Source organism: Mobula birostris, chromosome 28, assembly GCF_030028105.1.
Source record: "Mobula birostris isolate sMobBir1 chromosome 28, sMobBir1.hap1, whole genome shotgun sequence".
Classification (NCBI taxonomy): domain Eukaryota; kingdom Metazoa; phylum Chordata; class Chondrichthyes; order Myliobatiformes; family Myliobatidae; genus Mobula; species Mobula birostris.
Genome location: NC_092397.1, coordinates 38,978,211 through 39,042,602, shown reverse-complemented (window position 1 = coordinate 39,042,602; position 64,392 = coordinate 38,978,211). Strand labels below are relative to the sequence as shown.

At 48.7% G+C, this 64,392-nt stretch overlaps 1 protein-coding gene across 1 annotated transcript; it reads right to left on the bottom strand.

Moving 5' to 3' along the window:
- Positions 1 to 4,257: 4,257 nt before the first annotated feature.
- On the bottom strand, positions 4,258 to 33,270 carry LOC140189105 (protein YIF1A-like). The gene is made up of 7 exons (XM_072245806.1): positions 32,884 to 33,270; positions 29,078 to 29,292; positions 26,622 to 26,726; positions 16,961 to 17,045; positions 13,352 to 13,409; positions 8,220 to 8,375; positions 4,258 to 4,603 (listed from the first exon to the last, which is right to left on the bottom strand). The coding sequence occupies exons 1-7, from the start codon at positions 32,909 to 32,911 to the stop codon at positions 4,273 to 4,275; spliced, it is 978 nt and encodes a 325-aa protein (XP_072101907.1). The 5' UTR covers positions 32,912 to 33,270; the 3' UTR covers positions 4,258 to 4,272.
- Positions 33,271 to 64,392: the final 31,122 nt, after the last annotated feature.

Here is a 64,392-nt window from a genome sequence, read left to right as displayed (position 1 = left end):
GCAGTCTATTGAAATGAATAAACAATCGACATTTCAGGCCAAGACCGGGAAGGAAGGAGAAGGTGTGGGGGAGTTGGGGTAAAGGAAGGAGGGAGGTGAAGCCAGGTGGGTGGAAAGGTAAAGGGCTGGACAGGAAGGAATCTGATAGGAGAGGAGACTGGACTGTGGGAGACGGAAGGAGGGGGGGACCCAGAGGGACGTGACAGTCAGGGGAGGAGCAGAGTGAGAAACAGATGAGGGAAGGGGAAGGGAAAAGTAACCAGGTTGGAACTGATCAGGTCCTCCCTGGATTACAAACACCAGGCTTTCAGACAACCTTGCATGTGAAGAAGCTCCACGAATGTTATTGTTATGAATCTTCATTGTCCAACCTCCCCATGACAATCAGACACAACTGCCTGCTAAGGACACAGACTGCCAGTCTCAGTGCTGGAGGCCTCAGAGAGTGTTGGGTTGGAAACTGACAAGTGATCACTCGTATTGGTAGGTGTGTACTGAAACTTCAAAGCCATTAAGCATGGGGCATCCCAATTCTGCATCACTGCAACCAGGCCCACTTTCATTTTCTGCATCGGCTCTTTCCCAATTTCACTAACCACCTCCCCCCCAATACGTCTGATTTCCAGTTCTCCATGGAGATCGCACATTGAGCCAACCCCGGCTCCCAGGTATTTTTCAATATCAGCAGATGGTAAGCCTTCGAAGTTTTCTTTACCAAAATTCCCTGTGAGAGCCTACATCTGGTGGGCATAGTTCCAGGAGAAAGAATAAGAGCAGAATTAGGCCATTCAGCCCATCAAGTCTGTTCTACCATTCCATCATGGCTGATTTATTATCTCTCTCAACCTCAGTCCCCAGCTTTCTCCCAATAATCTTTGACACCCCTACTAATCAAGAACCTATCAACCTCCACTTTAAATATACCCAATGACTTGGCAGCTGTCTGTGGCAATGAATTCCAACGACTCACCACACCCTGGCTGAAGAAATTCCCCCTCATCTGTTCTAGAGCAATGTCCTTGTATTGAGGCTGTGTCCTCTGGTCCAAGACTCCCCCACTATAGGCAACATCCTCTCCACATCCACTCTATCTGTGTCCTCTGGTCCTAGACTCCCCCACTATAGGAAACATCCTCTCCACATCCACTCTATCTGTGTCTTCTGGTCCTAGACTCCCCCACTATAGGAAACATCCTCTCCACATCCACTCTATCTGTGTCCTCTGGTCCTAGACTCCCCCACTATAGGAAACATCCTCTCCACATCCAGTCTATCTGTGCCCTCTGGTCCTAGACTCCCCCACTATAGGAAACATCCTCTCCACATCCACTCTATCTGTGTCCTCTGGTCCTAGACTCCCCCACAATAGGAAACATCCTCTCCACATCCACTCTATCTGTGTCCTCTGGTCCTAGAATCCCCCACTATGATTAGGAATAGTCAACATGGCTTTGTCAAAGGCAGGTTGTGCCTTATGAGCCTGATTGAATATTCTGACGATGTGACTAAACACATTGATGAAGGTAGAGCAGTAGATGTAGTGTATATGGATTTTAGCAAGGCATTTGATAAGGTAGCCCATGCAAGGCTCATTGAGAAAGTAAGGAGGCATGGGATCCAAGGGGACATTGCTTTGTTGATCCAGAACTAGCTTGCCCGCAGAAGGCAAAGAGTGGTTGTAGACGGGTCATATTCTGCATGGAGGTCGGTGAGCAGTGGTGTGCTTCAGGGATCTGTTCTCTTCGTGATTTTTATAAATGACCTGGATGAGGAAGTGGAGGGATGGGTTAGTAAATTTGCTGATGACACAAAGGCTGGGGGTGTTGTGGATAGTGTGGAGGGCTGTCAGAGGTTACAGAGGGACATCGATAGGACGCAAAACTGGGCTGAGAAGAGGCAGATGGAGTTCAACCCAGATAAGTGTGAGGTGGTTCATTTTGGCAGGTCAAATATGATGGCAGAATATAGTATTAATGGTAAGACTCTTGGCAGTGTGGAGGATCAGAGGGATCTTGGGGTCCAAGTCCATGGGACATTCAAAGCTGCTACGCAGGTTGACTGTGGTTAAGGCGGCATACAGTGCATTGGCCTTCATCAATCATGGGACTGAGTTTAAGAGCCGAGAGGTAATGTTACACCTAAATAGGATCCTGGTCAGACCCCACATGGAGTACAGTACTGTGCTCTGTTCTGGTCGCCTCACTATGGGAAGGACGTGGAAACCATAGAAAGGGTGCAGAGGAGATTTACAAGGATGTTGCCTGGATTGGGGAGCATGCCTTATGAGAATAGGTTGAGTGAACTCGGCCTTTTTTCCTTGGAGCAATGGAGGATGAGAGGTGACCTGATGGAGGTGTACAAGATGACGAGTGTGGATAGTCAGAGGCTTTTTCCCAGGGCTGAAATGGCTAGCACGAGAGGGCACAGTTTTAAGGTGCTTGGAAGTAGGTACAAAGGAGATGTCAGGGGTAGGTTTTTTTTTTAAAACGCAGAGAGTGGTGAGTGCGTGGTATGGGCTGCTGGTGGCTGTGCTGGAGGCAGATACAATAGGGTCTTTTAAGAGACTCCCAGGATAGGTACATGGAGCTTAGAAAAATAGAGGGCTACGTGTAATTTCTAAAGTAAGTACGTGTTTGGGACAGCATTGTGGGCCAATGGGCCTGTATTGTGCTGAAGGTTTTCTGTTTCTATAGGAAACATCCTTTCCACATCCACTCTATCTGTGCCCTCTGGTCCTAGACTCCCCCACTGTAGGAAACATCCTCTCCACATCCACTCTATCTGTGTCCTCTGGTCCTAGACTCCCCCACTGTAGGAAACATCCTCTCCACATCCACTCTATCTGTGTCCTCTGGTCCTAGACTCCCCCACTGTAGGAAACATCCTCTCCACATCCACTCTATCTGTGTCCTCTGGTCCGAGACTCCCCCACTATAGGAAACATCCTCTCCACATCCACTCTATCTGTGCCCTCTGGTCCTAGACTCCCCCACCACAGGAAACATCCTCTCCACATCCACTCTATCTGTGTCCTCTGGTCCGAGACTCCCCCACTATAGGAAACATCCTCTCCACATCCAGTCTATCTGTGTCCTCTGGTCCTAGACTCCCCCACTATAGGAAACATCCTCTCCACATCCACTCTATCGAGGCCGTTCAATATTCGATAGGTTTCAGTGAGATACCGCCTCATGCCTCATGAGGAATCACAGGTTGGAATAGTGAGGCCTGGTTCAGTTTTTTGGGGATCTGCCAATCGACTGGGTGGTATTAAAGATCAATACTGGAGGGTCCAAAGCTGCATCTGGGGCAGACCTGGGTGAGGACCAAACAATAAACAAAATGCTGGAGCTACCCAGCAGGTCAGGCAGCAGAGCTGTGGATGGCATGAACATCGATTTCTCCTTCTGGTAAAAAAAAATTTCCCTCCTCCCTCCTCTCCCTCTATTCCCTCACTCTGGCCTCTTACCTCCTCTCCCCTCCTATCAAATTCCTTCCCCTCCAGTCCTTTACTTTTCCCACCCACTTGGCTTCACCCATCACCTTTTGGCTGTCCTCCATCCCCAACCCCACCTCTTTATACTGGCATCTTTCCCCCTTCCTTTCCAGTCCTGATGAAGGTGCCCCGGCCTGGAACGTCGACTGCTTATTCACTTCCACAGCTGCTGCTTGACCTGCTGAGCTCCCTCCGCGGTTCGTGTGCGTTTTATCTGTGGAGGGAAATGTTCCGTTGATAATTCAGCTCAAGCCCCTTCATCTTGAGACCCTGGGTGAGGATTTCCTGCCCTAAGAGACAGTTTTGAACCAGATGGGATGCTACGATATCATTCATGATTGTACACCCTTTACACACACACACACTTCCAGATTCGGAGCTGAATTTCAATTCCGCAGGAACAACTCTGGACTCCTGAGTTGGTGGCCATTGTTATGATTGATTGGTTGTCTGTCCTATCTGAAGATGACAGTGGGAGAGTTTTTTTTAAAGTGGAGAAGTCGTTGAACTGAGGCCCATTGGCCTCGGAAGTCTGACTCCAGCGGTACAAGTGGTCGTCACAAACTGGGCTCTTCCTGGGTTGCAGTGGATGGCCATGACGTCTTCTGCGCCTAGCCATGCTCTTCGCTCTCCACCAGTTTCCTGGCCGTTGGATCTCAAACGCCCAAGTCAATCAGAACTGACCTTGCTTGCTATGACCCATCACATCGAAGCTTGTCAGATGCCCTCACCTGATTTAGCCTGCCTGTCAGTGGTGTACTGGGGTGCGGCTGCTGTCATATGCAAACAGCGACCTGGAGCTCCAGGTGAGAGCTGAGCGCCCAGTGGGGCCCCAAAGGTGAGTGAGCAGTCCTGGGATGGACACAACAAGCCCCTTCGCCAGAGGTGCAGCCCCTCTCTGCACACCCCGAACACACCAGTCTTTTGATTCTAGTGCCTCTTATCCGACAAGACACACTGCATGCAGCGAGACAGCATTCTGGGGAGCAGCGAGGTGCAAAGGGGTTACTTACTAGGAAGAACATGATCGCGCAGGACGTCCAGGCTAACGCAACATAGTACGCATCTCGCCCAAACAACAAGCCACTGAGAATGGTGATTATTATCCTGCAAGAAAGAAACGAGTGTTACATCTCTGCCATGGACAGTAGTCAGAGGAAATTCGAGGCTCCAGATAACAGAAATCCCAGGACAGGTCCAGGAGGAGACTCACCAGACTGAGTCTGAATGAAAAGGTCAGCATTTAACAGAATGCTTGTTGGCCTCTACTTGCTACAGATTAATGGGGGGGGGGGGCAGGGGAGAACTTAACTGAAACCTACTGAATTCTGAAAAGCCATGATAGAATAGACGTGGAGAGGATGTTTCCAGTAGTGGGGGGGGGGGGGGGGGGAGGTCTAGGACCAGAGGACACAGATAGAGTGGATGTGGAGGGGATGTTTCCTGTACTGGGGGAGTCCAGGACCAGAGGACACAGATAGAGTGGATGTGGAGAGGATGCTTCCTATCGTGGGGGAGTCTAGGAGCAGAGGACACAGATAGAGTGGATGTGGAGAGGATGTTTCCTATAGTGGGGGAGTCTAGGACCAGAGGACACAGATAGTGTGGATGTGGAGGGGATGTTTCCTATAGTGGGGGAGTCTAGGACCAGAGGACACAGATAGAGTGGATGTGGAGAGGATGCTTCCTGTACTGGGGGAGTCTAGGACCAGAGGGCACAGATAGAGTGGATGTGGAGAGGGTGTTTCCTATAGTGGGGGAGTCGAGGACCAGAGGGCACAGATAGAGTGGATGTGGAGAGGATGTTTCCTGTACTGGGAGAGTCTAGGACCAGAGGGCACAGATAGAGTGGATGTGGAGGGGATGTTTCCTATAGTGGGGGAGTCGAGGACCACAGATAGAGTGGATGTGGAGAGGATGTTTCCTGTAGTGGGGGAGTCTAGGACCAGAGGACACAGATACAGTGGATGTGGAGAGGATGTTTCCTATTGTGGAGGAGTCTAGGACCAGAGGACACAGATAGAGTGGATGTGGAGAGGACGTTTCCTATAGTGGGGGAGTCTAGGACCAGAGGACACAGATAGAGTGGATGTGGCGAGGATGTTTCCTGTCATGGGGGAGTCTAGGACCAGAGGACACAGATAGAGTGGATGTGGAGAGGATGTTTCCTACAGTGGGGGAGTCTAGGACCAGAGCGCACAGATAGAGTGGATGTGGAGAGGATGTTTCCTGTCATGGGGGAGTCTAGGACCAGAGGACGCAGATAGAGTGGATGTGGAGAGGATGTTTCCTATAGTGGGGGAGTCTAGGACCAGAGGACACAGATAGAGTGGATGTGGAGAGGGTGTGTCCTATAGTGGGGGAGTCGAGGACCAGAGGACACAGATAGAGTGGATGTGGAGAGGATGTTTCCTGTAGTGGGGGAGTCTAGGACCAGAGGACACAGATACAGTGGATGTGGAGAGGATGTTTCCTATTGTGGAGGAGTCTAGGACCAGAGGACACAGATAGAGTGGATGTGGAGAGGACGTTTCCAATAGTGGGGGAGTCTAGGACCAGAGGACACAGATAGAGTGGATGTGGCGAGGATGTTTCCTATAGTGGTGGAGTCTAGGACCAGAGGACACAGATAGAGTGGATGTGGAGAGGATGTTTCCTGTCATGGGGGAGTCTAGGACCAGAGGACACAGATAGAGTGGATGTGGAGAGGATGTTTCCTACAGTGGGGGAGTCTAGGACCAGAAGGCACAGATAGAGTGGATGTGGCGAGGATGTTTCCTGTCGTGGGGGAGTCTAGGACCAGAGGGCACAGCCTCAGGATAGAGGGCTATCCATTCAGATGAGGAATTTCTTTAGCCAGAGGGCAGTGTACCTGCGGAATTAATTGCTGCAGATGGCTGTGGAGCCAAGTGATTGTGTACAGTTAGAGCAGAGCTGAGAAGGTTCTTGATTGGTCAGGGAGTCAAAGTTTATGGGGAGAAGGCAGGAGAAAGGAGTTGAGAGGGAATATAAATCAGCCATGATGGTTTGGCAGAGCAGACTTGATGGGCCGAATGGTCTAATTCTGCTCCCTGGAGCAGAGCTGGGCCCAAGACAGAGTAAAATGTTGAGCGTGTGAATCAGTGGTATTGATACCCTGGAGAGACGGGAGACAGACAGCGGGATCTGGAGCAACAGTCTGCTGGTGGAACTCAGTGAATTGAATAGAATCTGTTGGGGAGAGGAACTATCAATATTTCATGTCGACACTCTGCAGTTTTGCCCCAAAATACTGACAATTCCTTTTTCCCTCAGACGCTGCTCAACTCTTTTAGTAGATTGTTTGTCGCACCTCTGCCAAGTACCCTTACAGTCTCAGGATATAACTCCCTGACCACTTCACAGGCACTCAAGTAACTTTCTGAGAAGCTAGTTCCCATTACAGGACTCAGAGCAAATCCTCAAAAAGAAATAGCCCCATTATTTTGTATGTGATGACACACACAAAATGGTGGAGGAGCTCAGCAGGGTCAGCAGGCATCTATGGAGAGGAATAAACAGTCAACGTTCAGGGCCGAGAGCCTTCTTCAGAACTCCCCACTCTGTACTTGGTGACAATGTTCCCTCAAAGCTGCCTGGGTGCGTGGCCGAGCAGTCACTGCAATGCCCCCGCGCACATACCCTTCCTTGCCGCACAGCTCGAGTTTTCTTTTGTATAATGTTAATATCATTTTGAAATCTACGTTAGTATTACTGTGAAGTATACTGCAATTATATTAACATAGGGCTGAAATGGCTAACACGAGGGTACAGTTTTAATAATTGGAATTAGCTACAGAGGAGACGCCGGGGTAAGTTTTTCTTTTACGCAGAGAGTGGTGAGTGTGTGCAATGGGCTGCCGGCAACAGTGGTGGAGGCAGATGCAAAAGGGTTTTTTAAGAGACTCCTGGATAAGTACATGGAGCTTAAAAAAATAGAGGACTATGTGTAACCTTAGATAATTTCTAAAGTAAGTACATGTTCGTCGCAGCATTGTGGGCCAAAGGACCTGTATTGTGCTATATATTTCTAATTAATTGCATGTTAAGGAATATAATCACTAAATTTTCCAAATAATGAACATATCACAACCTTTACTTTAAAACATTTTAGAGCTTCATCATATTTACACTGTCAGTGTTACAAGTTACAACATTGTTACTAATTGTAACAATAAACACAGAATGGAAATCAGTAGCTCATAGTTAATAAACAGCTGGCCTTAATGCCAATGCCATCCAGTCAAAACATTTAACTTTTGCCATTGTGCCTGTTGGTTGTTTTGACAGCCTGACATCATTATGAGTGTTATGAGTTGTGAATTATATTTATTTGATGGAAAGATTCTATATTCTGACTGATTTGGTAAGAAATCTTTCAAGTTTTTTAAAAAACCCAATTAAAGTGCTGTGAAGTTGTCAGGTAGTATAAAAATGTCCTGCTCAGAGCCATGGTTGGTCCGTGTAGCTATGGAAAGTAAATTAAAGCAAATATCGGTTGGTGATGTTGATCAAGCCTCATACATTACCGCTACTGCTTTTGACCCTTTAGGGTTTCTGATGCCTTACACACGTCACCCTAGTGATATATATACGCCCAAGTCTTTTGGACTGTATGTACCCCACACTATGCCGTTGCCTGGAATGTCTCATTTCGCCAATCCAACACAAAAGCTGGAGTGTCACCCTTGCCCTCAGTACTCACCCAACATACTTGTACCCACTGTATGCAATAAGGTCAAAGGTGGTGAGATCTGTGTGCACTGAAATCAGGTAGAGGGCAAGCAGAAGAGCCAGAACCTCGATAATGATCCACACGAGAGCGGTGCTGGCGCACATACCCAACACCTCAGGGGTGAACCTGAAACAGAATAATCAGACCCTGTTATGGTGCTAAATCCAGAGACAGTGATCAACAGAACCTCAATGGTCAACACCCCCCCACATTGGCCAGATTCTCAAAGGTCCATTCCCACCCCATTGGTCAGAATCTCAATGGTCCAGACCCACCCCATTGGAGAGAATCTTAATGATTCAGACCCTCTCCATTGGTCAGAATCTCAATGATTCAGACCCTCCCCATTGGACAGAATCTCAACGGTTCAGACACTCCCCATTGGACAGAATCTCAATGGTTCAGACCCTCCCCATTGGACAGAATCTCAGTGGTTCAGACACTCCCCATTGGACAGAATCTCAATGGTTCAGACCCTCCCCATTGGACAGAATCTCAGTGGTTCAGACCCTCCCCATTGGGCAGAATCTCATTGGTTCAGACCCTCCGCATTGGACAGAATCTCAGTGGTTCAGACCCTCGTCCATTGGACAGAATCTTAATGGTCCACTCCCCTGTTGGACAGAATCTCAATGGTCCAGAACCTCGCCCGTTGGACAGAATCTCAATGGTTCAGACCCTCCCCCGTTGGACAGAATCTCAATGGTCCACACCCTCCCCATTGGACAGAATCTCAATGGTCCAGACCCTCCCCCACTGGATAGAATCTCAATGGTCCAGACACTCCTCATTGGACAGAATCTCAATGGTTCAGACCCTCCCCCACTGGACAGAAACTCAATGGTTCAGACCCTCCCCCATTGGACAGAATCTCAATTGTCCAGACCCTCCCCCACTGGACAGAATCTCAACGGTTCAGACTCTCCCCCATTGGACAGAATCTCAATGGTCCAGACCCTCCCCCATTGGACAGAATCTCAATGGTTCAGACACTCCCCATTGGACAGAATCTCAATTGTCCAGACCCTCCCCCACTGGACAGAATCTCAATGGTCCAGACCCTCCCCCATTGGACAGAATCTCAATGGTTCAGACACTCCCCATTGGACAGAATCTCAATTGTCCAGACCCTCCCCCACTGGACAGAATCTCAACGGTTCAGACTCTCCCCCATTGGACAGAATCTCAATGGACCAGACCCTCCCCCATTGGACAGAATCTCAATGGTTCAGACACTCCCCATTGGACAGAATCTCAATTGTCCAGACCCTCCCCCACTGGACAGAATCTCAATGGTCCAGACCCTCCCCCATTGGACAGAATCTCAATGGTTCAGACACTCCCCATTGGACAGAATCTCAATGGTTCAGACCCTCCCCCACTGGACAGAATTTCAATGGACCAGACACTCCCCCACTGGACAGAATCTCAATGGTTCAGACCCTCCCCCACTGGACAGAATCTCAATGGTCCAGACCCTCCCCCATTGGACAGAATCTCAATGGTTCAGACACTCCCCATTGGACAGAATCTCAATGGTTCAGACCCTCCCCCACTGGACAGAATTTCAATGGTCCAGACACTCCCCCACTGGACAGAATCTCAATGGTTCAGACCCTCGCCCATTGGACAGAATCTCAATGGTCCACACCCTCCCCATTGGACAGAATCTCAATGGTTCAGACCCTCCCCATTGGACAGAATCTCAATGGTTCAGACACTCCCCATTGGACAGAATCTCAATGGTTCAGACACTCCCCATTGTACAGAATCTCAATGGTCCAGACCCTCCCCATTGGACAGAATCTCAATGGTCCAGACCCTCCCCCATTGGACAGACTCTCAATGGTTCAGACCCTCCCCCATTGGACAGAATCTCAATGGTTCAGACACTCCCCATTGGACAGAATCTCAATGGTTCAGACCTTCCCCCACTGGACAGAATCTCAACGGTTCAGACCCTCCCCCATTGGACAGAATCTCAATGGTTCAGACCCTCCCCAATGGACAGAATCTCAATGGTCCAGACCCTCCCCCATTGGACAGACTCTCAATGGTTCAGACCCTCCCCCATTGGACAGAATCTCAATGGTTCAGACACTCCCCATTGGACAGAATTTCAATGGTTCAGACCCTCCCCCACTGGACAGAATTTCAATGGTCCAGACCCTCCCCCACTGGACAGAATCTCAATGGTTCAGACCCTCGCCCATTGGACAGAATCTCAATGGTCCACACCCTCCCCATTGGACAGAATCTCAATGGTCCAGACACTCCCCATTGGACAGAATCTCAATGGTTCAGACCCTCCCCATTGGACAGAATCTCAATGGTTCAGACCCTCTCCATTGGACAGAATCTCAATGGTTCAGACACTCCCCATTGGACAGAATCTCAATGGTCCAGACCCTCCCCATTGGACAGAATCTCAATGGTCCAGACACTCCCCATTGGACAGAATCTCAATGGTCCAGACACTCCCCATTGGACAGAATCTCAATGGTTCAGACCCTCCCCCATTGGACAGCATCTCAATGGTCCAGAACTTTGCCATTCACTCCCTTTGGGTTATGATGTTATGGATGCTATTGATGAGGTAAATGCAAGCAAGCTTTTCTTTTTTAGGTATGTATTGAGATATCGGGCAGTATAGTCCTTTTAGGCCCGTTGAGTGACCCCACCCAGCATTCTCTGATTTAACCCTTGCCTAATCATGGGTCAATTTATCATGAATTTGGACTGAGAGGGGAAACTGTCAAACCCAGGGAAAACTGAAGCTTTCCAAGGAGAGGACACACACAGACTCGTTACAGAGGATTCCGGGTTTGAACTTTGACACGCCGAGTGTTGTGCTAACTGGTGCCAAGGCACTAATTACAGGAGCTGGGATGTTATGTTGTAGATACACAAGGCGTAGGTGAGGTTTAATATGCAATACCACGTGCAGTTCTGGTTATTTACTGTACTGGCAGGAAAGATATCGCTAAAACCGAAAGAGAACGAGGAAAATTACAAGGATGTTGCCGGGACTTGAGGACCTGAGTTATAGGGAGAGGTTGAATAGGTTTGGTCTTTATTCCCTGGAGCGTAGGGGAATGAGGAGAGAGTTGTTCAAGGTGTACAAAATTATGAAGGGTATAGATAGGGTAAATGTAAGAAGGCTTTTTCCACTGAGGTTGGGTGAGACTAGAGCTAGAGGTCATGGGTTAAGGGTGAAAGGTGAAATAGTTTCTTCACTCAGGTGGTAAAAGTGTGGAACAACCTGCCAGTGAAAATGGTGGATGCAGGTTCAATTGCAACATTTCAGAGAAGCTTGGACAGGAGGTGCATGCAGGGCTCTGGTCCAGGTGCTGGTCAATGGGACGAAGTAGAGTAATAGTCTGGCATGGACTAGGGGGGCCAAACTGCCTGCTTCTTTGCTGTGGTGCTCTATGACTTTAAGGTAGAATAGAAGGATAAACAATGGGAACTTCATCACACTGCCACAGATAGCCAGAAGAAAATTACAGTAAAGGTTGAGATACCCTGAGGCAAATCTATCTGAAAGTTGACATAGGCCTTGGGTAAGGTCGGGGGGGGGGAGAAAGGATCTGGGGAATAACTTTTTAAATCAAAGGTTAGGTGAAAGCAGGAGCACACTGCCCGAGGGGTTGCTGTGGTCAGGCAAACCATGACAACGTTATCTAGACAAGGCATAGAAGGAATGTTAAATTCAGGTGGGGGGGGGGGGCAGAGATGGTCACGGTATTGGGGAGCCTAAAGCTAGAAAGGATAGATTTAAGGTGAGAAGAGAAATATTTAAAAGGATCTGAGTTCAACTTTATCCCCACAGTGCACGTATTTGGAAGGAGGTGCCACAGAATATGTCAGAGGTGGGTAGACATTTGTGTAGGTACATGGATAGGAAAGGTTTAAACCAGGGGTTCCCAACCTGTTTGATGCCGGGGTACTAATGCCAATAAGCAAGGGGTCCACAGACCCCAGGATGGGAATGACGTAGGCCAAATCTCGACGAACGGAACCAACTCAGGTTGCCATCTTGGCATGGAGAGGTGGGCCAAGGGCCCCTTCCTGTCCTCAGAGACTCTAAGACTTCATACCAAATGCCGAGAAATGGGATTAATGCCAATGGGTAATTGGTGGCCTGCATAAGCACTGTGGGCCGAAGGGCCTGTTTGTGTGTAGTTAAAGGAGAAGAAAGGGATCAGCAGATTATCGGGGCTTTCCAGTAAGAACAGATTGTACAAGGAGACTGGTATATTGAGCGGAGTAAGGATTATCAGTGCTCACACTTGGCTACAATTCCCATATTAGGGAAACAACACCTTCAAAAGGCGATGCCTCGAAAAGGCAGCTTCCATCACTAAGGACCCCCATCACCCAGGACATTGTTACCATCAGGGAGGAGGCACAGGAGCCTGAAGACACACACTCAACGATTTAGGAACAAATTCCTAAACAAAGTTTGATGGTTAGAATAACGCTTGATTTTCTTATAAAAATGTAAGACAATGTACTTAAGAGAATTGATGCAGTTTTAAAGGCAAAGGCTGATTTGTTCAGCTTTTTACTGTTTACTGCTCTATGGCATTTTTAAAAATATTTAGCTTTTCATTTTATGATTTTGAAACCATTTTCCCTTTAAAGAATTCTTTTAACATGTGCCTGAGACTTTTGCACAGTACTGTGGTAATTTTATGTATTGCACTGTACTGCTGCCACAAAAAAAAATCTCTTGACATACGTGAGTGATGATAAACCTGATTCTGATCTGGATCTCTGTTGCGGACTGAGAGTGGGAAGGGGGCAGGGAGAGGGGAATCATGGTTGGGAAAAGGGGAAGGGAGAGGGGAGGGAGCAGGAAGCACCAGAGAGACATTCTGTAATGATCAATAAACCAATTGTTTGGAATCAAATGAACTTGCCTGGTGTCTCCGGGCTGGGTGTGTTTCTTATACACATACATCCACACACACCCACACAATTACAATTTATATATTTTTTTAAAATTATGTATCACACCACCACAAAACAAATCTCATGAAGTACACCAGGGTGATTAAACCCAACACGTCCCCACTACCCTTGGCAGTCATACTGACCTCTTTTGCACGCCCAGGGCCACCCCCGTCAGCAGGATGTAGGTAATGAAAGCCATGGCTGAAAGAGAAAACCAAGCAGAGAATCAGCTGCTACAAGCTTGCGGGCACTTCCATCTGCTCAGCTGGAAACCAACACACACAAAAGTTAAACGCAGATGCGGGAAATCTGAAACAAAATATAGTGGATTCCACGCAAACATGAGGAAATCTGCAGATGCTGGAAATTCAAGCAACACACATCAAAGTTGCTGGTGACCCTGCAACTTTGATAGTGGATTTCAGTTAACTGGACCAGTGCCTTTCGGCCCAATTAAGCGACTGTCCCAATTGGCCCGAGTTTCATGAAAACAGCTAAAAACGTATAAAAAAGACAAACGGAGTAACAAATTATGTATTTAAATCATGGGAACGGTAGGGGTCCATGGCAAAAATCAGGTTGGGAACCCCTAACTTAAATAAAATACATAACAAATTAGAACACTACCAACAGTAGTATGGAACTATAAAACTGTATTAGCTAATAGTTATCGACAGTGGAATCCATCTAGTGTACCCAATGAACAAAATCAGTGCAGATAATGGACTGCCTTCGTATAATCCAATCAGCAAATGCGTCCTCCAAATCTTCATTTTCATTGTAACAATTGATACGTTCAAATTCTTCGTAGCTCCCAGACTTGTTGAAGTAGTGGAATTGTTTCATCTTCACTCCCTGCAGTTTCTGGCACCTATAAGCCTGAACGCCTGAAACTGTTGTTCGGAATTGTCTTGCTGCTTATTTCTTGCCAACTATGTGACAAAAATCATGCACAGAAGAGATGCTGCAGATGCTGGAAACCCAGACACTAAATGCTGGAGAATCTAAGGTCAAGCAGCATCTATGGAAATGAATAAACAGTCGACGTTTCGGGCCGAGACTTCAGGGACACAAATCACTGTTTTTTGAAAACAAGCACACACAACTGATGCTATTTAAAAACTGTTCGCTCTTAGCACAGCAAAGCGTCTAATAGCCACACAAGTGCACACAACTGAAACTTGTTAGAACCTGGTTGGCAACAGGCCCCTGCAGTAAGACCACAGAACTGATGGTGGACTTCAAGATGGGGGCAAATCAAGGGAACCCACACCAGACCTCATCGAGGGATCAGAGGTGGAAAGGAAGAGCAATTTCAAATTGCTGGGTGTCAACATCTCTGAAGATCTACCCTAGGCCCAACATATCGATGCAGTTACAAAGACCGCATGGCGGCATTAGGAGTTTGACCAGATTTGGTATGTCGTCAAATGTGCCCATCTATCTCACTTCTGTACATCTCCTCACGACCATCTGGGATCCCGCCAACCACAGTTGCTCTTTAAATTTTTCACACATGTATGGTGGAGGGTGTTCTGACTGGTTGTATCGTTGTTTGGGTTGCAGGCTCCAAAGCACACGATGCAGGGATTGCAGACTAAGCCAGCTCCATCACTGTGACAAGCTCCTGCACTGTCAAGAACATCTTCAAAAGGCGATGCCTCAAAAAGGCAGCATCCATCGAGACCCCCATCACCCAGGACAGGCCCTCTTCTCATTGCTACCATCAAGGAGGAGGTACAGGAGCCTGAAGACACACACTCAACCATTCAGGAACAGCTTCTTTCCTTCTGCCACTTGATTTTTGAACGGACAATGGCCACCACCTAACCTTTTGCACTGCTCATTGTATTTTTGTAAGAAATTTTTTACGTATTGCACTGTACTGATGTTGCAAAGCAATAAATTCCACGGCATTTCCTGATTCTGACATGTCATGAAGGAGTACAGTGGTCTGACCACTGGCACTAGCCATGGTTCAGCTGTGTCACACTTGGATCGCAGCTAGCAGTACTGAGAGCACCACTTGGCCCATCGAGCCCATGTTAGCAGGTGGGACACTAAAACCCAAGCCCTGCCTGTTCTCTCAGACACATCACACGGAGCAGCGGGCGAGCTTTTCTCAGTTTGACATGTCGGTATCTATTCCTCACCTGACCAGACGGCACAGTAGCGTAGCAGTTAGCACAACGCTATTACAGCTCGGGGTGGAGTTCAGAGTTCAATTCCGGCACCACTGTGAACGTACGGGTTTCCCCTGGGTGATCCGGTTTCCTCCCACACTCCAAAGACAAACTGGTCCAATCACAATGCTCCCTATAATACTTATTTTAAAACAGCTGTTCTGAGCAGGAAACAGTGCTCTTAGCAGGATTTTATTCATTTATTTATTTACAGTCTGAAATCTGCGCAGCACCTGAAATTTTTTTTGTAACGTGCATACCATGAATATTTAGAATGAAAATTGAAAAGAAACACAGACTTTTCACTTTATTATGTGACGGGATCCTGAATTATCCCTATGAACTGTGCTTTTAAAAGAGAAAGAGAGAGACAGGTGTCCAACACAGACACCTTGTTATTAAGAGAGAAAGAGGCGAAGTCTGCTTGGAGATGGTGTTATGGTTTCTCTGCAGCATGTTTACACTTCTGCAAGGTCACTGGCAGCTTCTAAGTTCTTACAGACAGAGAAGGGCAGCTGGTGTTCAGTACGGTGAGATAAATATAAGGTCAGATGATAAGACTCACTGACACGTGGTCTTGGACACTGAATGAGCTTTGCTGTGCCCACAGAAAAGGTGGGTTTTGGAGGATCTATCAGTGGCTCTTGCAGTGGGGAAAAGGTGTGACCGGTGGGGAGTTATTCGTGTGTCCAACCCTTGCCTGGGTTGATAATTCCACCACAGAAGAACGGTCCCCTTGGTTGTGGTCACAGTCAACAGTCGGTGACTTCTAAAGGATTTCAGAGGACAACAGGAAGATCGACGGCGTCAGCTCACCTGAAGACTCAAATCTCTCTCTCTCTCCCCGTCACTACTCAACTCAATACCATGAACTGAACTGAACTTTACTCATCATCGTAAGACTGCATCCATTTTACCCCTAGGCTTGAAGAAGCTTGGTTTCTATATTTCCACATTTATATATATATTATCATTGCTAACCTATTTGATATATCTGCATTTATATTACAGTATTGTGTAGTTACTAATAAATACCATTAGTTAATAGCAATACCGGACTCCAAAGTGTTTTCCATTTCCGCTGGTTCTTTAATCCGTCACGGGGTATGTGACAATTAGTTAAAGGATATAATGAGATACAGCAAGACAGAAAATCTTTCACTTCTCGTAAACTTTTCCTAGCTGCATGGCAACGAAGGCTAAGTGCGTAGGAGCATTTCAGTTACCGCCCAGCAACACACCCGCACAGCTGAGAGGGACCAGTGGTCCAGAACATCCCCTTTTGTTTCTATAACCATTGGGGAGGAGGTAGAGGAGTCAGAAGACACATAATCAATATTTTAGGAACAGCTTCTTCCTCTCCACCATCAGATTTCTGAGCAGTCCATGAACCCATGAACACGTCCTCGCCGTCCCTTTTTTTTGTGCTATTTATTTTGTAATGTATAGATTTACATGAATTTTATGTCGTTGCACAGGCCTTCTGCCACAAAAGAATAAATTCCTTGTCATGCGAGACTGATTTCTATTACGCTGCAAACACAGAGTGGTAAAGCTTCACGCACTCACTTGGAATGTAGAGGTCTGGAGCGTTTGCGTGGTAATCCTCTCGTGGGGTCAAGCGAGCTTCTGCGTGATAGCCAAGCTCCCAGTTCTAAAGGCAAGACAGAACGTGTGAGCGTGAAATCCCGAAACTCTAGCTCCATACATACGCTGCAGCCCAGTGGCTGGGACAAGGCCCCCGTCCCACCTCAAGCTCTGATACAGAACAGGAGGAGAACTGCGATGGCAGGAAAGAACACCTCCCGCTCTCTGCAGTGTATTCCCAAGCTGTACATAGTGCACGCAGCCTCTCGTTAGCTACTGCATTAGCAATCTAATACAAGCACAATCTATTAACCCAGCCACATCTTCCCAGACCTATAACTAAATACAGGTGGCTACTTTATTATTTACAGGAGTGGAAGCCAGTGCGGTCTCTGCTGCTGCAGCTCTTCCATTTCAGGGTTCAACATCTTGTGCATTCAGGGATGCTCTTCTGTACACCACTGTCGTAACCTGTGGTTATTCGAGTTACTGTCACCTTCCTGTCAGCTTGAACCATTCTCCTCTGACCTCTCTCATTAATGAGGCGTTTTTCACCCACGGTACTGCAGCAGTTAGCACGATGCTATTGCAGTTCGTGGTGTTGGAGTTCAGAGTCCAGCTCTGGCATCCTCTGTGGGAAGCCCCTTCCCGTGACCGTGCGGGTTTTCTCAGTCCAAAGACATAACAGTTAGGTGGGCAATTGGTCATTGTAAATCGTCCTGTGATTAGGCTAGGGTTAAGCAGGTGGGTTATTGACTAGTGCGGCTCAGTAGGCCATAAAGGCCTGCTCCACACTGTACCTTTAGATAAAATTAAGATCTAAATAAACTGTCCCTCACTGCATTTTTTTTTGTTTTTCCACACCATTTTATGATCACAAGACCCTGCTGGAGATTAAGAGCTTAAGGTACTGCGGCTCTACCCCATCAGCCAGTCGCTCATAGGTGGAGAAACTGAAGGAGCTGGAGTCAGTGTGGACTGTACTGCCGCTGGAGTCGGAGGAGTGGGTGCGCGAAGGTGGTGTGCAGTCTAACAGCGTGTGATTGTCTCAGTCGCTTTTCCTGTGATCGCAGGACCCTGTTGGACATTGTTAACGTGGAATGCTGCAAATCCGATTCATTGATTTATTGGTGGAGGTCGGGGGAGCTGCGTGGTCTCTGTCGCAGCGAGGACCAGGCCCCAAGCTGCTGTGTCACCTGTTTACAGCCACCCAGGAGAGAGCCAGTGTGCTCCACTGGAGGCGCTGTGGAGCAGTGTCCAAGGCAAAGTCAGTGCTGCCCCCCAGTGCTCAATTGGCAGAAGACAAGCTGTATTGTATTCTACTGCAGACTGCTGCAACATTCATGGACACTGGGATTTAGACTAGGTTTTTTTGTTGTGTGACTGTATTTTACTGATATCTCATATGTGCTTGCTGTCTTATGGGTGCCATATGTGTCTTGTTCTGTATGAGACAGTTGGCACTGTGTTTTATATCTTGGTCCTGGAGTACTGGTGTTTCATTTGGCTGTATTCATGGGTACGGTTGAATAACAATTAAACTTGAATTAATTGACATTTCTTTTTCACCCTGGGAACAGGTAATCTACCTTATCTATGCCACTCAAAATATTAAAAAATGAGGTAAATGTTAAAATAGATTTAATTTTTTAATGACCATCGCACTATATCACAAGGAATTTTTTTTGTAATTCGAATTTTTATTATTATTTATTCTTATTTTACAAAGCAGCACAGCTTTTGAAGCTGTTCACCTCCCTCTGCCCTGTCGGTACCACACCCTTCAACCCAAGCCAGGATTTGAGCTCCACTCGTGTGATGTCCCCCGAGCCCACTGTAGAGTACTGACAGAGTGACCCGTGGCCAGTGGTGCTGTTATTCAGGGCAACTGTTCCATCTACGCAGGCGGACAAATGATTGCAATTGTAATGGCCTCTCTGTAATGTTCCACTGCTAAGGTAATGGTTTCTCTGTAGCAGCAATGTTTGGGTTATGACGAGAGATAACGGGGCATGTTAGCCAATGAGCTTTCTTTCTCAGCTCAATGTTGTTCTTTCTTGTGTGTCTGCGAGCCAGGGATTCGTGGTCTTTTGCTGGGGAGCGATGAGGAGAGAAGACGTGAATGGAGAGAGTTCGTAGACAGCTGGATGGAGCGGGATGAGTGGGATGTTGTGTCTGGGAGCCGGGAATTCGTGGTCTTTTGCTGGGGAGCGATGAGGAGAGAAGACGTGAATGGAGAGAGTTCGTAGACAGCTGGATGGAGCGGGATGAGTGGGATGTTGTGTCTGCGAGCCGGGGATTCGTGGTCTTTTGCTGGGGAGCGATGAGGAGAGAAGACGTGAATGGAGAGAGTTCGTAGACAGCTGGATGGAGCGGGATGAGTGGGATGTTGTGTCTGCGAGCCGGGGATTCGTGGTCTTTTGCTGGGGAGCGATGAGGAGAGAAGACGTGAATGGAGAGAGTTCGTAGACAGCCGGATGGAGCGGGATGAGTGGGATGTTGTGTCTGGGAGCCGGGGATTCGTGGTCTTTTGCTGGGGAGCGATGGGGAGAGAAGACGTGAATGGAGAGAGTTCGTAGACAGCTGGATGGAGCGGGATGAGTGGGATGTTGTGTCTGGGAGCCGGGGATTCGTGGTCTTTTGCTGGGGAGCGATGAGGAGAGAAGACGTGAATGGAGAGAGTTCGTAGACAGCTGGATGGAGCGGGATGAGTGGGATGTTGTGTCTGGGAGCCGGGAATTCGTGGTCTTTTGCTGGGGAGCGATGAGGAGAGAAGACGTGAATGGAGAGAGTTCGTAGACAGCTGGATGGAGCGGGATGAGTGGGATGTTGTGTCTGCGAGCCGGGAATTCGTGGTCTTTTGCTGGGGAGCGATGAGGAGAGAAGACGTGAATGGAGAGAGTTCGTAGACAGCTGGATGGAGCGGGATGAGTGGGATGTTGTGTCTGCGAGCCGGGGATTCGTGGTCTTTTGCTGGGGAGCGATGAGGAGAGAAGACGTGAATGGAGAGAGTTCGTAGACAGCCGGATGGAGCGGGATGAGTGGGATGTTGTGTCTGGGAGCCGGGAATTCGTGGTCTTTTGCTGGGGAGCGATGAGGAGAGAAGACGTGAATGGAGAGAGTTCGTAGACAGCTGGATGGAGCGGGATGAGTGGGATGTTGTGTCTGGGAGCCGGGAATTCGTGGTCTTTTGCTGGGGAGCGATGAGGAGAGAAGACGTGAATGGAGAGAGTTCGTAGACAGCTGGATGGAGCGGGATGAGTGGGATGTTGTGTCTGCGAGCCGGGAATTCGTGGTCTTTTGCTGGGGAGCGATGAGGAGAGAAGACGTGAATGGAGAGAGTTCGTAGACAGCTGGATGGAGCGGGATGAGTGGGATGTTGTGTCTGGGAGCCGGGGATTCGTGGTCTTTTGCTGGGGAGCGATGAGGAGAGAAGACGTGAATGGAGAGAGTTCGTAGACAGCTGGATGGAGCGGGATGAGTGGGATGTTGTGTCTGCGAGCCGGGGATTCGTGGTCTTTTGCTGGGGAGCGATGAGGAGAGAAGACGTGAATGGAGAGAGTTCGTAGACAGCTGGATGGAGCGGGATGAGTGGGATGTTGTGTCTGCGAGCCGGGGATTCGTGGTCTTTTGCTGGGGAGCGATGAGGAGAGAAGACGTGAATGGAGAGAGTTCGTAGACAGCTGGATGGAGCGGGATGAGTGGGATGTTGTGTCTGGGAGCCGGGGATTCGTGGTCTTTTGCTGGGGAGCGATGAGGAGAGAAGACGTGAATGGAGAGAGTTCGTAGACAGCTGGATGGAGCGGGATGAGTGGGATGTTGTGTCTGCGAGCCGGGGATTCGTGGTCTTTTGCTGGGGAGCGATGAGGAGAGAAGACGTGAATGGAGAGAGTTCGTAGACAGCTGGATGGAGCGGGATGAGTGGGATGTTGTGTCTGCGAGCCGGGGATTCGTGGTCTTTTGCTGGGGAGCGATGGGGAGAGAAGACGTGAATGGAGAGAGTTCGTAGACAGCTGGATGGAGCGGGATGAGTGGGATGTTGTGTCTGCGAGCCGGGGATTCGTGGTCTTTTGCTGGGGAGCGATGAGGAGAGAAGACGTGAATGGAGAGAGTTCGTAGACAGCTGGATGGAGCGGGATGAGTGGGATGTTGTGTCTGGGAGCCGGGAATTCGTGGTCTTTTGCTGGGGAGCGATGGGGAGAGAAGACGTGAATGGAGAGAGTTCGTAGACAGCTGGATGGAGCGGGATGAGTGGGATGTTGTGTCTGGGAGCCGGGGATTCGTGGTCTTTTGCTGGGGAGCGATGAGGAGAGAAGACGTGAATGGAGAGAGTTCGTAGACAGCCGGATGGAGCGGGATGAGTGGGATGTTGTGTCTGGGAGCCGGGAATTCGTGGTCTTTTGCTGGGGAGCGATGAGGAGAGAAGACGTGAATGGAGAGAGTTCGTAGACAGCCGGATGGAGCGGGATGAGTGGGATGTTGTGTCTGGGAGCCGGGAATTCGTGGTCTTTTGCTGGGGAGCGATGAGGAGAGAAGACGTGAATGGAGAGAGTTCGTAGACAGCTGGATGGAGCGGGATGAGTGGGATGTTGTGTCTGCGAGCCGGGAATTCGTGGTCTTTTGCTGGGGAGCGATGGGGAGAGAAGACGTGAATGGAGAGAGTTCGTAGACAGCCAGATGGAGCGGGATGAGTGGGATGTTGTGTCTGGGAGCCGGGAATTCGTGGTCTTTTGCTGGGGAGCGATGAGGAGAGAAGACGTGAATGGAGAGAGTTCGTAGACAGCCGGATGGAGCGGGATGAGTGGGATGTTGTGTCTGGGAGCCGGGAATTCGTGGTCTTTTGCTGGGGAGCGATGAGGAGAGAAGACGTGAATGGAGAGAGTTCGTAGACAGCCGGATGGAGCGGGATGAGTGGGATGTTGTCTCTGGGAACCGGTAATTCGTGGTCTTTTGCCGGGGAGCGATGAGGAGAGAAGATGCGAATGGAGAGAGTTGCGCATTAGACTGTCCCATGAGATTGGGCCCTTTTTCTTTTTTTTTGTTTCTTTACTAACCATACAGTCAAATTAATAATTATAAAGCTCAATCATTTGATCGCATATTGTGTACTGTTTGTTATTTTGGGGTACTGACTTCTAACATCATGCAGCATCCACCCAAACAAGATTTCTTAAGTTTGGCCGGGCCGGGGGATTATACTCCCCGATATCAAGCCACTAGCTGAACCGAGAGTTACACAACCTTGGCCATTTACCCGATGGGTCTTCAAGTTCAATTAACACACGTCAAAGTTGCTGGTGAACGCAGCAGGCCTGGCAGCATCTGTAGGAAGAGGTGCAGTCGACGTTTCAGGCCGAGACCCTTCGCCAGGACTAACAATTGTCATTCAACCAAACATGAATACAACCAAACAGTGTTACTCAGAGGTCAGGTGGCAAAACACAGTACCGAATGTCATACACAGCACAAAGCACATATAAGATAGCAAGCATATAGAAGATATCAGTAAATACACTCACAAAAAAAATACAGTCCAAGACCCTAAGTCCACGTATGTTGCAGGAGTCTGCAGTCAAACACAATCCAGCTTGCCATCTGACGAGCTAACAGTAAGGGGCAGTACCGACACTAGCTTGGATGCCACGCCACATTGCCTGCGGTGAAGCACACCGACTCCAACACCTCCCTCCTGGACGGCTGTAAACAGGCAACACCATGGCTTGGGGCCTGGTCCCCACTACAACCGAGACTACGCAGCTCCCCCGCCATTCGCCAGTAAATCAGTGAATCGGACTTGCGTCAACAATGGACAACAGGGTTTTGCAATCACAAGACAAGCCACTAAGGCAATCACTCACTCTCAGACTGCACACCGCCTTTGCGCAGCAACCCCGCCAAAGACCCTCTGGCACGGGTAGCAGCAAGTCCAGCTCCTTCATGTTCTCCACCAATGAGCAACTCACCGAAGGGACAGACCTTCATGCACGGTGAGTCACCCCTAACCAGCCAGAGCTTTTCGAGAAGGTTACCGGGAAAGTGAATGAAGGCAAGGCAGTGGATGCTGTCTACGTGGACGTTAGCAAAACATTTGACGAGGTCCCGCATGTAAGGCTGCTCAAGAAGGTTCAGTCGCTCGGCAGTCAAGATGAGGTAGTAAATTGAATTAGACATTGGCTTTGTGGGAGAAGCCAGAGAGTGGGTAGATGGCCGCCCCTCTGACTGCTGTGCTGCAGGGATCAGTGCTGGTCCTGTTGTTGTCATCTATCTGGATGATAATGTGGTCAACTGGATCAGCAAGATCGAGGACGACACCGAGCGTGTCGAGGACAGCAAGGAAGGCCATCGTGGCTCGAAAAGTGGCAGATGGAATTCAATGCGAGGTGTTGCACTTTGGTAGGACCAGCCAGGTTAGGCCTTACACAGTGAACAGTCGGGCACTGAGGAGAGCAGTAGAACAAAGGGATCTGGGCATACAGGAACATAATTCATTGAAAGTGGTGTCACAGAGAGATAGGGTTGTAAAGACAACTTTTGATGCATTGGCCTTCATAAATCAAAGTACTGATTATGGGAGATGTAACGTTATGTTGAAGTTGTATAAGACATTGGTGAGGCCTAATTTGGAGTATTGTGTGTGCAGTTTTGGTCACCTACCTACAGGAAAGATGTAAATAAGGTTGAAAGAGTGCAGAGAAAATCGAGAAGGATATTGCTGGGTCTGGAGGACCTGGGGAATAAGGAGAGATTGAACAGGTTAGGACCTTATTCCTTGGAATGTGGAAGATTGAGAGGAGGTTTGATAGATGTATACAGAATTCTGAGGGGTATGGATAGGGTAAATGGAAGCAGGCTTTTCCCACTGAGGTTGGATGGGACTATAAGGTGAAATGTTTAAGGGGAACGCGAGGAGGAACTTCTTCACTCAGACAATGTGACAGTGTGGACTCACACAGGGACTCTCCACATCCACTCTACCTGTGTCCTCTGGTCCTAGACTCCCCCACAATAGGAAACATCCTCTCCACATCCACTCTATCTGTGTCCTCTGGTCCTAGACTCCCCCACAATAGGAAACATCCTCTCTACATCCACTCTATCTGTGTCCTCTGGTCCTAGACTCTCCCACTATAGGAAACATCCTCTCCACATCCACTCTATCTGTGTCCTCTGGTCCCAGTCTCCACCACTATAGGAAACATCCTCTCCACATCCACTCTACCTGTGTCCTCTGGTCCTAGACTCGCCCACTATAGGAAACATCCTCTCCACATCCACTCTATCTGTGTCCTCTGGTCAAGTTAAGAGCCCGTGGTGTTACAGGAAGATACTAGCATCTATAAAGTAGTGGCTGATTGGCAGAAGGCAGAGTAGGAATAAAGGGGGCCTTTTCTGATTGGCTGCCAGTGACTAGTGGTGCTCCACAGGGGTCAGTGTTGGGACAGCTCCTTTTTACGTTATATGTCAATGATTTGGATGACGGAATTGATGGCTTTGTGGCTAAATTTGCAGATGATACAAAGACAGGTTGAGGGGTAGGTAGTTTTGAGGAATCAGGAGTCTGCAGAAGGACAGACAGGTTAGGAGAATGGGCAAAGAAGTGGCAGATGGAATAGTGTTGGGAAGTATATGGTCAAGCACTTCAGTAGAAGGAATAGAGGCTTAGACTATTTTCCAAACAGGAAGAAAATTCAGAAAGCAGAAATGCAAAGGGATTGGGAGTCCTCGTGCAGTATTCCCTAAAGGTTAATTTGCAGGATGAGTTGGTGGTGAGGAAGGCAAATGCATTATTAGCATTCATTTCGATTGGAGTAGAATATGAAAGCAAGGATGCAATGCTGAGGCTGTACAAGGCACCGGTGAGGCCTCAACTGGAGTATTGTGGGCAGTTTTGGTCCGTTTATTTAAGAAAGGATGTGCTTACACTGGAGAGGGTTCAGAGGAGGTTCACAAGAATGATTATGGGAATGAAAGGGTTATCGTATGAACAGTGATTGAAGACTCTGTATTCACTGGAATTTAAGAATGAGAGGGGATCTCATTGAAAGCTATCAAACATTGAAAGGGTTAGATAGAGTGGACGTGGAGAGGGCGTTCCCTAGAGTTTGGGAGTCTAGGACCAGAGGACACAGACTCAAAATAAGAGGGAAATCACTTTAGAACGGATATGAGGAAGAGTTTCTTTAGCCAGAAAGTGGTGAACCTGTGGAATTTCTTGTCAGAGGCAGCCGTGGAGGCTGTCACTGGGCAGAGATCGGTAGGTTAGCGGAGGGGGGAGCTTAGGACAATGGCACCTAACGGATACTCCTCTGCTTGCATCTTTAGAAACATTTCTATTCCTATCTTTAATATCTCTGTTTTTCCCTTTCAAGGTTCTTTTGAAGACCCTGACCTGGAGTTACACAATGACTTCAGTTCTTTGCGGGAATGGGACCCGCTCTCAGGGCCTCACGATTGGCCGTTTTTCGATATACCAAGGGCGCGGCCTAGAAGACTAGCGCGCTTTCAGGGCGCTAGATTTTCATGGCTCTGAAGGCAGGCGGATTCAAGGTTGGTGCCACTGCAGAAAACTGGTGAGTCATGGGAGTACACAGAAGATCGAAAGCAGTGAGCTGGCTGCTGGCTGTGTGCCCACAGAACTAAGTTCTTTGGGCACAGAGCTCGGAAAAAGCGACACAATAGTCTTTCAACACCATAAATCAGCGAGTTGTTTTCTACTATCTCCCCCTCTTGCTGTGAAATGAGGACACCTCTTTTTCCCCTTATTAGGGAGAGAGCGCGCCTGGGGTTTGTCGAATACCAGGTGAACAAGTAGTCTTTGGGGTACTGCAAGTCTGTGTCCTTACTGGTGCTCGGTTGCGGGGGTGGGGGCGATGCTTTTTCTGTTGGTGGGGGAAGGGGGGGGTCGTTGCTTTGCTGCTGTTTACACGTGGGAGGGGGAACTGGGGGGCAACTTTGGGGTTCGAACATTTAACTGTCATTCATTCTTTGGGGCGCTCCTCTGTTTTTGTGGAAGTTTGTGAAGAAACAGAATTTCAGGATGTATACTGTACACATTTCTCTGGCATTAAATAGAACTGATTAATCAGGGTGTGAAAGGCAGGAGAATGGGGTTGAGAGGGAAATGGATCAGCCATGATGAGAAGGCAGTGCAGACTCGATGGGCCACATAGCCTCGTTCTGCTCCTATGTCTTACAGTTGTGTGTGGACGCCGTATATACTAACGGCTGGCAGGGTAGATGCAAATGAATTTCTTGGCAACTGCCGAGCTGCCATCACCTCCTGCATTTTCATGTCCACCCATTCCCGGGGCTGCCACCATCTCCTGCATCTTACCATTCCCTCCCTCCCACCCCCACTGTTCCCTGAGCTGCTACAGTCGGAGGGTGGGGTGGAGCAGGGACCACACAGCAGGCTAGCTTACTCACAAAGTCAGCGAGGTTACCCCTTCTGCGCCCGCTCGCTCTCCTGTCCCCGCTGTTCCCGGGGTCACCTCCCGCACAGGTTTTCCGTTTTGTTTCTTACAAGCGATCCTCAGGGATGCTACTCCGCCGTAACCTGAGTGACGGGCTGCAGTCCGACGTGTGTTTCTCCCCACCCTGGTCCTCATTGCGCATTAGCTGCCCAAAGCCCCAGTCTGAGTACCTGATGGGTGTAGGGGAACACCAGTAGGATCAGCTTCTGGGCGACGTATCTGGTGTCGACGGTGAAGAAATACTTCAGCTTGTTGACGGACACGAACCTGTGCAGCTGTTGCAAAAACAAACAGTGTTACCCTACACCGGGGAGTCGCATTAGAGTTTAAATCATCCTGCTTTTCAGCTTTCTCTATGTATGCACACTTTGCAACCACTGTATTAGGTACACCTGCTCATTAATACAAATATCTAATCAGCCAATCATGTGGCAGCAACTCAATGCATAAAAGCACGCAGACGTGGTCAAAAGGTTCAGGGCAAACATCAAAATGGGGAAGAAATGTGATCGAAGTGACTTTGACCATGAAATGATTGTTGGTGCCAGATGGGGTGAACTTTCTCCCTTTTTCCATTCCCACCCCACTCTGGTCTCCTCATCTGTACATCACCTCCATCTGGTGCCCCACCTCCTTCCCTTTCTCCCATGGTACACCCTTATCACATTCCTCCTCCCCTAGTCCTTCCTCTCTTCCACCTACAGTGCTGGGCAAAAGTCTGTGCACATTTACATAGCCAGGATGCCTGAGACTTTTGCACAGTACTGGAGTAATTTTATGTATTCCACTGTGCTGCTGCCACAAAAAAAACAAATTTCATGACATGAGTGAGTGATGATAAACCTGATTCTGATCTGGGTCTCTATTGTGGACTGAGAGTGGGAAGGGGGCAGGGAGAGGGGAATCATGGTTGGGAAAAGGGGAAGGGAGAGGGGAGGGAGCAGGAAGCACCAGAGAGACATTCTGTAATGATCAATAAACCAATTGTTTGGGATCAAATGACCTTGCCTGGTGTCTCAGGTCTGGGTGTGTCTGCACCCACCCCTGACACTCCTTCTCTGCCACCTGTCCCACACCCCTCCCACAGCGCTCCACCCTCACCATCCCCAACATCCTTTGCTCCCGTCAGATTTACGAACTGGCTCTCTGCTCCACGTTGACCAACACAGTACTGTGCAGAAGTCTTGGGTGTATGCACAGTATTGTATCAATTCCCAGCTCATCACTTCAGCCGCTCCCCCCACCCTTCCCTCCTCAGATACCACCAGTCCTGATGAAGGGCCTCAGCCCGAAATGTCGGCCGTTTATTCCTCTCTGTAGGTGCTGTCTGACCTGCCACGTTCCCTCTGCTGCAACGCTTCTAATGTACTGTACTGCTGCTGCAAAAAGCTGACTTACACAGCACACTTTTTTTTCCATTTATAAATAACAAGCAGGTATTTATAAGTAAAACAAGCTCTTGATCTGGATGAGGAAGTGGAGGGATGGGTCAGTAAGTTTGCTGATGACACAAAGGTTGGGGGTGTTGTGGATAGTGTGGAGAGCTGTCAGAGGTTACAGTGGGACATCGATAGGATGCAAAACTGGGCTGAGAAGTAGCAGATGGAATTCAACCCAGATAAGTGTGAAGTGATTCATTTTGGTAGGTCAAATATGACGGCAGAATACAGTACTAATGGTAAGAGTCTTGGCAGTGTGGAGGATCAGAGGGATCTTGGGGTCCGAGTCCATCAGACACTCAAAGCTGCTCCACAGGTTGACTCTGTGGTTAAGAAGGCATACGGTGTATATAGGACCCTGGTCAGACCCCACTTGGAGTACTGTGCTCATTTCTGGTTGCCTCACTACAGGAAGGATGCAGAGGAGATTTACAAGGATGTTGCCTGGATTGGGGAGCATGCCTTATGAAAACAAGTTGAGTGAACTCGGCCTTTTCTCCTTGGAGCGATGGAGGATGAGAGGTGACCTGATAGAGGTGTATAAGATGATGAGAGGCATTGATCATGTGGATAGTCAGAGGCTTTTTCCCAGGGCTGAAATGGTTGCCATAAGAGGGCACAGGTTTAAGGTGCTGGGGTGTAGGTACAGAGGAGATGTCAGGGGTAAGTTTTTTACTCAGAGAGTGGTGAGTGCGTGCAATGGGCTGCCGGTGATGGTGGTGGAGGCGGATATGATAGGGCCTTTTAAGAGACTTTTGGATAGGTACATGGAGCTTAGAAAAACAGAGGGCCTAGTAATTTCTAAGCTGGGGACATGTTCGGCACAACTTTGTGGGCCGAAGGCCCTGTATTGTGTTGTAGGTTTTCTATGTTTCTACAACATTTGTATGTTATGTTTCCACCCTTCGAGCCATGTCACCCAGTAACTCCCAAGTCGATGCCAGCCTAATCACAGTGTAAACAGCAATTAACCTTCTAACTGATACACCTTTGGACTATGGGAGGAAACCAGAGAACCAGGGGAAGACCCCTGCACTCCATGGGGAGAACGCAGACTCCTTACAGATGACGTGAGAATTAAATTCTGAACACCGACATCACTAGCTGTGATAACGTCACGCTAGAATGACAATCAGAATGAACATGAAAATGGAGGCTTGATATGGGGGGAGAGGGGGCACACTGACCTCTTTGTGAACCATATCTTTCCCTTGGCTGGCTATCGTTGTGCCATAGGCCATGGCGACGTTGGCCACGGGCTCGCCCAGGAAGTTGTTCATCGGAAGCCCCATTTCAATGCCTTGGACGGTGTAGCCAGCAGGCTGGGAGGCACTGGTGTCGTCGAAGAGCTGGTTGGGGTCCATCGCGTTGGGGTTTGATCCGTGCAGCCTCTGCTTGGGAGCTGGAAAGAAAAGCACACGGCCCTCTTGTCAGGAATATCCATTCACAAACCGGAACTCGACTAGCCGCTCCCGTGGAGGTCAGAAAACGGCCATGCCCCCGTGCTCAGTGTTGGCCCGCTCTACAGCAATGCTAATCCCCAGTAACACACACACACACACACACACACACACACAAAATGCTGGAGGAGCTCAGCAGGTCAGGCAGCATCTGCGGAGAGGATGAAACGGACAGGGGCACAGGCCAAGACCCCATCATCCGGACCGGAGCAGTAAACGGGAAGGGGAGAAGAAAGCAGAATCAGAGCTGGGTGGAAGGCGAGTCCAGCGGAGGGGAAATGTGGGTACGAAGTAAGAAGCTGGGTGGTGAAGGGCTGAGGGAGGAGGAATCTGATAGGACAGTAGATTGAACATGGGGGGGGAAGGAGGAGGGGGAGAGCGGCGGGCGGGCGAGGAGGGAGGGGGGAGCCAGAATGGGGAATGGATACGGAGAAAAGGAGGAGGAGGGGATCAATTTTAAGCCCGGCTGTGAGTGGGTGATGCTCTGAAGTTTGCGGAGGTTGTGACAGTGCTGGTTCCGCAACAACAAATGGTAGCAGACCCACAACTCACTCACCCTGCCGTACTGTCTCCGCAATAACCTGGAGAATCGGGAGGAAACCCAGGCGGTCTCGGGGAGAAGGTACAAATTCCTTACGGACAGCGGCAGGAATTTGATCTTATGGCTGGCATGGTGCCAGGCCAACCTGCTGTGCAACAGCGGCGTGCCCAAGCCGCCGGGCAACAAGTCCAGTCTCTTAAATGTCCCTAATGTATCTGTCTCTACACCACCCCTGGCAGGACGTCCCACACACCCACCACTTACCCCCGATCACCTTAAATGTCCCTAATGTATCTGTCTCTACACCACCCCTGGCAAGACGTTCCACACACCCACCACTTACCTCCCATCACCTTAAATGTCCCTAATGTATCTGTCTCTACACCACCCCTGGCAGGATGTCCCATACACCCACCACTTACCAACGATCACCTTAAATGTCCCTAATGTATCTGTCTCTACACCACCCCTGGCAGGACGTCCCACACACCCACCACTTACCTCCGATCACCTTAAATGTCCCTAATGTATCTGTCTCTACACCACCCCTGGCAGGACGTCCCACACACCCACCACTTACCTCCGATCACCTTAAATGTCCCTAATGTATCTGTCTCTACACCACCCCTGGCAGGACGTCCCACACACCCACCACTTACCTCCGATCACCTTAAATGTCCCTAATGTATCTGTCTCTACACCACCCCTGGCAGGACGTTCCACACACCCACCACTTATCCCCGATCACCTTAAATGTCCCTAATGTACCTGTCTCTACACCACCCCTGGCAGGACGTCCCACACACCCACCACTTACCCCCGATCACCTTAAATGTCCCTAATGTACCTGTCTGTACACCACCCCTGGCAGGACGTCCCACACACACATCACTCTCTGCCTGAAGAACCTACCTCTGACACCTCCCTATATTTTCCTCCAATCCCCTTAAAATTCTGCCACCTTGTGTTAGCATTCATTCTATGCAGTCTCATTTGACCAGGGTGATCAAGACTGCTCTTGGAAAAAAAGTTTTAACGCAAGTGGTTTGCCACTGCGTTCTGGGCAGTGTCTTTACAAGACGGGTGACCCCAGCCCGACTTGTGATCTGTACTGGCTGCTCATACGACCATCCACCACCTGATCTCACGGCTTCACGTCACCCTGATCTGGGGCTAATCAGGTGCTAGACCTTGCCCGAGGGAGACCTGTAGGCTAGTGGAGGGAAGGAACACCTTACACCTCCTTTGGCAGAGCCATATCTCCACCCCAACACCCTCATTAGCCAAATGGCCCTGCAAAAAAAAAGTCTCTGGCCATCCACTCTACCTTCAGCTCTTATCATCTTGTACACCTCTGTCAAGTCACCTCTCAGCATCTTTCACTCCAACATGAAAAAACACTCACTCGCTAAACCTATTTTCACAAAATACACTCCCTATTTCAGACAGCCCCCTGGTGAATCTCCTCTGCAACTCTCTCTAATCCAGGCAGCATCCTGGTGAATCTCCTCTGCACCCTCTCTCATCCAGGCAGCATCCTGGTAAATTTCCTCTGCACCCTCTCTAATCCAGGCAGCATCCTGGTAAATCTCCTCTGCACCCTCTCTAATCCAGGCAGCATCCTGGTAAATCTCCTCTGTACCCTCTCTAATCCAGGCAGCATCCTGGTGAATCTCCTCTGCACCCTCTCTCATCCAGGCAGCATCCTGGTAAATCTCCTCTGCACCCTCTCTAATCCAGACAGCATCCTGGTGAATCTCCTCTGCATCCTCTCTAATCCAGGCAGCACCCTGGTGAATCTCCTCTGCATCCTCTCTAATCCAGGCAGCATCCTGGTAAATCTCCTCTGCGCCCTCTCTAATCCAGGCAGCATCCTGGTAAATCTCCTCTGAACCCTCTCTAATCCAGGCAGCATCCTAGTTAACCGTACATTTACTTTCACCCTACATTAATCCTACATCCCGCTCCCTCCCCTCTCCCTGCCCCCTTCCTACTCTCAGTCCACAATAGAGGCCCACATCAAAATCAGGTTTATCGTCACTCACATTTGTCATGAGATTTGTTTTTTCTCCTGTGTTCCTTTTCCTCCCCCCTCTTATGCTCCACTCCTCTCCCTCCCAGCTCCCCGTCCTCACCCTTTCCCTGTCCCCCCTCCGTGTCCCCTTCCCTCCCACTCCCTGCTCCCCCTCCTGCGTTCCCATCCTCACCCTCTCCCTGTCCCCTTCCTGACCCCTCCTCCATTCCCCCTCCCATGTCCCTTTCCTTCTTCCTCCTCCTGTGTCCCCTTCCCTCCCTCTCCCTCCTCCTGTGTCCCCTTCCCTCCCCCCTGCTGTGCCCCCTCTCTCTCCCTGTTCCCTCTCTTGTGACCCCTCACCCTCCTGTGACAACCTCCCTCCTCCCTCCCTCTCCACTCCCATGATTCTTTCCTTCCCCCACCCCATTCCCCTTCCCACTCACGCCCAGTTCCCCCTTCCCCACCCTGTTCCCCTATGTCCCCTTCCCTCCTCGTCACACTCCCCCCATGACCCTTTCCCTGCCCTCCCTGTTCCCCCGACCCCTTTCCTCCTACACCCTGTTCCCCTCTCCTGTGACCCATTCCTTCCCCCTCCATTCCCCCCACATGACCTCTTCCCCCTTCCCTGCTCCCCTCACCTATGACCCCTTCCCCCTCCGTTCCCCCCACATGACCCCTTCCCCCTCCATTCCCCCCACATGACCTCTTCCCCCTTCCCTGCTCCCCTCACCTATGACCCCTTCCCCCTCCGTTCCCCCCACATGACCTCTTCCACCCTCCCTGATCCCCCCAGCACTGACACCTTCCCTCCTCCCTACACTCCGTCACCAATGACCCCTACCCCCTCCATATAACCCCCATCAATGACCCCTTCCCCCTCCCTGCTCCCCTCACGTATGACCCCTCCCCCCAATAATGACACCTTCCCTCCTGCCTGATCCCCCACCTATGACCGCTTTCCTCCCCGAGAACACTCACGCTGCCGGTGGGCGCCGTGCAGAGCCATACCCGCCGTCAACCTGCGCCCCCAGTCCCGGCTGCGACCGCTCAACCAAACCTCACCCTCCTGCGCTAGCTCCCGCCCCTGCCTCCCGGTCTGTATAAGAGAGCCCACCACGCCGCCTTGCTATTGGTTGCCACTGATGTCCGTCTGCACCGCGGCCCCGCCCCTCCCCGGCGTCAAGTTTGAGTGATCGGGCGGCGCAGGCGCAGTGCGCCCCGGCGGTCGGGTTGCCACGAAGTCAGATCCACGGCGCAGGTGAAGGAGGGGTGGTCCCGGTGCGATGCGGAGCTCGGCGGCAGCGGCCGCCGCCCAGGGTCCGGGCCCCAGGACCCGGGCTCCTTCCTTTACACAACACCGTCTCCATCCTCATAACCCCCGCCAGACACAAACAAACGCGAAAAGAGAGCGGTTTTGTTATGACGCACATAAAGGGATTCGTTCTTAAAGGGGATGTCACTGTTTTAATTTTTTGGCCGTTCAAAAAAAAAACTGGGATTTGGATCTGACGTTGCTGGGGCCAATCACCTGGGAACAGGTTTAGCAGACTGGGTCTGTTCCAGAGTTTAAAAAGGATCAAAAATCTTGTAAAAGTGACATTGGTAGTAGTTTTATTTGGAGATACACCACAGTAACAGGCCATTCTGTTCCACTGCACCCATTTATATGACCAATTAACCTACTAACCCTTCATCATTACGTGCTGTGTCGTTGACTGTGGGCGACTGTGATCTTTGACCATGGTAATCTTTTCTGCAGAAGTAGTTTGTCCTGGGCAGTTTGTCTCTTTACAAGGCATGGCCCCAGCCATTAGCAAAGCAACACACACAAAATGCTGGAGGAACTCAGCAGGCCAGGCAGCATCCATGGAAAAGAGTAAACAGTGGACGTTTCAGGCTGAGAACCTTCAGCAGGACTGGAGAAGTCAGTAAGAAGGTGATGGGGAGGGGGAGGAAGAAGAACAAGGTATTAGGTGAACCGGAAGAGGGGGAAGGGCAGAGTAAAGAGCTGGGAAGTTGATTGGCGAAAGAGTTAAAGGACTGGAGAAGGGGGAATTTCTAGGAGAGGGCAGAAGACCTTGGAAGAAAGGGAAGTGGGAGGAGCATGAGAGGGGAAATGGGAATAGGGAATGGTGAAGGAGAGGGGACAATTACCAGAAGTTTGAGAAATCGATGTTCATGTCACCAGGTTGGAAGCTACCCAAATGGAATATAAGGTGTTGCTCCTCCAACCCGAGTGTGGCCTCATTGCGGCAGTAGAGGACTAACATGTCGGAATGGCAATGAGTTTATTGATACTCTTCAGAGATTGTCTGCCTGGTGTCAGTGGTCACATAACCAGGACTTGTGATCTGCACCGGCTGCTCATACGGCCAAGTGTTCCAAGTGGGGGCTGCTAAACAGGTTCTTCAACTTGCCCAAGGGTGACCAGAGGGAAGGAGCGCCTTACATCTCCTTTGGTAGAGACGTATCTCCACCCCACCACCCAATACTAACCCTAACGTCTTTGAAATGTGGGCGGAAACAGCATTGAGAGGGAGGCCGTGCAGTCGCAGGGAAACTGCACGACGCTGTAAGCTGGGCAACGGAACGGACCCCGAGCGGGAGTCCGAGGCCCAGGGTCTTCGGCGAGGAGAGGAGACGAGGACAGACTCGTGTGGAGCGTTTGGTCGACCACCGAAGGTGGTCCCATTCAAAGGTCGGCGGAGTTCGGAGGACATCGATTGGAGGAAGGGAGGCCTGGTTCTGTAAGAGCGCCGACATGTGTACACTGAGCTGATAGAGTTACTGACTTGGCACCTTTATTGTATTTGTTTCTACTAACCCATCACCAAGAAATATTTATCAAGTGTAGTCATTTAATCACATATGGTGTACTGTCTGTTATTTGGCATGGTGGGGTACGTCACACAGCATCCACACAAACTTGATTACTCAGTTTGGTGGGGCCGAAGGCTGCTCCCCCTAGAAGAAAGCGAGCTGAGTGAGCCTGAGGCTTACCAGGGGCTACAGTGGTATTGTCCCACGGCATAAAAAAGGTTGGGAACCCCTGCTCTAGATGCTGCCTGGCCTGCTGCATTTTGTTTATTGATTGAGATACACCCCTTCGCCTCATGCCGCCCAGCAGCCCCGATTCAACCCTAGCCTAGTTACAAGAAAATTTGCATTCACCAATTAAACTATGACTCTGGACTGTGGGAGGAAACCAGAGCACCCGGAGGAAACCCACGCCAACACAGGGAGAACTCCTTACCGGGTATCTGGTACTAAAAAAGCGCAGTGCTAACGTCTACTCTACCGTGACTCCCCAACCGTGTTACACTGTTCTGCGTGCCATCCAGACAGATTATTCCAATAGTATTACACGGAAGATTCTAGTGTGGATAAAGCATTGGCTGCTTTGGCGGGAGGCAAAGAGTGGGAATAAAAGGAGCCTGTTCAGATTGGCTGTCGGTGACTGGTGGTATTCGACAGGGGGCTGTGTTGGGACTGCTTCTTGACATAACATATCAAGCATTTGGATGTTGTAATTTCAAAAACGCAAAACACGAGGAAATCTGCAGATGCTGGAAATTCAAGCAACACACATCAAAGTTGCTGGTGAACACAGCAGGCCAGGCAGCATCTATAGGAAGAGGTACAGTAGACGTTTTGGGCCGAGACCCTTCGTCAGGACTAACTGAAAGAAGAGACAGTAAGAGATCTGAAAGTGGGAGGGGAAGGGGAGATCTGAAATGATAGGAGAAGACAAGAGGGGGAGGGATGGAGCTAAGAGCTGGAAAGTTGATTGGCAAAAGGGATATGACAGGATCATGGGACGGGAGGCCACCGATCTCCCTCCCAGCACTTATCCTTGTAAGCGGAACAAGTGCTACACATGCCCTTTACACTTCCTCCCTCACCACCATTCAGGGCCCCAGACAGTCCTTCCAGGTGAGGCGACACTTCACCTGTGAGTCGGCTGGGGTGATATACTGCGTCCGGTGCTCCCGATGCGGCCTTCTATATATTGGCGAGACCCAATGCAGACTGGGAGACCTACTGGCTGTCCACCAGAGAAAGCAGGATCTCCCAGTGGCCACACATTTTAATTCCACATCCCATTCCCATTCTGATATGTCTATCCATGGCCTCCTCTACTATCAAGAAGGAGCCACACTCAGGTGGGAGGAACAATACCTTATATTCCGTCTGGGTAGCCTCCAACCTGATGGCATGAACATCGACTTCTCTAACTTCCATTAATGCCCCACCTCCCCTTAGTGCCGCATCCCTTATTTCTTTCTTTCTTTCTTTCTTCTTTCTCTCTCTCTCCTTTTTCTCCCTCTGTCCCTCTGACTGTACCCCTTGCCCATCCTCTGGGCTTTTCCCCCCTCCCCCTTTTCCTTCTCCCTAGGCCTCCTGTCCCATGATCCTCTGGTATCCCTTTTGCCTATCACCTGTCCAGCTCTTGGCTCCATCCCTCCCCCTCCTGTCTTCTCCTATCATTTTGGATCTCCCCCTCCCCCTCCAACTTTCAAATCTCTTACTAGCTCTTCCTTCAGTTAGCCCTGACGAAGGGTCTCGGCCTGAAACGTCGACTGTACCTCTTCCTAGAGATGCTGCCTGACCTGCTGTGTTCATCCTCAATTTTTATGTGTGCTGCTGGATGTTGCAATTGATGGCTTTGTGGCCAAGTTTACAGACAATACAATGGTAGGTGGGGGAGGCAGGTGGTTTTGAGGAAGCAGGGATACTGCAGAAAGACAGATTAGGAGAATGGGCAAAGAAGAGGCAGGTGGAACACAGTTTTGGGAAGTGTACGGTCATGCTCTGTAGAAGGAATAAAAGCGTAGACTATTTTCCAAACAGAGAGAAAACTTAAAAATCCGAGGTGCGAAGGGACTTGGGAGTCCTTGTGCAGGATTCCCTAAAGGTTAGTTGCAGGTCGAGTCGGTGGTGAGGAAGGGAAATGAAATAGTTTCGAGAGGATGAGAATATAAAAACAAGAATGTATTTTCAGTCTTTATACTGCACCAGTGAGGCCTCACTTGGAGTATTGTGAACTGTTTTGGGCCCTTTATCTTAGAAAGGATGTGCTGACGTTGGACAGGGTTCAGTGGACACAGATAGGGTGGATGTGGAGAGGATGTTTCCTATAGTGGGGGAGTCTAGGACCAGAGGACACAGATAAAGTGGATGTGGAGAGGATGTTTCCTATAGTGGGGGAGTCTAGGACCAGAGGACACAGATAGAGTAGATGTGGAGAAGATGTTTCCTATACTGGGGGAGTCTAGGACCAGAGGACACAGATAGAGTGGATGTGGAGAGGATGTTTCCTATAGTGGGGGAGTCTAGGACCAGAGGACACAGATAGAGTGGATGTGGAGAGGATGTTTCCTATAGTGGAGGAGTCTGGGACCAGAGGACACAGATAGAGTGGATGTGGAGAGGATGTTTCCTATAGTGGGGGAGTCTAGGACCAGAGGACACAGATAGAGTGGATGTGGAGAGGATGTTTCCTATAGTGGAGGAGTCTAGGACCAGAGGACACAGATAGAGTGGATATGGAGAGGATGTTTCCTATAGTGGGGGAGTCTAGGGCCAGAGGACAGAGATAGAGTGGATGTGGAGAGGATGTTTCCTATAGTGGAGGAGTCTAGGACCAGAGAACACAATCTCAGTATAGAGGAATATCTGTTTAGAACGGAGATGAGGAGGAAATTCTTTAGCCAGAAAGTGGTGAATAGGTGGAATTAATTGCCACAGGCCAAGTCTTTATATTTAAGATGGAGGTTGATTGACTCTAGATTGGTCAGGGCATGAAGGGATACAGGCAGAAAGCAGGAGATTGGGGCTGAGAGTGAAATGATGCAATGACGGAGAAGACACAATGGGCCGAATGGCCTAATTCTGCTCCTATATCTTACAGTCTTAGAAGACAAGTACATCAGGGTAGTACAAAGAGAAAATGGACAGAATAGTGTTTGTGTGAAAAGGAATATGTTGGGGCTCTACATTCTGAGGAGTCACATCAATATTCATGATCTTCTGCAGATGCTCAGTTTAGAGCATCCCAATATGTTGCATCCCTGTGAGGTTTGGAAATTGCTCTGCAGCAGAAATGTGGACTCTACAATGGGTAGTTAAAACTGCCCAACGCATCGCCAGCTTACCCGCCAAAGACACAGAAAAGTATAGGAAAAGTAGGGTGGCAAGGGGGGGGATTCGTCTCTACCAAAGGAGGTGTGAGGTGCTCCTTCCTCCACCCTTGGCAAGGTGTAGCACCTGCTTAGCCCCCGATCTGGGACACATGAAGCCATGGGATCAGGTGGTAGATAGAGCAGCCGGTGCAGATCACAAGTCCTGGTTATGTGACCACTGATGCCAGGTAGACACTCTCTGAAGGGTATTGATAATGGCTGGGGTCACCCATCTTGTAAAGACACTGCCCAGAAGGTAATGGCAAACGAGTTCTGTAGAAAACTTGCCAAGAGCAATCATGGTGGTGAAAAGACTGTGATCGCCCACGTCATACAACACGGCGGTTGATGATGATAAGAAAAAGCCGGCAATAAAAGATCCCACCCACCCGGCTCACTGACTGTTTGGCCCATTCGCATCAGGAGCAACAGCCACGCCAGGGTCTCCAGACTCAAAAACAGTCCCTTTTCCCCGAGCTGTCAGGCTGATCCACTCCTCTTCGCAGTCCCTCAGCACACCTCAATGTCTCCCCCCACCCATGCACTGACACGTTACCCTTACACTGCACAGCTCATACCCACCCTGACACAGTCACTGTCCCTACAGCTCTATAATAGCTCTAGGGAGTTCATCTTGCCAAGAGTCACTCCGTCTGTTTATCATTTCTTTACGTACAGATACCTCGGCACCCAGAGTCACTCTGTGTACATTCAATCATTGTATGTATGTAAGCTTAACCTTATGGATTTATGGCTAAACTCAATACTTACTTGTACACTGGACATGTCTATGAAGGTTCTCAGTCACCCCGGTCATTGTATACCGAGCAGCAGTAAATCAAGGCAACTGGACTGGCTGTGCTGTCTAGAAGACTTTGCACCACTCATCCGAGAGGATTCATCTGTTCTGGTCCATGTTGGGTAGCTTTCCGCTGGGTTGTTCAAAAGCTGTCGCAATCACATGAGGGTTGTTGGGAGTCATGAAGGTAATGAGAGGGTCATTAGTCTTATCTCTGCATTGTGAGCTGTTGTGGAGATGCCGGGGTCGAGATGTTAGGACTGCATTGTAAGTAGCTGATAAGTATTGTCGTACCCCACCCATATTGTAAATGTCGTACCCTACCCCCTCCGTTCAGGGATGGGTTTTCCAGTTTGACAAAGATGGCTTCTTTAACCCTCTTTCAAACCTCCTGTCCTCCCTGTCCAAATTGTGTTACCATCAAAGGTGTGGATCTACAGCTGAGTCTTGACCCGAGGTGTTAGCCGTCCTATGTTAGGCCATCGGTTTGTGAAGTGGTTGTTTTGCCTCACTGATATACAGATCTGTGCAGTTCCAATTGCATTGGATAGCTTGTACAATATTGCTCTGTTTGTGATTGGGTGTAGGATCCTTGGAGTGGATGAGTTTCAGTGTGTCTGAGTGTGTTTGTGGGCTAGAAAAACACAGGAATTTGGTGTTTGTTGAAAAACCTTCTGAGTTTCTCTCAAGCTCCAGCTACATGTGGGATGACTGTGTTTTTCCATCTGCTTTGCTCCTTCCCTCTGTCTGCTGGGCTGATGTCCCTGCTGGTTTTTGTTGCTGTCGTGATGAAGGCCCGGTCAGGGTAGCCACAAGCTTTCCAGGCTTCGCTCAAATACTTGCACTCCTTGTGTTCAGCTGAATGTTGGGGGCACAGCCTCGGTGTGTTGAAGTGGTGTTCTGATGTTGCCCAGCTTACACTCTAATGGGTGATGAGAGTGAAACTGCAGATACTGATCTGCGTGGGCTGATTTCCTGTAAACTTTAATATCTAGATGTCCATTTTCTTTGACAAGTGCTGCACAGCCTATTGTTCTTGACGTCTTCTCATGTAAATTTGATGTTACTATCCACTGAGTTGATGTGTTCTGTGAAGGCTTGTGCCTCGTAGATGTTGATTTTGACCCAGTGTCACCCATGTACCTGAACCAGTGACTGGGTGATGTTCCTCAGAAGATATTCAAGGCCGTCCTTTCTACTTCCATGTACTAGTTGGCTACAACAGGAGACGCCAGTGAACCCACGGCACGATCGTGTTTCTGCCTGTAGAAGACCCGTTTGTATTTGAAGTAGGTAGTGTTGAGACAAAGGTCGAGCAGAGACCCGAGTTGAGTGTGGTTCTACTCTCCAGGGTACGATCCTGACATCGCTGCTTCCCAACTGTTTTGATAGCTTCTGAAGTGGGCACGATGTGAATAAAGTGCCCTGGATAGGACACAAGGATCCCACACCCAAACATATACAGAGCAATACTATAAATGCTGTCCGGTTGCCTTGATTTACCGCTGCTTTGATAGTACAGTCAGCGGCCACTTCATTAAGTAGACCTGCGCACGTGATTACTAATGCAAATATCTAATCAGCCAATCACGTGGCAGCAACTCATTGCTTAAAAGCATGCAGACACGGCCAAGAGGTTCAGTTGTTGTTCAAGTCAAACATCAGAATGGAGGAGAAATGCGATCTGAGTGGCTTTGACTGTGGAATGATTGTTGGTGCCAGACGGGGTGGTTTGAGTATCTCAGAAACTGCTGATCTCCTGGGATTTTCACGTACAAGAGTTGACAGAGAGTGGTTCCAAAAAAAAAAACAAAAACACAGCCAGTGAGTGGCAGTTCTGTGGGAGAAAACACCTTGTTAATGAGAGAGGTCAGAGGAGAATGGCCAGACTGGTTCAAGCTGACAGGAAGGTGACTGTAACTCAAATAATCATGTGCTATAACAGCGGTGTGCAGAAGAGCATCTCTATATGCACATATCAAATGTTAACGTGGATGGGCCAGAGCAGCAGAAGGCCAGGAATATACAGTCAGTGGCCAGTCCTTTTGGTATAGGAGGTGCTGATGAAGTGGCCACCAAGTACACATATTTTTTATATTTACGCTTGTGTACTAAATAAATAATCTCCAATTTGAACAAGGTAGATTAGGAAATCAGGAGTTTACCTTTATTAACCTCAGAAGTATATTGGAAAGTCTCCTGACAGTAGGATAGAAGCTTGGTGGGATGTGTTCTCAAGTTGTTGAAACGTTGAAATTGACTCCGCATGCGCCACTTGCTCGTCCCACACTCTCACCACCCTCTGAGTGAAGAAGTTGCCCCTCATCTTCCCCTTAAACATTTCACCTTTCACCCTTAACCCATGACCTCCAGTTGTAGCCTCAGCCGACCTCAGTGGAAAAAGCCTGCTTGCATTTACCCTATCTCTACCCCTCACCATTTTGTACACCTTCATCTGATCTGGGTGGTGGGGAGGAGCTACATTCTGGCCAAAGTAGGTATTGGTAATGGCTGGGATCACCTGTCTTCTAAAGACACTCCCCAGAAGACAGCGATGTCAAACCACTTCTGTAGAAAAATCATGCTCATAAGACCATGATCGCCAATGTCATACACCATGGAGGGAGAGAGAAACCGGGGAATTATAGACCGGTTAGCCTAACGTGGGTGGTGGGGAAACTGCTGGAGTCAGTTATCAAAGATGTGATAACAGCACATTTGGAAAGCGGTGAAATCATCGGACAAAGTCAGCATGGATTTGTGAAAGGAAAATCATGTCTGACGAATCTCATAGAATTTTTTGAGGATGTAACTAGTAGAGTGGATAGGGGAGAACCAGTGGACGTGGTATATTTGGATTTTCAAAAGGCTTTTGACAAGGTCCCACACAGGAGATTAGTGTGCAAAGTTAAAGCACACTGTATTGGGGGTAAGGTATTGATGTGGATGGAGAATTGGTTAGCAGACAGGAAGCAAAGAGTGGGAATAAACAGGACCTTTTCAGAATGGCAGGCAGTGACTAGTGGGGTACCGCAAGGCTCAGTGCTGGGACCCCAGTTGTTTACAATATATATTAATGACTTGGATGAGGGAATTAAATGCAGCATCTCCAAGTTTGCGGATGACACGAAGCTGGGTGGCAGTGTTAGCTGTGAGGAGGATGCTAAGAGGATGCAGAGTGACTTGGATAGGTTGGGTGAGTGGGCAAATTCATGGCAGATGCAATTTAATGTGGATAAATGTGAAGTTATCCACTTTGGTAGCAAAAATAGGAAAACAGATTATTATCTGAATGGTGGCCGATTAGGAAAAGGGGAGGTGCAACGAGACCTGGGTGTCATTATACACCAGTCATTGAAAGTGGGCATGCAGGTACAGCAGGCGGTGAAAAAGGCGAATGGTATGCTGGCATTTATAGCGAGAGGATTCGAGTACAGGAGCAGGGAGGTACTACTGCAGTTGTACAAGGCCTTGGTGAGACCACACCTGGAGTATTGTGTGCAGTTTTGGTCCCCTAATCTGAGGAAAGACATCCTTGCCATAGAGGGAGTACAAAGAAGGTTCACCAGATTGATTCCTGGGATGGCAGGACTTTCATATGAAGAAAGACTGGATGAACTGGGCTTGTACTCGTTGGAATTTAGAAGATTGAGGGGGGATCTGATTGAAACGTATAAAATCCTAAAGGGATTGGACAGGCTAGATGCAGGAAGATTGTTTCCGATGTTGGGGAAGTCCAGAACAAGGGGTCACAGTTTGAGGATAAAGGGGAAGCCTTTTAGGACCGAGATGAGGAAAAACTTCTTCACACAGAGAGTGGTGAATCTGTGGAATTCTCTGCCACAGGAAACAGTTGAGGCCAGTTCAGTGGCTATATTTAAGAGGGAGTTAGATATGGCCCTTGTGGCTACAGGGATCAGGGGGTATGGAGGGAAGGCTGGGGTTCTGAGTTGGATGATCAGCCATGATCATAATAGATGGCGATGCAGGCTGGAAGGGCCGAATGGCCTACTCCTGCACCTATTTTCTATGTTTCTATGTTTCTATCATGAATGAACTAGCTAATTTCCCCCCCAGTCTTCCACATTCTAGGCGATAAAGTCTGGATCTGTTCACCTTCCCCTATAACTCACCATCCCTGTAAATTTCCCAAGGCAGTGGAGTCTGTGGAGAGGAGGCTGGAGTGCAATAATGCAGAATTTTACTGGGGCCCACCATTCCCTCCAGGCGTGGCCGTGCAATTGTTGAAATGGTCCAGCACCCGTAGTCTTTGTTGCCGTTCAGTTGCAATTTTCTTTTATGTAATTGTTAAATACCCTGTAATTGATTTTGTGTAAATGAATATAATCCATAAATTTTCTAAATAATAAATGTACCACAACCTCTGAAGCATTTTAGAGCTTCAATGTATTTACATTGTCAGTGTATCAAATTACAACAGGGCACGCTGTCGGAGCAGTGCTGCCAGGATAATCAAGGACACGACCCACCCAGTCAACACACTTTTCGCCCCTCTTCCCTCCGGGAGAAGGCTCAGGAGCTTGAAGACTCATACTGCCAGATTTGGGAACAGCTTCTTTCCAACTGTGATAAGACTGCTGAACGGATCCTGACCCGGATCTGTGCCGAACCCTCCAAATATCCGGACCTGCCTCTCGGTTTTTTTGCACTACCTTACTTTCCCTTTTCTGTTTTCTATTTATGATTTATAATTTAAATTTTTATTATTTACTGTTGATTTGTACTCCAGGGAGCACGAAGCACAGAATTAAATATCGCTGTGATGATTGTCCTGATGAAGGGTCTCGGCCCGAAACTTCGACTGTACCTCTTCCTAGAGATGCTGCCTGGCCTGCTGCGTTCACCAGCAACTTTTGTGTGTGTCGCTGTGATGATTGTACGTTCTAGTATCAACTGTCTGGCAACAATAAAATATAAAGTAACATTGTTACAAATTGTAACACTAAACACAGTATGGAAGTCGGTAGCTTGTTACCTGCTGAACGCCAAAATGGTGTAGTAAGAACATTTTACTTTGCCATTGTGCCCTGTCAGTTTCACTGCCTGAGATCATTTACTTCTGGTCTGTGTTTTGAGTTGTGGTCTGTGTTTGTTTGATGTGACCATTACGAGAAGAACATTTAAAGTGCCACGCAGTTTTTAGGCCGTGTAAAAATTTCCTGCCCAGATCAATGTTGGTCTCCACAGCTGTAAAAACAATTTGAGGGACTATTACACAGGTTAATAGGTTAATTAGTCTCGTGGGTGTAATTGGGCAGTACAAGCTCGTTGGACTGGTTAGACCTGTTACCAGCTGTATCTCTTTAAAAATACAGGGGTCACCGAACGAAGAGAAGAACAATTTTTTTTCACTCAGACAGGAGGGCTGTGAGGGCTGTGTTGTTAAGTTTATTCAAGACATTAAATTCTGGGCATTAGGGAGAGCTGCAGGTACAGAGGAGGTGCAGGAAAATGGCCACCTCATCATAAGCCGTGATGGAACAGACACAAGGGATCAAATAACTTTTATCATTCCTAACTGAGCCCAGCACCGGAGTGCAATTAGATAAATAGATAGTTTTATTGATCCGAAGGGAAATTACAGTGTCACAGCAGCTTTACAAGTGCACAGATATGCATACAAATATTAGAAGAGAACTAAGAAAGAATAAAAGATGATTTTCTTGGTAAAATAATTTCTAAGAAAGCACGGCAGCACCTCTACTTCCTCAGGAGTTTATGAAGATTTGACATGACATCTAAAACTTTGACAAACTTCTATAGATGTGTTGTGATGGAAAATCCTACAAAAAGTAGTGGATATGGCCCAGTTCATCATGGATAAAGCCCTGCCCACCATTGAGCACATCTGCATTGGAGCATTGTCACAGGAAAGCAGCATCCGTCATCAGGGACCCCCACCACCCAGGCCTTGCTCCCTTCTCACTGCTGCCATCAGGAAGAAAGTACAGGAGCCACAGGACTCACAGCACCAGGTTCAGGAACAGTTATTACCCCTCAACCATCAGGCTCCTGAACCAGTGAAGATAACCTCAACTCTGAACTGATTCCATCGGGAAGGAGGTACAGGAGTCTCAGGTCCCACACCACCAGGTTCAGGAACAGTTATTACCCCTCAACCATCAGACTCCTGAACCAGAGAGGATAACCTCAACTCTGAACTGATTCCATCGGGAAGGAGGTACAGGAGTCTCAGGTCCCACACCACCAGGTTCAGGAACAGTTATTACCCCTCAACCATCAGGCTCCTGAACCAGTGAGGATAACCTCAACTCTGAACTGATTCCATCGGGAAGGAGGTACAGGAGCCTCAGGTCCCACAGCACCAGGTTCAGGAACAGTTATTACACCTCAACCATCAGGCTCCTGAACCAGTGAGAATAACCTCAACTCTGAACTGATTCCATCGGGAAGGAGGTACAGGAGTCTCAGGTCCCACACCACCAGGTTCAGGAACAGTTATTACCCCTCAACCATCAGGCTCCTGAACCAGTGAGGATAACCTCAACTCTGAACTGATTCCATCGGGAAGGAGGTACAGGAGCCTCAGGTCCCACAGCACCAGGTTCAGGAACAGTTATTACCCTCAACCATCAGGCTCCTGAACCAGTGAGGATAACCTCAACTCTGAACTGATTCCATCGGGAAGGAGGTACAGGAGCCTCAGGTCCCACACCACCAGGTTCAGGAACAGTTATTACCCCTCAACCATCAGGCTCCTGAACCAGAGGGGATAACCTCAACTCTGAACTGATTCCATCGGGAAGGAGGTACAGGAGTCTCAGGTCCCACACCACCAGGTTCAGGAACAGTTATTACCCCTCAACCATCAGGCTCCTGAACCAGTGAGGATAACCTCAACTCTGAACTGATTCCATCGGGAAGGAGGTACAGGAGCCTCAGGTCCCACAGCACCAGGTTCAGGAACAGTTATTACACCTCAACCATCAGGCTCCTGAACCAGTGAGAATAACCTCAACTCTGAACTGATTCCATCGGGAAGGAGGTACAGGAGCCTCAGGTCCCACAGCACCAGGTTCAGGAACAGTTATTACCCTCAACCATCAGGCTCCTGAACCAGTGAGGATAACCTCAACTCTGAACTGATTCCATCGGGAAGGAGGTACAGGAGCCTCAGGTCCCACACCACCAGGTTCAGGAACAGTTATTACCCCTCAACCATCAGGCTCCTGAACCAGAGGGGTAATAACTTTATTCAACTCCACTTGCCCCATGATTGAAATGTTCCTACAACCTATGGATTCACTTTCAAGGACTTTTCATCTCATGTTAGAACACAGAAAACTTACAGCACAATACAGGCCCTTCGGCCCACAACGCTGTGCCAAACACGGTGACATGTATGTACTTTGATAGTGATCTTACTGTGAACTTTGAGATCTGTGTCCTGTGAATTCTTATAGCAAGCTGTCAGGTCAGCAGAAACGGCCAGTGTCTGCAGTCCACCATCACTGCAGGACTTGTATGTGTCCAGGACAACGACGCAAGAGGGAAATATCGCTGCAGACACCACACACCCAGCAAACTACCTTTTTCAAATCTCCCTTCTGCAAAGTGCTATCGGACTACTAAAACAAAAACTTCACATCACCTTCAAAGTTTCTTCTCCCAAGGCAGTTATAGAATATAGAACATAGAACTGCGGCACATTACAGGCCCTTCGGCCCGCAATGTTGTGCTGACCATGTAACCTACTCTAGAAACTGCCGAGAATTTCCCTACCACATAGCCCTCTATTTTTCTCAGCTCCACGTACGTATCTAAGAGTCTCTTAAAAGACCTTATTGTATCCATTTCCACCACCATTGCTCCTTACTTTTTGAAGGAGCCTGGCATGGGGAACCTTATCAAATGCCTTACTGAAATGCATATACACTACATCCATTGATCTACCTTCATCAATGTGTTTAGTCACATCCTCAATCTGGTTCGTAAGGTACGACCTGCCCTTAACAAAGCTATGCTGACTATCCCTAATCAGATTATGTCTCTCCAAATGCTCATAAATCAGTTAACCTGATCTACCATTCTTGTTAGCCTCCCCGACTCCCTCTATTTCCCTGGTCACTGAAATACTTTAAACCACTTCTTAAAAAGTTGTTTACATTGTAAATACATGCTGGTATTTCTGTATTTGTGCACATTTTATTCCATATTCTCCTATAATTCCTTATTCTTTATAATTATTGAATGTTGTTGTTTCATGTTGGAAGTCACGCAACACACTTCAGCAAGTTTCTAATACATGTAAATGCATATGGCAAATAAGGACGATCACTGACCCTTCTTCTTATCTCTTCATTCACAGATGTGTATGTTGCTGACAATATTGGCCGAGATTATGAATCCATATTTGTCTCTGAAATAGGGAGAAAGTCAAAAGTTAACTGTATTGTCGAGGTGGAGCACTGTTTCCCCTAATGTACTCGGGTAGCTGAAATGCTCCTGCATGCATAGCCTCTTTTGTCCTGAGGCTAGAATTTTGAAAGCTATGTTAATATAATTGTGAAAAACCCTGTTATTAATTATGTGTCAATGAATATAATCCATAGATTTTCAAAATAATAAACATTTTAATGCTTCAATGTATTTACATTGTCGGTGTTTCAAGTTACAACACTGATACAAATTGTAACAATAAACACAGAATGGAAGTTAGTAGCTCATTGTTAATAAACTGCTGGCCTGCTGAATGCCGACACCATCTAGTCAAAACATTTTACTTTTGGCCATTTGCCCATCAGGTGTCTGGTGTCTTCCCCCTTCCTTTGCAGTCCTGAAGAAGCGTCTCAGACCAAAACGTCAACTGTTTATTCTTTGCCATAGGTGTTCCTTGATCTCCAGCATATTTTGAAGGCTGCTTTGACAGCTTGGCATCGTGTACTTGTGTTGGGAGTTGTGGTTTGTGTTTGTTTGATGTGCATATTACAAAATGAAACATCTAAAGTGCCACTCACTTTTCAGGCTGTGTGAAAATTTCCTGCTCAGACCGATGGTTGGTTGGTACAGCTGTTAAAAGAAATTAGAGGGAGCGTTGGTCTGGAGTTGCATACAGACCAGATAAAGATGGTTGATTTCCTTCTCCAAAGGACACCAGTGAACCTGACGGGTTTTCATGGCATCTGGTCTTAACTGATAAGACTACTTAATTCCAGTTTAATTGATTAAATTTAAATTATCTAGCTGGCAGTTTTGCATCCACAGAGAAGTAGCCCAGACCACTGGACACTGTTTCAGAGATTTAGTAGCCTTTCTGATATGAAATACAGCTAATAATACTTGGATGAGTGCCAATGGGACAGAAATCTATTTGACCCACTCCCTTAATCATGTGTCTCTTACTTTATTAGTGTGTCTATTGATTATATTCATCCCTGTACCCAATTAAGTGGCCACAGGGGTGGAATCCAGTGTAGTCTTCTGCTGCTGTAGCCCATCCACTCTGAGGTTCGATGTGTTGTGTGTTTGGAGATGCTCTTCTGCAAATGTGGTTATTTGAGTTACCGTCATTTTCCTGTCAGCTGGAACTAGTCTGGCCATTTTCCTCTGACTCCTCTCATTAACAAGGCAATTTACATAAGACATAGAAGCAGGATGAGGCCATCCAGCCCATTGAGTCTGCTCCACCATTCCATCATGTCTGATTTATTATCTTCCTCAACCCCGTTCTCCTGTCTCATCCCTGTTACCTTTGATGCCCTGAATAATGAAGAACCTAGAATTCTCCGCCTTAAATATACCGAATGACTTGTTTGTGGCAAACAAAACTGCCGCTCACCGGATGAATTTTTTCACACCATGCTCCGTAAGCTCTAGAGACTGTTGTGCATGAAAATCCCAGGAGATCAGCAGTTTCTGAGATGCCCAAACCATGCCATTTGGCACCAACAACTAGTCACTCAGATCACATTTCTTCCCCCATTCTGATGTTTGGCCTGAACAACGACTGAACCTCTTGGCCGTGTCTGCGTGCTCTTGTGCATTGAGTTGCTGCCTCATGATTGGCTGATTGGATATTTGTATTAACGAGCATCTGTACCTAATGAAGCGGCCATAGAGTGTATATTCAAGAGTGACTGTCACAGAACAATCAAAATGTGATGAAATTAAAACAGCACAAATTAGTCAGGGAAAGAGAGGGGTATAGGATCAAAAGTGATCCATTTGTCCCTGTGGGTGTCACTGATGTTCAGAAAAGCTCAATCTGATCACATTCACACTCCCTGCCACATCCCCATATCCCTTGAAGTGTTCAGCATCAGAAAAATCCATCCATGTTCCTTTTGGCTCTAATGGAGTAGGAACGAGGAGAGAGGTGTCCAGTTCACTGAAAGTGACGTCACAGGCAGACAGGGTGGTGAAGCAGAGATATGGCACAGGTGGGCAGGGTGGTGAAACAGGACCATGGCACAGGCAGACAGGGTGGTGAACCAGGGCCATGGCACAGGTGGGCAGGATGGTGAAGCAGGGCCATGGCACAGGCAGACAGAGTGGTGAAGCAGGGCCATGGCACAGGTGGGTAGGGTGGCGAAGCAGGGATATGGCACGCTGGCAATCATCATTCAGGGCATCGAGAACCGAGCTTGGGGTGGACAAGGTGTGGGAGAGACCATGTTTAGAATATTGTGTTCAGTTTTGGTCACCTTGTTTTTGGAAAGGTGTCATTAAGATGGAATGAGTGAAGAACATAGGGTGTTTCTGGGACTCGAGGGACTGAGTTGTACAGAGAGTTTGGACAAGTGGTGAACTTCATTCCTTGCAGAGTAGGAGACATTATCATTTTCTCATTATGTGCCGTGTCGTATGACCTGGGTGATCACGGTCTTTCCATGACCATGATTGTTCTGGGCAAATTTTTTTACAGAAGTGGTTTGCCATTGCCTTCTTCTGGGCAGTGTCTTTACAAGACGGGTGACCCCAGCCATTATCAATACTCTTCAGAGATTGTCTGCCTGGTGTCAGTGGTCACATAACCAGGACTTGTGATCTGCACTGGCTGCTCATATGACCATCCACTACCTGATCCCACGGCTTCACGTCACCCTGACCGGGGGCTAAGCAGGTGCTACACCTTGCCCCAGGGTGACCTGCAGGCCAGCGGAGGGAAGAAGCACCTCACACCTCCTTTGGTAAAGATGTATCTCCACCTCGTCACCCTCATGAGGGTCATAGATAGGATGAATAAGCACAGTACTGTGCAGAAGTCTGAGGCACACATATATATAGCTGGGGTGTCTGAGACTTTTACACAGTCTGTATTACACAGTACTGTGGTAATTTTATGTATTGCACTGTACTGCTGTCACAAAAAAAAACAAATTTCCTGACAGATGTGAGTGATGACAAACCTGATTCTGATATGGGTCTCTATTGTGGACTGAGAGTGGGAAGGGGGCAGGGAGAGGGGAATCATGGTTGGGAAAAGGGGAAGGGAGAGGGGAGGGAGCGGGAAGCACCAGAGAGACATTCTGTAATGACCAATAAACCAATTGTTTGGAATCAAATGACCTTGCCTGGTGTCTCAGGGCTGGGTGTGTATGTGCCCACCCCTGACACTCCTTCTCTGCCACCTGTCCCTCACCCATCCCACGGTGCCCCACCCTCTCCTTTGCTCCCGCCAGATTTACAAACTGGCTCCACATTGACAGAAGTTTTTGGGTACCGAAGACTTTTGCGCAGTACTGTAGTCCTCTGGGAGTGGGGACACAGAAGGCTGGTTGGCGCGCTCGTCGGGCGTTCAGTGTAGAAGTGAGCGTGTGATTGTGATTATGATTGTAACGCTGATGAAACGATATTGTGATTTATCGTGGGCGGTTCTGATATAATGGGTGCCTTTTGACATTATCAACAGCAGTGACTCCAGAGCGACACACACAAAACGCCGGAGGAACTCAGCAGGTCGGGCAGCATCTGTAGAAATGAATAAACAGTTGACGTTTCAGGCCGAGGCCCTTCACCAGGACTGGAAAAGAAGGTGGAGGGAGACAGGAAGGAGGATAGCTGGAAGGTGACGGGTGAAGCCAGGTGAGTAGGAGAGGTAAAGGGCTGGAGAGGAAGGAATCTGATAGGAGGGGAGAGGAGGAGGGGACGCGGGGGAGTGATAGGCAGGTGAGAAGAGGCTAGAGACCAGAGTGGGGAATGGAAGAAGAGGGAAGGGAAGGGGAAAAAATGACCACAATGACAAATCGATCTTCGTGCCCTCAGGAGGCTACCTGGACAGAAATATAAGGCGTTACTCCACCCCGAGAGTGGCAAAAGAGGAGGCCATGGACCGACACGTCAGAATAGGAATGGAGATAGGAATTAAAATGAAAGTTCTGCTTTTGGCGGATGGAGCAGAGGTGCTCAGCAAAGCGGTACCCAGATCTCACCGATGCAGAGGAGGCCGCAGTGGTCCAAAGGCCAAAGAGGAAAGCTTCCCTGAGTCAGGCTCTCGGAGAACCCGTCAGGACTGAACTCGAACCAGATTAATCTCAAGAGCGTGCTACATTGAAAGCTGTGATAGAATCCAGTTTAATATCACCAGCATATGGCGTAAAATGTGATAACTTAGACAGAAATAAGTAAATCAACAATTACAGTAAGTGTATATATATATATATATATATATATATATATATATATATATATATATATATATACATAGTGCAAAAACAGAAATAATGAATGTGGGGTGGTGTTCATGGGTTCAATGTCCGTTTAGGAATTGGATGGCAGAGGGGAAGAAGCTGTTCCTGAATCGCTGAGTGTGTGCCTTCAGGCTTCTGTACCTCCTCCCTGATGGTAGCAATGAGAAGTCCTGGGTGATGGGGTCCTTAATGATTGACGTCTCCTTTCTGAGACACCGCTCCTTGAAGATGTCTTGGATACTATGAAGATGGAGCTGACTAATTTTACAACTTTCTGCAGCTTCTTTCGGTCCTGTGCAGTAGCCCCTCCATACCAGACAGTGATGCAGCCTGTCAGAATGCTCTCCACGGTACAACTATAGAAGTCTTCGTGTGTATTTGTTGACATGCCAAATCTCTTCAAACTCCTAATGAAGTATAGCCGCTGTCTTGCCTTCTTCATAACTACATCGATATGTTGGGATCAGGTTAGATGCTCAGAGATCTTGACACCCAGGAACTTGAAACTGCTCACCCTCTCCACTTCTGATCTCTCTATGAGGTTCGGTATGTGTTCCTTCGTCTTACCCTTCCTGAAGTCCAAAATCAGCTCTTTTGTCTTACTGATGTTGAGTGCCAGGTTGTTGCTGCGGCACCACTCCACTAGGTGGCATATCTCACTCCTGGACGCCCTCTCGTCACTACCTCAGATTCTACCAACAACGGTTGTATAGTCAGCAAATTTGTAGATGGTATTTGAGCTATGCCTAGCCACACAGTCATGAGTGTAGAGAGAGTAGAGCAGTGGGCTAAGCACACACCCCTGAGGTGCGCCAGTGTTGATTGTCACCTCAAGAGGAGATGTTATCACCAATCCGCACAGACTGTGGTCTTCTGGTTAGGAAGTTGAGGATCCAATTGCAGAGGGAGGTACAGAGGCCCAGTTTCTGCAACTTCTCAATCAGGATTGTGGGAATGATGGTATTAAATGCTGCGCCTTAGTCGATGCACAGCATCCTGACGTAGGTGCTTGTATTTTCCAGGTGGTCTAAGGCCATGTGAAGATCTGTTGAGATTGTGTCTGCGTGGACCTATTGTGGTGATGGGCAAATTGCAGTGGGTCTAGATAGCAAATTGCAGATAGTATAATACTGTGTGTATATATATATATATATATATATATATATATATATATATACGTCCATGTCAGACAGAATCAGGTTTATCATCACTCAGATATATCATGTTTTTTTTGTGGCAGCAGTACAGTGCAATGCGTAAAATTACTACAGTACTGTGCACAAGTCTTAGGCGCCCCAGCTACATACATGTGCCTCAGACTTTTACACACAGTACTATAAACTAAAGAAATCAATAAATGAAGCTACATAGCGAATCCTTGAGTTTTTTGAACTACTTGCATTTAAAAAATCATTATAGTTGTCCAGCAAAGTAATTGTTCAGTGAGCTACATTTCATAAGACAACATAGCTCACTATTGACACAAAGGGTGGGGGTGTTGTGGATAGTGTGGAGGGCTGTCAGAAGTTACAACGGGACATTGATAGGATGCAAAACTGGGCTGAGAAGTGGCAGATGGCGTTCAACCCAGGTAAGTGTGAGGTGGTTCAGTTTGGCAGGTCAAGTATGATGGCAGAATATAGTATTAATGGTAAGACTCTTGGCAGTGTGGAGGATCAGAGGGATCTTGGGGTCTGAGTCCATAGGACACTCAAAGCTGCTAGGCAGGTTGACTCTGTGGTTAAGAAGGCGTACGGTGTATTGCCCTTCATCAATCGTGGAATTGAGTTTAAGAGCCAAGAGGTGATGTTACAGTTATATAGGACCCTGGTCAGACCCCACTTGAAGTACTGTGCTCAGGTCACCTCACTACAGGAAGGATGTGGAAACTATAGAAAGGGTGCAGAGGAGATTTACAAGGATGTTGCCTGGATTGGGGAGCATGCCTTATGAGAATAGGTTGAGTGAACTTGGCCTTTTCTCTTTGGAGTGATGGAGGATGAGAGGTGACCTGATAGACGTATTTAAGATGATGAGAGGCATTGATCGTGTGGATAGTCAGAGGCTTTTTCCCAGGGCTGAAATGGCTAGCACGAGAGGGCACAGTTTTAAGGCGCTGGGGCGTAGGTACAGAGGAGATGTCAGGGGTAAGTGTTTTACGCAGTGAGTGTTGAGTGCGTGGAATGGGCTGCCGGCCACAGCGGTGGAAGTGGATACAATAGGGTCTTTTAAGAGGCTCCTGGATACGTATATGGAGCTTAGAAAAATAGAGGGCTATGGGTAACCCTAGATGGTTTTTGTCAGTTTTTCAGTCTTGTGTTTCTGTGATATCATTCTGGAGGAACATTGTATCATTTCTTAATGCATGCATTACTAAATGACAATAAAAGAGGACTGCGTGTCCTCATAATCTAATCTAATAATCTAATATCTAAAGTAAGGACATGTTCGGCACAGCCTTGTGGGCCAAAGGGTCTGTATTGTGCTGTCGGTTTTCTATGTTTTCTGTGTTTTTCAACAGCCATAAGACCATAAGACAAAGGAACAAAATTAGGCCATTTGGACCATCAAGTCGGCTCCACCACTCAGTCATGGCTCATCCTTTTTTTGCTCCTCCTCAACCCCAATCTTCCGTCCGTGGACTCACTTTACACAGCACGCTGTTGGAGCAGTGTGCCAGGATAATCAAGGAGACGACCCACCCAGCCAGCACACTTTTCGTCCCTCTTCCCTCCGGGAGAAGGCTCAGGAGCTTGAAGACTCGTACGGCCAGATTTGGGCACAGCTTCTTTCCAACTGTGATAAGACTGCTGAACGGATCCTGACCCGGATCTGGGCCATAACCTCCAAATATCCAGACCTGCCTCTCGGCTTTTTTGCACTACCTTATGTTCCATTTTTCTATTTTCTATTTATGATTTATACTTTAAATTTTTAATGTTTACTAATTTTAACTATTTTTAATATTTTTAGTATTTAATATTTGTAATCCAGGGGGTGTGAAGCGCAGAATCAAATATCGCTGTGATGATTGTACATTCTAGTACCAATTGTTTGGCGACGATGAAGTATAAAGTATAAACTTAATTTGAATTTATAGCGCCCTCCTGGCTGATCCACGATGTTACTGATTCAGAGCAACAGAGGGCGGCAGAGACTGGAAAACAGATTCAAGATTCAAGATTGCTTAACGTCATTTCTAGTACATGAGTGAAAAGGGGGACAAAATCATTGTTGCACCAGACACAATGCAGCACAAGATAGTGCAATAAGATAAAGAATGCAATATAATAATTTGCAATTAATATGAATATGTATAATCGCTACATATAAGCAATATACATACATTGATTGTATGTCCATAAAGTGACACGAGGCACAGGACTGTCTGTATATAAGGTGACTCTGACAGGAAATGATAACGTAATGGTGTTTGGGGGTTTGGAGGGGTGGGTTAGCAGTGGAGCCTTACTGCTTGAGGAAAGTAACTGTTTTTGAGTCTGGTGGTCCTGGTGTGGATGGTACGCAGCCTCCTCTCTGATGGGACTGGGACAAACAGTCCATGAGCAGGGTGGGTGGGATCCTTCACGGTGGTACTGGCCCTTTCTGCATACAGTATATGAGGGCAGGCTGGTGTCAGTGGGGCGTTGGGCAGCTTTGACGACCCGCTGTGGGGTCTCCTCATCTGCCACAGGGCAGTGTCCGTATGGTGCAGTGATGCAACATGTCGGGGCTCTCTCTGCTGCGCGCCGGTAGACGGATGTCAGTGTGGGTGTGCACAGTCCAGCTCTCTTCAGCCCCGCAGAGAGTTGGTGAGCTTTCCTGATTGTGTGTAACATGTCGGGGGAGATGTGCACTGCCAGCCGTGGGCAGTTTCCACCGCTGTGCTGCCGACTTGAACCAGGATGACCAGGACGTGCGGGTTCTCCCAGAGTCAATAACCATCTCGTTCGTCTTGTTGACACTGAGGGAGATATTATTTGCCTGGCACTAGGCCTCAGGCTCTTCCACTTTCTCTCTGTAGGCCGTCTCATCGTTGTTGGTGATGAGTCCCACCACAGTCGTGTCGTCCGCGGACTTGATTGCTCGGGTGTTTGTCCGTGCAGTCGCGTGTGAACAGATTGTACGGCAGTGGGTCAGCACACGGCCCTGGGGGTCTCCCGTATCTGATCAGAGTGTACAGCAGTGGGTCAGCACACGGCCCTGGGGGTCTCCCGTGTCTGTGAACAGAGTGTACGGCAGTGGGTCAGCACACGGCCCTGAGGGTCTCCCGTGTCTGTGAACAGAGTGTACAGGTGTGGGTCAGCACACGGCCCTGGGGGTCTCCCGTATCTGATCAGAGTGTACAGCAGTGGGTCAGCACACGGCCCTGGGGGTCTCCCGTGTCTGTGAACAGAGTGTACGGCAGTGGGTCAGCACACGGCCCTGAGGGTCTCCCGTGTCTGAACAGAGTGTACGGGTGTGGGTCAGCACACGGCCCTGGGGGTCTCCCGTATCTGATCAGAGTGTACGGGTGTGGGTCAGCACACGGCCCTGGGGGTCTCCCGTATCTGATCAGAGTGTACAGGTGTGGGTCAGCACACGGCCCTGGGGGTCTCCCGTGTCTGTGAGCAGAGTGTACAGCACACGGCCCTGGGGGTCTCCCGTGTCTGAACAGAGTGTACGGCAGTGGGTCTGCACACGGCCCTGGGGGTCTCCCGTGTCTGATCAGAGTGTACAGGTGTGGGTCAGCACACGGCCCTGGGGGTCTCCCGTGTCTGATCAGAGTGTACGGCAGTGGGTCAGCACACGGCCCTGGGGGTCTCCCGTATCTGATCAGAGTGTACGGGTGTGGGTCAGCACACGGCCCTGGGGGTCTCGCGTGTCTGTGAGCAGAGTGTACAGCACACGGCCCTGAGGGTCTCCCATGTCTGTGATCAGAGTGTACGGCAGTGGATCAGCACACAGCCCTGGGGGTCTCCTGTGTCTGATCAGAGTGTACAGCACACGGCCCTGGGGGTCTCCTGTGTCTGTGAGCAGAGTGTACGGCAGTGGGTCAGCACACGGCCCTGGGGGTCTCGCGTGTCTGTGAGCAGAGTGTACAGCACACGGCCCTGAGGGTCTCCCATGTCTGTGATCAGAGTGTACGGCAGTGGATCAGCACACAGCCCTGGGGGTCTCCTGTGTCTGTGAGCAGAGTGTACGGCAGTGGGTCAGCACACGGCCCTGGGGGTCTCCCGTGTCTAAACAGAGTGTACGGGTGTGGGTCAGCACACGGCCCTGGGGGTCTCCCGTATCTGAACAGAGTGTACGGCAGTGGGTCAGCACACGGCCCTGGGGGTCTCCCGTGTCTGAACAGAGTGTACGGCAGTGGGTCAGCACACGGCCCTGGGGGTCTCCCGTGTCTGTGAGCAGAGTGTACGGCAGTGGGTCAGCACACGGCCCTGGGGGTCTCCCGTGTCTAAACAGAGTGTACGGGTGTGGGTCAGCACACGGCCCTGGGGGTCTCCCGTATCTGAACAGAGTGTACAGGTGTGGGTCAGCACATGGCCCTGGGGGTCTCCCATGTCTGTGATCAGAGTGTACGGCAGTGGATCAGCACACAGCCCTGGGGGTCTCCCGTATCTGATCAGAGTGTACAGGTGTGGGTCAGCACATGGCCCTGGGGGGTCTCCTGTGTCTGTGAACAGAGTGTACGACAGTGGGTCAGCACACGGCCCTGGGGGTCTCCTGTGTCTGTGAGCAGAGTGTACAGGTGCGGGTCAGCACACGGCCCTGGGGGTCTCCCGTGTCTGTGAGCAGAGTGTACAGCAGTGGGTCAGCACACGGCCCTGGGGGTCTCCCGTGTCTGTGAGCAGAGTGTACGGCAGTGGGTCAGCACACGGCCCTGGGGGTCTCCTGTGTCTGTGAGCAGAGTGTACAGGTGCGGGTCAGCACACGGCCCTGGGGGTCTCCCGTGTCTGTGAGCAGAGTGTACGGCAGTGGGTCAGCACACGGCCCTGGGGGTCTCCCGTGTCTGTGAGCAGAGTGTACGGCAGTGGGTCAGCACACGGCCCTGGGGGTCTCCTGTGTCTGTGAGCAGAGTGTACAGGTGCGGGTCAGCACACGGCCCTGGGGGTCTCCCGTGTCTGTGAGCAGAGTGTACGGCAGTGGGTCAGCACACGGCCCTGGGGGTCTCCCGTGTCTGTGAGCAGAGTGTACGGCAGTGGGTCAGCACACGGCACTGGGGGTCTCCCGTGTCTGAACAGAGTGTACGGCAGTGGGTCAGCACATGGCCCTGGGCGTCTCCCGTATCTGAACAGAGTGTACAGGTGTGGGTCAGCACACGGCCCTGAGGGTCTCCCGTGTCTGATCAGAGTGTACGGCAGTGGGTCAGCACACGGCCCTGGGGGTCTCCTGTGTCTGAACAGAGTGTACAGCAGTGGGTCAGCACACGGCCCTGGGGGTCTCCCGTGTCTGAACAGAGTGTACAGCAGTGGGTCAGCACACGGCCCTGGGGGTCTCCCGTATCTGAACAGAGTGTACGGCAGTGGGTCAGCACACGGCCCTGGGGGTCTCCCGTGTCTGATCAGAGTGTACAGGTGTGGGTCAGCACACGGCCCTGGGGGTCTCCCGTGTCTGATCAGAGTGTACGGCAGTGGATCAGCACACGGCCCTGGGGGTCTTCCGTGTCTGAACAGAGTGTACAGCAGTGGATCAGCACACGGCCCTGGGGGTCTCCCGTGTCTGAACAGAGTGTACGGCAGTGGGTCAGCACACGGCCCTGGGGGTCTCCCGTGTCTGAACAGAGTGTACAGGTGTGGGTCAGCACATGGCCCTGGGGGTCTCCCGTGTCTGATCAGAGTGTACAGCAGTGGATCAGCACACAGCCCTGGGGGTCTCCCGTGTTTGAACAGAGTGTACAGGTGTGGGTCAGCACATGGCCCTGGGGGTCTCCCGTGTCTGAACAGAGTGTACAGCAGTGGATCAGCACACAGCCCTGGGGGTCTCCTGTGTCTGATCAGAGTGTACGGCAGTGGGTCTGCACACGGCTCTGGGGGTCTCCCGTGTCTGAACAGAGTGTACAGGTGCGGGTCAGCACACGGCCCTGGGGGTCTCCCGTGTCTGAACAGAGTGTACAGGTGTGGGTCAGCACATGGCCCTGGGGGGTCTCCTGTGTCTGTGAACAGAGTGTACGACAGTGGGTCAGCACACAGCCCTGGGGGTCTCCTGTGTCTGTGAGCAGAGTGTACAGGTGCGGGTCAGCACACGGCCCTGGGGGTCTCCCGTGTCTGAACAGAGTGTACGGCAGTGGGTCAGCACATGGCCCTGGGGGGTCTCCTGTGTCTGTGAACAGAGTGTACGACAGTGGGTCAGCACACAGCCCTGGGGGTCTCCTGTGTCTGTGAGCAGAGTGTACAGGTGCGGGTCAGCACACGGCCCTGGGGTCTCCCGTGTCTGAACAGAGTGTACAGGTGTGGGTCAGCACACGGCCCTGGGGATCTCCCGCGTCTGAACAGAGTGTACAGGTGTGGGTCAGCACATGGCCCTGGGGGGTCTCCTGTGTCTGTGAACAGAGTGTACGACAGTGGGTCAGCACACGGCCCTGGGGGTCTCCTGTGTCTGTGAGCAGAGTGTACAGGTGCAGGTCAGCACACGGCCCTGGGGAGGATTGAGGATGGGTGTCCGTGTTGAGGATGATGGGGAGTCAGGAGAGGTTGCGCATCCTGACTCTCTGAGCTCTGTTGGTTAGGAACCCAGTGCCCAGTTGGACAGTGGTGTGTTTCGGCCAAGGAGTAGAAGCTTGTTCACTGTTGCTGTGGGGCAACAGTGCCAAATCTCAAACTGAAACCCAGGAACAGCATTCTGACAGAAGTGTCCCTGGTTTTGAGGTGTGTCAGGGCCAGTGAATGGCAGATGTTGTCGAGCGGTCCTGTCAGTAAGCGTATTGCTGAGTGTCCAATGTGACAGGATTGGAGTTTTTGACATCAGCGGCCATTCAAAGCTCTTCGTGACGATTGTCCTCAGTGCCTCCAAGCAGTGGTCATTCAGTTCTGAAGCTGCAGAGTTCTTTGGTAGATGGATGATGGAGGATGATTTGACGGACGTGGAGACAGCAACCTGGATGAGTGAAGCGTTGAAGATGTCTGTGAAGACGTCAGTGAGCTGGTGTGCACACTCCCTCAGTATCGGCCTGGGACGTTTGTCTGGTCCGGCTGCCATACAGAGGTTGACTGTCTGCAGAGCCCCTCTCAGATCCTCTGCCGTTACAGATGGTGGGGAGGGTGGCTCTTGTGGCTGCCGTTGTGTTGCAGGCCTCGGAGTTGCCCCTGGTCGCCAGGGAGGTGTCATCTCCCGGTTTCAGATGACGGTGGTGAAGCGCAGTGAAGAGGCAGAGCCCGGGCCTGAGAGCCAAAGTTCAAAGTTCAAAATACATTTATTATCAAAGTACGTATACATTATACAATCATGAGACTCATCTCCATACAGGCAGCCACAAAACAAGAAATCCAAAAGAACCCATTAAAAGAAAATATCCAACCAACACCCAACTTGCAGGGAGGAGTGAATAAACAAATTGTGCAAATGGAAAAATTGAGCAACACACACAAACTGCTGGAGGCCAGGCAGCATCTGTGGAAAAGAATAAACAGTCAACGTCACGCCCCAAAGCATCGACTGTACTCCTTTCCTAGATGCTGCCCAGCCTGCTGAGTTCCTCCAGCATTTTGTGGGTGCTGCTCAGATTTCCAGCAACTGCAGGTTTTCTCTTGTTAGCAAACAGCATTCAGGACGAAAGTGAGTTGCAGGCATGAAGCCCGGAGCAGGCCCGCAGGCTCACAGTGGAGCAAACCATTGCGGAGGCCACAGACACGAAGCCCAGGGTAGGCCCATAGCCTTGGCCTCAGTCCATCACACAGTGGAGCAAACCCAGACATCCCACCTCTCCCGGAAGTTCTGGGAGTCTCCCACATATTAATAGTGGCTCCCTGATGCCCGCAAATTATATACAATGTCCCGGAATTCACAAGTGACCTGACTTGGTCCAATCGAGCAGAGTTCACTGCCAAGAAGGCCCATCAACGCCTTTACTTCCTGAGAAAACTAAAGAAAGTTGTCCTGTCCCCTAAAACCCTCACTAATTTTTATAGATGCACCGTAGAAAGCATTCTTCTAGGGTGCATCACAACCTGGTACGGAAGTTGTCCTGTCCAAGACCGAAAGAAGCTGCAGAATATCGTGAACACGGCCCAGCACATCACACAAACCAATCTTCCGTCCGTGGACTCACTTTACACCGCACGCTGTTGGAGCAGTGCTGCCAGGAAAATCAAGGACATGACCCACCCAGCCAACACACTTTCTGTCCCTCTTCCCTCCGGGAGAAGGCTCAGGAGCTTGAAGACTCGTACGGCCAGATTTGGGAACAGCTTCTTTCCAACTGTGATAAGACTGCTGAATGGATCCTGACCCGGATCTGGGCCGTACCCTCCAAATATCCGGACCTGCCTCTCGTTTTTTTGCACTACCTTACTTTCCATTTTCTATTTTCTATTTATGATTTATAATTTAAATTTTTAATATTTACTCATTTTTACTCTTTTTAATAGCGAGAGAGACCACGAGATCGAGCACAAGAGAGAGAGACCACAAGAACAGGATACTTATTGTCAAAAATTCAGTATCTTGGAAAACAGATTAAAAATGGAGGAAATTATTCCAAAGTTATAAAAGGAAAAAGGAATTGTTGCAAAGTGAATTATTTATATTCGGATTATTAAACGAAAACATGGAAACAAATTTAAAAGTTAAGCATGCGATAATTAATATTCTTAAATAAGAAGATTTTAGTCTTACAAATGATGCAGATGAAATTAATGTAATTGAGATGATGCAATTACTTGAAAACGGTGTGATAAAAATTAGGGAGAACAGCAGTTTGCGGCTGCTCTCTAATGAGCACATATGCAAGAGGAATTACCATTACAGAGTGAAGCAAATAGAGATAAGCAGGTTGAACTGGGTTGTCTAAAGCAGGTCAGAAAGAGATTGAAAACGGAAGAACTTATTACAAAATTTCAAAAGGAAAAGGTATTGTGGTAAAGTGAATTATCTACATTCAGGTTACAAAATTAAAACATGGAAGCAAATGAAGAAGAACTTCAAGATCTCAGTAAACAACGAGAGACTATGATTCATAATTATATCATAATAATATTATTATTAACAATAATAATAATCATACTAAGAAAAGGAAAACTTGGAAATAGCAGATAGACTTGAAAAACAGCAATTTTAAATGTTAGGCATGTGAAAATTAATATTCTTAAACAAGAAGCTTTTAGTTTTACAAATAATACAGATCGAATCAATAATGCAATTTCTTGAAAACCATGTTTTAAAAATTAAGGAAGAAAAGCAGTCTGAGCCACTGCTATCTAATGAGCGTATATACTGCACTCGCAAAAGGAATTGCAATTACAGAGTGATGTAAATAGAGATCTGCAGGCTGAACTAGATTGTTTAAAGCAGAGTGCTCCAGGACGTATTTGGTCGAAGACGGGAGCCGAGCAGGTGGTGGTAATGCACCTTAAAGCTGGTTTGCCAACCACCATTAAACAAAAAGAAGAAGAAGAAGAAGAAGCCTCATTTGATGGACCTTTCCCTTCCCTTCCCCTTCCTTCAGAAGCCTTTGCCTGAAGCCTTGCCTACAACCTCGTCTGTATTGCTGTCAAGTTCTACAGCCGGAGCAAGACCGGAGTCTTGCTGTGTCTAGATAAGGAACTGTCTGTCGTTGTTTGGAACTGTCTCTGTGTCCACATCTTCGCTAGGTAGGTCTGGCCGTTTGCCGCCACCTTGTGTTTGGAACCGTCTCTGTGTCCACACCTTCGCTAGGTAGGTCTGGCCGTTTGCCGCTACCTTGTGTTCTGTGTACGAGTCCCGGCCCAACATCCTGCTCCCTAGGAGGGGCCCTGACTCTGTGTAGAGCCCCGGCCCCAAGTCCTGTTCCCGAGGAGGGGTCCTGGCTCTGTGTTCCGTGTACGAGTCCCAGCCCTAAGTCCCAGTTCTACCAAGACCAAGTCTCTGTGTTCCTGTTCTGCCAAGACCAAGTCCTTGTGTTTCCTGTTCTCCCAAGACCAAGTCAAGACTTCAGGGTCTCGTCCTGTCCTTGTGCCTCGCCCAGCCCAAGAGTACCTCGTCCTGCCCAGGAAAGCCTCGAAGAATCCAAGCCTCGTCCCGTCCTGTAGCCATGTCATGTCTTTGCCTAGTATGGAGTCTGAGCCCGAGTCAAGATCTAGGTTCTGGGTCCTTGCTCCATCTCTGGCTCAGAGTCCATACCCAAGCCTCGAGGAACCCAAGCCATGTCCAGTCCTGTAGCCACGTCATGTCCTCACCTAGTTCCGGGGTCCGAGCCCGAGTCAAGCCCCAGGTTCTGGGTCCTTGTCCAGTCTCTAATGCCAGTTCCCAGTTCTTTGTCCTGGTCCTGCTTGCCTAGCCGATGTCCTAGCCCAAGTCGGTGTTCTTGTCCCAGCTCCTAGTCTGCATCCAGTCTCGTCCCTAACTCTAGTCCTAGTCCTGTTCCTAGTACATCAGTGTCTGTGTCTTGCATTTGGGTCCACATTCAAAGCCCCCCTTATGACAAGAGGTTGAGTATGAGCTGGATCGAGGTGATGGGGACCGGCGATGAAAGCGAGGAAAGGCCTGAGGTTTGATTGATATAAACACCAGCCTATTCCAATAGTTAAGCATACTTTACGTATAAGGTTTCAATTTAGAAAAATTTTTGGGTTGAACCAATTTATTTTAGCAAGTCCTATTATATCTAATTTCTTTTTTCAACCTTCCACTATGGATCAAGCTTACTTTGATTGGAAAATCAAAAGTAGAGTACAATTTCGCGATTTATTTTTGGATAATTGTTTTATGTCCTTTGATCAACTTTCTAATAAATATAATTTACCCAGATCTCACTTTTTTAGATACCTACAGGGTTAAAAACTTTTTAATTACTGTTTCTGCTAATTTTCCACACTTATATCCAATGGATATTTTGGAAAAATTTTAGATTTAAATCTCTCTCATTGTTGTAGCAATTATTTATAATATAATTATGAATTTATGTCCTGGTGTATCTAATAAAATTAAAACTGATTGGGAAAGAGAACTTAAGATTATTATACCGATTGAAAAATGGGAAAAAATTCTTCAATCAGTTAATTCATCTTCTATATGTGCTAAACATGCATTGCTACAGTTTAAAATAGTACACAGGGCTCATATGTCCAAAGATAAACTACCTCGTGATTACTCTTATATAAATCCTATGATGTCATTCTGAGATAGCTTCTTTAACTCACATGTTTTGGTCATGTCTTTTGTTGGAAAAATATTGGAAAGATATTTTTGATATTATTTCAACGATTTTGAATATAGACTTACAACCTCACCCAATTACTGCTATTTTTGGGTTACCAATGATAGAATCAAATCGTCAGATGATTGCGTTTCTTACTCTAATGGCTAGAATATTCATTTTGCTGAATTGGAAAGAGATTAACCCTCCTACTAGATTTCACTGGTTTTCACAAACTATGTTGTGTTTAAATTTGGAAAAAATTAGAAGTGTGGTTTACGACCCTTCCATTAAATTTGAAAAACTTGGAGGCCATTTATTCAGCATTTTCATATGATGTAATTTGACCATTTCCAAACTTACTTTACTTCTCCGTAGTGTTGGTGGAGAGGAGCGGAGTCGTCCACACTAAGGTTTTCTTTTCTCCCATTTTTTACGATGTTAAAACAGCCCAGGTCTTTTTTTAGCTTAGTTGATTAATTCTGTTTAGATTAGTTTTTCTATGAGGCGGTTATTTTTTTT

Excerpts from the sequence above, each read along its gene's own strand:
- LOC140189105 (XM_072245806.1), bottom strand. The coding sequence starts at position 32,911 with ATGGCTCTGCACGGCGCCCACCGGCAGC. Across the intron at positions 17,046-26,621 it reads TGTTCCCCTACACCCATCAG|AACTGGGAGCTTGGCTATCA; the intron begins GTACTCAGACTG and ends TCTTGCCTTTAG. Across the intron at positions 13,410-16,960 it reads TCCAGACCTCTACATTCCAA|CCATGGCTTTCATTACCTAC; the intron begins GTGAGTGCGTGA and ends TTTCTCTTTCAG.